The sequence below is a fragment of the Antennarius striatus genome, chromosome 13, assembly GCF_040054535.1.
Source record: "Antennarius striatus isolate MH-2024 chromosome 13, ASM4005453v1, whole genome shotgun sequence".
In the NCBI taxonomy this organism is placed as follows: Eukaryota; Metazoa; Chordata; class Actinopteri; order Lophiiformes; family Antennariidae; genus Antennarius; species Antennarius striatus.
This window is the reverse complement of record NC_090788.1, coordinates 11,363,257-11,424,693: the sequence shown is the minus strand read 5'-3', so window position 1 is coordinate 11,424,693 and position 61,437 is coordinate 11,363,257. Positions and strand designations below refer to the sequence as shown.

The 61,437-nt window shown below is 42.7% G+C and overlaps 1 protein-coding gene and 1 long non-coding RNA gene across 3 annotated transcripts; both read right to left on the bottom strand.

Annotated features, from left to right (window-relative positions):
* Positions 1-8,008: 8,008 nt before the first annotated feature.
* ppm1e (protein phosphatase, Mg2+/Mn2+ dependent, 1E) lies at positions 8,009-58,157 on the bottom strand. 2 transcript variants are annotated; one of them, XM_068330861.1, is made up of 7 exons: positions 57,717-58,157; positions 21,318-21,439; positions 19,384-19,583; positions 17,312-17,500; positions 17,045-17,188; positions 9,853-9,946; positions 8,009-9,668 (listed from the first exon to the last, which is right to left on the bottom strand). In XM_068330861.1, the coding sequence occupies exons 1-7, from the start codon at positions 57,896-57,898 to the stop codon at positions 8,740-8,742; spliced, it is 1,860 nt and encodes a 619-aa protein (XP_068186962.1). In that variant the 5' UTR covers positions 57,899-58,157; the 3' UTR covers positions 8,009-8,739. The 2 variants fall into 2 exon arrangements, with proteins under 2 accessions (XP_068186962.1, XP_068186964.1); XM_068330863.1 differs by lacking the exons at positions 17,045-17,188; positions 17,312-17,500.
* Positions 35,393-40,134, bottom strand: LOC137605926 (uncharacterized). The gene is made up of 2 exons (XR_011037810.1): positions 36,349-40,134; positions 35,393-36,182 (listed from the first exon to the last, which is right to left on the bottom strand). It is a non-coding gene; the product is annotated as an uncharacterized lncRNA (long non-coding RNA).
* Positions 58,158-61,437: the final 3,280 nt, after the last annotated feature.

The following is a 61,437-nucleotide window of genomic DNA, read 5'->3' as shown; positions in this document are numbered from 1 at the left end:
ACTTCACAGCCTGCTGGGGGTACTGTTGCTGAGCCCCCTGAAGAAACTGGGTCACCAGGATGTGAGACCCTATAGTTTGGTTTTCCACTCTGACATGTCTTGCCGATATTACAGCTACGTAGACTCTGGTGAAGAAGTCTACGTAGTAGACCAGTAGCACTTGCAAAAACTGTAGTTTAGTTTAGTTTATTTGAAGAGACAATGCAATTTCATAGAACCCATTATACATGGTTAAAAAAGCCAGAATTGGTCAGAAGGCTATTTTTCATCTGCAGTCTCCTGACCATGATGTATAAAAAGCAGTAAAAGCAATAAAATAGTAAAATCAGCAAAATACATCTACAATATAGTAAAAATATACATATTCAAACACTTACTGTACTATTAAAAGATAATCACACATATCACAACATAACATTTGATCACAACATCAAAACATCACAACTGGCTTGTTGTTTAGTGTTGGCAGCTATAGGAGTTGATAAGCCACATTTTCAAGTTTTTTGTGAAGGCGTTGTATGTTGTGAGTAATTTAATGAGTAATGAGTTCCACTCACTAGCGCTCCTCACTGACCAGGCCAACTTACTGAAAGTGCTCCTGCGCAGAGGAATGAAACAATCACCTCTGACAGAGCCTCGAGTGACACGCTCAGAGCTGTTTTCTTTGGCTGATGAACTCTGCCAGAGGATCTGGAGCCAAATCATGCAGTACTTTGTAAATCTGATTCAAATCTGCAAATGTTCGGAGACTGTCCCAGTCTAAAGGCTGTATTTTTTTAAAATTGCACAGCGATGATAGTGATTCAGAACTTTATTTTCTTGTAGTATAACCAACACCAAGCAACGTTCAGGAATCTCTGTGTGTGCATCACACCACTGTGAGAAAATTTCCCACCTGCTAGCTGTGGTGGAAGGTGCTCTCGCATCCAAAACCGTTTGGATCACATCCTTGTCGCACAGACCCAGGTCCGGCCCTTCAGAGGCCATACCCTCAGATACAGGCGTTCTGGCTACTTCAGGGAAAGTGTAGGTGCTCTGCTGCACCCTATGGAATGTTAACACAATCAGTGGAAAAGGCGGGAACACATGGAGGAGGCGGTCTGGCCATGGATGTGCCAGAGCGTCCTGTCCCAAAGGGCTCGATGTCTCCATCAGAGAGAAACAGAGATGGCAGTGTGTTGTCAACTCTGATGCGAACAGGTCCACTTCCGCCAAGCCGTATCTGTGCCAAATCTCCCTTACTCCCTCCAGGCGGAGCCTCTACTCCCCAGCAGGAGGCTTCTGATGGGACAGAAAGTCTGCCACCATGTTCTGTGGCCCTGGTAGATAAATAGCCCTCAAGATGGAAAAGTGAGGAAAAGCCCACGTTAGGAGTTGCCATGCCACCTGTAACGACCGGGTTGACCTTGTGCCTCCCTGGTCATTTATATGGTAGACAGCCGACCTGTTGTCGGATCACACCAGTACATGTCTGTTCCTCAGCCGTGGTACAAAGTGCTGAAGTGCTAGAAATACAGCATGAAGCTCGAGTATGTTTATATGCTGTGCCACTTTGTTTTGTCCAGAGCCCTCTCACAGCTCTGTGCTGCCATAATGCTCCCAATCCAGAGGGCGAGGCATCTGTCACCACCGCTTCTTGGATTGAGGGGACCAAACCCTGAGGGACAAAACCCTGGACAGAAAGGTCCTGTTCCTCCAGGGCTGCAGTGCGAGGAGGCAGCCGCTGGATACTCTGACTCTCATGGACCTGAGAAAAAGGCTGAATGGTAGCATATTGTTCCTCTGAAAACAGAAGAAATTGTAAAATGGCATCCACTCATTGCGGAATAGGGTGGACCAGCACCTTCAGATAGGTGTTAAGCCTTTGCTTAGGGCGAAAGCCTCCTTTTTTAACGACAAAAAAAATACTAACTAAAACCCACTTTGCTGTGTTTGTGCATCGAGTTGTTCGATGGCATTTCTTTCCAGGAGAATGGCCACCTCCTGCCTGAGTACCTGGGATGTTGTGTGACTGTTGACGATGGTCATCCTGATCCCACTGTAAGCGGGTGTCCGGCGGCGAAACTGGATGTTGTATCGTTGAGAGTGTTGCCACCAACCAACCTGAAGAGCAGCTTCTCCAGTGGCTGAGATGCCGCTGCAAGACGCGTCCTACCGCCGGCCCTTTACTCTCAGGGCCTATTCCTCCAGCGCCTTGGTTTGCTGGGGGGGCAAAACACCAACCCCCAAGCCCTCTGCATCTGGGGCACCAGACGAGGGGGAGCAAGGTGCTGTTGTCCAATCTGCCAGACATTCAAGGCCCTTGGGTAGCTGCCCTGCCGAAACGGTCAACGGAGGTTGACTGGTGCCATAGCCTGACGCAGACCATTGCCTTGTTGCCGATAATTGGTGTTGTCTCTGATTGGCCGGGAGACTATGGTCTAAGGCCTGGTGTGCTGCAGTGCCAAACACCTGCCCTGGGACAACAGGAAGACCATGGACAACAGTCCGACAAGGCCCAGACAGTGGGGATTGGGCTAAACACACCTATCGTCGAGTCACTGTCAGATTTGACAGGAGTCTGCCAAGCTGTCTGCTAAAGCCTCAAGTGAAGCATCGCACAGGTTCTGGATGGAGGTGTCCACACCAGAATTAGTGACTGAGGCTGATGAACCATCCACGCCCAAGGAGGCAACCATGCATGAGGGTTGTAGGGACTGAGAAAGAGCAAGCATGATATGTGACAGGGAATTTCCTATGCGGCCAACCAGCACTGCTATGTCATAGCTCCTAACCAGCAGATCATCTGTAAGGCAATATTGAGGTCTGGGACAGTGAGAGCCTGGTCGTAGGACCTCTTCCGTTGTACAAATTAAGGAGTTAAGTGATGGCTCCACATACGGCATGCTGCCAAACTAGTTAGTTGCTTCCTGCATGGACGCTAATGCCCTAGCGTCGGAGGCTTGATGAGTCTGGGACTTGGGGTCCTCCTAACACCTATGGAGCTCCTCAATATACTGTTTGGAGGGGGGGAGACAGCAAAGACAGCCTGTGGTGGGGTTCGCCTACAAAAGGCACTTTTCGGAACCATGGTTGCCGGAGCCTCATCCAGGCCTAGTCGTGCCAATGCCATTTGAATTACCAGCTCGATTGAGGCCGACATCCTACTAGAATAAACTCTAGATCCACTTCCTGATCCCTAGCAGGTAGATGAAGTGTGGGTAGCCGCTTTAGGGGAAAACGCAAACATGACAACTAAACGAATACACTCCCAGTGACAGATACTTACCCACAAACAACATTAAAATTATATAAGAAATTATATATCTCCACCAAGTGTACCAAGTGTATAGAGATGAAGAGACGGAAACTAGGCCCTTTCACTAGTTCAAACCTGGCGTTCGCTGCAACGTGCACAGATGCAGGTGCTCGGAGTCAAACGCTACCACAAACAAACAAACATTGGAGAACGTCTTGATCGCAGCCCTAGGAGGACGCAATGCGCTGGTCCAACCAGATAAGGTTAAAGGGCGGTCTGCGAAAAGACGGCAGTTGAGGAGTTCTGGTTGTTTTTCAAATGTTGAACTCCACCGTGATAACGCGTAACCGCGAGATAATCAAAGGGAAGTAATGAATGACGAAGGGGCGCTTATGTACACTAGCTATTGCGGTACACGCCCACCGGCATCATGTCACACCTGTGACTTTGTTGATATTAATACTCGACCTGCACATGCGTGTGACGGATCTTATCCAGTGTTAAGGCACTGCCTCTGGCAGTCAGGAAGAATGAAATAGAACCATTGTTTTACAACACTGTATAATATGTACACTCCTTCAGCACTTGCTCAGCACACAATTAGACTTCAAAATATATATGCATCATGCCTAAGTGAATATTTAAAATGACTGTGAAATGTAATCTTTTCTAATATCGGTCCCATCCTGTTTCGATCTCAAGCAGTGCTTCTGGTGATGCTTCCCCAGAGTGATCCAGTGGCTTTATTTTGCTGACAGTACATTCCTCATAGATAGATCCCCTGGAAGAGCATTCCTCCAAATAACAGCACAGCATCACTGAGTCTCAGAGGTACATTCTGCTCCACTGATGGAATGATGCTCACCAACTGGTTGGTCCACAGGATGCTTTCAGCAGAGTGAATCAAATGAGGGAGCTCTCATGTAAAGGTGAGCCCCATTTGTGGGCAAGTGTGATCAAAGGTGACGTGATGGTATCTGTGTCAAGGACACAGCTAGTGTCTGTTCTAATTATCCATCTGCCCTCTGGGTGCTTCTTCAGCCAATAATCAGGCCAGGAAAGTGGAGGCAGGGTTAGCAGAACCTGGTCATAACTAACATCCTGACATTTGGACTGCATAAACTACAAACAGGGTGCCAATGCAAAATCAGGGAATAGAAGGGAATCATTTATGTGTCTGTTGAGTAAAACCCACCTCCAAATGGTAATTCTCTGACTGAGTCCATTAGGCTGCAGTTTACAATATCCGGTGTTTTTTTTTACTTTTCCAAACCCCAACACACAATCTGGAGTGATGAAGAATCCATTAAATACTTGATTGGATAAACATGACCTACAAACATTTGCATAACTAAACAGATTACTATCCAAAGGAAAGCGTACACAGTGTTAGTGCTAGTTAACCAGAAAAACAACATTGTTTTGGGGTCTATGGGTTTTGTTTGGGCGGCACAGTGGCGCAGTGGGTAGTGCTGTTGCCGCACAATACGGCGGTTCCAGGTTCGAGTCCCGCTCCGTGCGGAGTTCGCATGCTTTCCGTGTCTGTGTGGGTTCTCTCCGGGTTCTCTCTGGGTTCCTCCCACTTCCAAAAGCATGCGCTTCAGGTTAATTGCCAGTCCCAAATTGCCCGTAGGGGTGAGTGTGTGTGTGTGTGTGTGTGTGTGTGTGTGTGTGTGTGTGTGTGTGTGTGTGTGTGTGTGTGTGCGTGGTTGTCTGTCTTTGTGTGCGGCTCCGCGGCGCACTGACATCATGCCCGGTGTGTACCCCGCCTCATGCCCTATGCCAGCTGGGATAGGCTCAAGCTCCCTGTGACCCACTGTAGTGGATACAGTGGAAGAAAATTGATGGATGGGTGGATGGGTTTTGTTTGATAAGGACTGGGGCACATATAGAGTATTTACTCACTGCGTTTAGATTTTACTACCTTTAACAGGTTCATTGAAGATAATGAATTTCAATGTATTCATAACATTACTTTCACTCAAGACTACGATCATCCTCATAACAATTCTCTTGTGATGCCAAGAATGACAGTATCCTGAAACTACAGACGTCCCTTCAGAGACTGATTCGATTAAACGTTTTATAGTCAGTAACTTTTTGTCTGGAACCTGTGACTTTTACCTTTGTCTTTTTGTGTTGTCATTAAGTACATACTGTTCACTCATTGTTTCATAAACCTCCTTCTTCTTTTCCTTTCGGCTTTTCCCTTCAGGGGTCGCCACAGCGAATCAATTGCCTCCATCTAACCCTGTCTTTTGCATCTTCTTCTCCAAAATTATCTTTGACCCATAAAGCTAGGACTGACTGGCTGGCTACCAAGCTACAATAAAATATACTACAGTCAGTTGTCATCTCTGCCAAATATGGCACTGGCAAGATGCTTTTCTTTAATGTCCCAACATTCACACTTTGTGTTTGCAAGATGGACAACATGACAGTAGAGAGCTTACGAAACAGTTAGTTACTAAAATTAAAAATGTGGATGCAAGAAGCAGCCACTGGACTATAAGTACACTAAAAGGAACGGGGACATTTTTAACATTTAAACATCATTAACCCTGTGTACATTGGGGGAATGCGGGACTGGGTTTACCTATTTACCTATGATTTCATAGTGTCACAGTGTGTGAGTAGTATAGTTAGTTACAATAGTCATTGTGTATGGTTACATAATGATGCTATTGTGTATATTCAAAAACAAAGTCAGTCATTGAAAGTTGTATTTTCTGCAGATTGGTCTCATCACATTAACTGGGGATGGGTGCTATTATATATCATATCACATCAGTAATAGGATTATTATTCGATGAGCACATAGGTGATCGTTAGTCATCAATATAAATAGAGTGAATAGGAACACCGTGGATTACCATATTTGGTGTCTGACATATGAAACCAATGACTACAAATGGGAATTTAGCTTTTATGTCTGTCTTATTCAGATGATAAGCATGAGTGGAGTCTTTTGGAGAGTGGTGTAACGGCTGAGGTTGAATATTCATAGTGTTTGCCAGGGAAGAATTAATGCAACACCGTCAGCAGTTACTCAGCAGAGATGGGCAATCCAGTCCAGAATCAGATTAAATATTCAATGTGTGGTGGGGCCCCGGTGGTTAAGACCAATCAATCAAGTTCAATCAAGTTTTATTTATATAGCGCTTAATCATGGCAACAGACATTTCAAAGCGCTTTAACAGACAGAGTAACCCAACTGAACCCTCCAGAGCAAGCATAAGCAGCAGGACTTATATTTGGGGTGATGGGATGGTTGCTGTAAAGCACTACATTATTGCAAAAGGGGTTTTATCACTACATGACGCAACAGAGGCAAACAAATATACAGATTCTCTGTGTGAACCTTGACAGAGGTTCTAGAGCGTATGCCCGTTCACTTTCTTCATGAAACGTTTGATACAACTTTCATGTCTGTATGCTAAATTTGAATCTATCATACAACCAGCAGATAGTTATCTTAGCTTTACATAAAAACTGGGAAGGAATCTGTCCAAAGATTCAACCTAAAGCAACAACACCAACCCTACCCCGAATGTAACCCTAACCCACACCCTAAAACCCATCAGTTAACATAGTATATGTTGTTCGATCTACGTATTGCATGTAGAAAAACTGTTGTCAGAGGTTTTCTAGTTCGTACAGTTGGACAGAGTCATGCTAATGGTTTCCCCTATGAAGACGCGGAGGATGACTGTGGATGATTTTGATAGATGTAAGGATGTAAATAGGCAAATAAATTATGCAGACAGTCTTCATAAAGACAGAAGTCAAAGCTTAGTTATTTTACGTTTAGACAGTCAGGTTAACCTCCTGCTGTGTTTCTAATTTAATACCAAGCTAAGCTAATGAGCTGCTGGATGTAACTTCATATGTCTCACCCTATCTCATCTACCCCCTGGTTGGAAAGCAAACAAGCAGACTTCCCAAAATGTTGGAGTCTTTAAGTGGCACAGAGTCATGTATGAGACGGAGTAGCAGTCCCAGTCATCATATTGATATTAACATGGGTTTAGTCAGCAGAGATTATGTGTGAGAAGGAAGTAGCATTGTATGAGATAATGAAGGCATGTGCTCTGCAGCTTTCCACTATTGTGGCCGATTTTAACTGGTTTGCAATTAATTATTAATAGTTAATATTTTTATCAAAAGAAAAGAAATAAACATTCAAAAATACTTGGAACAACTATATGGTCCACAACAACTATATCTAAAGTATTTTAAAATACAACCTCCCACTATGATGATAATACTAAAAAACATTATCCAGGGGGTGTATCCCCATCTGGAATACTGGATTACACGGTGCATTTATTCAGGTAACGACTGCTAATCTTTGATAATCCTGCATTAAGTGCTTTTATCTGTAGATAAATTGTTCCTGGATAATGGCTTCCTCATAGAAAGAAGACAAACAACATGTGGCTTCAATCACAGAGCTCCAGAGAGAGTTGTTCTATATGAATGAAGTTCTTAGAGTGGGATTGAGGGTAAAGCTTCATACTGAGGCACATGGGCCCATCAGAGCTTAATTTAATGCTGGGTCGCTCAACGATCTCAACAGCAGGTATAAGATGTGTCATCTCAAACAACAACAACCACATCATATCACAGAAGATTAAAGGAGAGACAAATGGTGAAGTTGACTGACCTGACTGGTATAGTCTAGTTTTGTCCTTAGAAAATGCACATAATTGTTCAATCACCATTTTGTATATAGGGTTTACTGGCAAAATGTCAGTAAATGTTTTCAGGAACATTTTGTATTTTATAAACATGACCAGTCGAAATAGCTTGATGCTACAGATTTAAACTGTTTTTCCCTTAAATGCGACACAGAATACTTTTACTGAGCCCCCATGGACAACCATCTCATATTTCTTGCTGAAATTATTCAGCCTGTTGAAAACCTCCGGTGGTAACAGAAGACGGCTGCTGCTGCAGGTAAACAAGGTTAGCAGTAAAGGGTCTGTAGATAGAACTACAGACACAGGTCATTAAGGGCTAGACCATCAGAGGCTGCAGTCAAAGGTGCACTTTGTGTCATATTTGGTAAAAACACTGTTGGATTGATCTGTTGCTCTTTGAAAGAAGAAGCTGAGCAGAGTACAGTGTGAGTGGAATAAAAGTTTTTTCCTACTTTTAGCTTTTACCTTAAATTTGTCATTTGTCAGCCTGGAAAATGATGCTGTATCTGAAAGGAAGCTAATCAATGTTCTGAGTTTCAAATATATTTGAGAAGGCCTTCAAAGTGGAGAAAAAGCTGCTATAACAGCACAATAATGCAAATGGCTGAGTTTGAGACGGAGATGGCCACTCCTCAGCAATCCAATTCAACAATCACGTAACAATTGCCAGAGCCACAACTACCTACTGTCAAAGAAAGATGTGCTGATGAAGGCAGAGGTGGGTGGGTGGGCATTTAGGAGGACAGGGAACAGGACTGAATTAATGAAAGAGATGCTTTTTGTGTTTTGGTCACCTCTTCAGATGGTAGTATCATAGGGCAGACGAGGCACTGCGACTCCAGGCCTTGAACTGGTGTAGCGCTCCATGTGTGGCAGCAAAGGGTAAGATGGCAACAAGCCTAGTAGCTTCTTGGATGTGCCTGGCCACCTTCTGCACCGGTGACCACCGTAATCAAGCCTATGGCTTCGTCTCCCTACCTGGCCCAACAGCGTGGTTGTCTGCAGCCACATTGGGTCCGTGAAGCTAGAGATGCTGGGCTCCTGTAAAGGGATACGGGACATACGCCTCAGGTGGCTTTTTTTTTTATAAAAGTGGGTGTTCATGAAGAGGTCAGGGCTAAAGTTGGAGCAGGGCTCCCACAAGCTCTGGGTCAGAGAGATGCGGCCTTCCAGCGACGGTCCCAGCAGGCTGAGGCTAGTTCTGTCTGTGAAGGAGTCTGTTCGGTCTTCGTAGCTGATGTCAGCAGGGGCTGAGCACTGCTGCAGGGGCCAACCTCCATGACCTCTACCACCAATGTCCACTGTGCTACCTCCTTCCCCACCATCACGTTCTACCCTGACTGTCTCATCTTCCTCCTCCTCTTCCTGTTCTTCCTCCTCCACCTCTGCCACTTCCTCTTCCTCAACTTCTCCCTCCACCACACCCTCCTCATCATCCTCTGTGCTGTTTGGTGGTGGGGAGCGTGGGTCCCGCAGAAAGACCACTATAACAGTAATATTATCACTAGAACCTGCATCACGTGCTGAGGCCACCAGCTTGTGGGCTACCATGGTTGTGTCTCCACTGTTCTCGAGAAGATGGTCACTGACCACTCGCACTGCCTCATCTGGACTCACTGTATCCCAGAAGCCATCACAGGCCAGAATCAGGTAGTCTTCTGAACCGTCTAATGGGAAGATATTGTGGTCTGCATCACCACAGATGTAGGGCTTATGTTCCGAGTCACCTGTCAACACAGGTAAAAAGATACTCTTTTAAGATTGGCTCATTTCAGTAAAGTTGTCTTGCCTTTCTGGTCTGTTTCTCAAGGACATCTGTGTTAAAGCTCAAGACAAAGCAATCAAAAATATTCCAATCCAATATATTGAATGTATTTATTATGATTGTAATTAGCATGAGCTAACAGCTACCTATTGCTCTGGATACGGACAGACTGCCGTTAACCCTCCATGTGCCAAACCAGATGACACAGCCTCCGAGAGCCTCGATCCTTTGTTTCTCATCCTGCAGACAATCATGAAGCACACTGACTTTAGTGATCACACAACACATGCAGCGATTCCCTGAGGTAGCATTCACCCCATCCATCTTCATACAGACAGCCTGACAGAACCATGACTGTTTGAAAAATGCACAATTATGTTGATATACAATTTTGTTCATTCTTTGAAAATTAATGTATTATGCAGATGTTTAGTGGTGACTGGTATTTTTGAACTCAACCATAAACTGAACCATAAAGTGTGTAGCACCGTTGTGCAATGGTTAGTGCTGTCACCTCACAGCATGACAGTTCAAGGTTTGATTTCTTTATTTGCAGAGTTTGTATGTTCTTCCAGTGTCTGCATGGATTCTCTACGGGTTCTCCAGCTTCCTTCCACCATCAAGACATGCAGCTTAGGTGAATTCTTCGAGCCTATATTGTCCGTAGGTGTGAGTGTGTGTATGAGTGGTTGTCTGTCTTTATGTGTAGCCCTGCACTGAGCTGGCATCTCATCCCAGGTGTACCCCGCCTGTCACCCATAGTCAGCTGGGATAGGCTCCGACAGAACATGTGACCTGTACGTCAGATAAACAGCTGAAGGTAAGATGATTACAGTGATCTCATCTTTAAGAGGATGACTGAATGAATGAATGAATGAATGAATGAATGAATGAATGAATGAATGAATGAATGAATGAATGAATGAATGAATGAATGAATGAATGAATGAATGAATGAATGGATCATGAAGTATATTTGTAATGTAGAATCTACAAGAACAACTAACATAGCTCTCAGTGGAATGCATATACCCAAGCCCAGCAGTCACCTTTAGTTTAATCAGATGTTATCCAGAATCAGCCATGGAATAAGAATTTATAGCCACTGAACTTGTAGGAACCAATAGTTTAAATCTTGTGCATCTGAATTATATACTAGGATCTGTGCCATAGATACAACCTCTCTGAATGTTACTTGTTTCCATCAAGATTCATGAATGGTCCTGAGTGAGGAAAAATATATTTTCATTCATGGTCCTTCGTGAAAGACACTATTGTGAAAGTAAAAAAAAAGAAGTATCTATTCTTGCGCAAGATCTGTCCTCTAGCTCTTCAAGCTCATGGAAATCTGTGTTTTTGTGTAATTCTACTGACAAATAATACAACATTCTTGGTAGATGTAATACAATAAGTTATTTTTGGCAGTATAATTATAATTTATTCCTGTTGCACTGCAAAACTAAACATACACATATTTCCCTTCTTCTGAGCTAATGGACATAATGTCTCTACAACTTTAAGTGTAAATCCCATATTTTGGGAAATATGCCAATTCAGGAAAAATTAGGATAGATCTAGTGTGTCCCATCTCTTTGCTAAAAGGCTATACCTTAGCATAAAAAGCAGAAAGAACTGAACAACTTTACTCCAACATGCAACAACAAACCCATCTATCAGCACCTGAACATCACTAATTAACATTCATTTACATACATAATTTGGAAACTAAGACAATTTTGTATTTTTCTGATGAGTTATTAGACAGATTATTTAGCTAGGTCCAGTTCATTCCTGGTAAATCTACTGGCAACAACTCATGGTTAAGAAAAAGTATGATATCCATGAAAGTGCAAATTGTGTTTCGGTTTTCATGTTACACAAATATACTATAGGTTAATTAATGAGCTGTATCCAAATTAATTTTTTTTAGAGTGTGGTTTGCTGTTTCCAATTTTAGGTTAACCAGCAAGCAAATAAATACCAGATAATGTTTTTCAGCATGCTTAAATGAAATGTGTGACTTTAGTCAAAACTATTGCATGTCTGGAAAGGTGTAAACTGCAGACAAAGATTTTGTTAGACAGACAAGACAGACGGTAGATGAACACAGATGCACATTCATTAAAGGGACAGTAAAGTTAATTTTAAATGACATATATGTTGTTCATCATTATGAAAAATAGAAGAAAAATAAATTTTGTATGTGTAGCATCATCCCTTTGGTCATTCATTCATTCATTCATTCATTCATCTTCTGCCGCTTCATCCGCCGTAGCGGGTCAATCTGCGCCGCAGCAGCTTCCCCATTCAGTGGTCACATGGGCGTCATACGTCACTTGCACCCAACATAGCTTGGCAGCCAATAAGAAACAATGCAATCAATAATGCGATTAACTCCAAAAATATCATGGTTACCTGCGCGGTGAACGGTTGTGTCAACAGACATTAAGAAGACTCAAAGACAAGGACCTATCCTTCTTTAGAATACCTTCTGGGAAGCTAGGAAAGAGATGGAGAGCATGGATAAACTGGGTCAATATGACCAAGGATCTGAGGATCTGTCATGAGCACTTTACCTTGGAGGATTTCCAAAGAGATTTGAAGGTAAGATCGTTTTCAGACAATCCATAGTATTTATTCTGAATTCCCCAGGGTAAGTGGATAATTAATGAATGTCTGGAGCTACTGGAAATATTGTATAAATGTTTTTATGACCAGATTATCGCGCGATTATGGCACTCACAAAACGTAAAAAAAAGTGATAGACAGGTCATTTTACTGAGAAGGTCTGTGACACTGAAATAAAACATACAAAAAAACAGAATGCCAGGTCCTGACCCTTACACTCTACTTTTGCAAATACAAGACATATTAATATAGAGTTGTTATTAATTCGACACAGTCCACCAGTAATGAATGGTGGCAAGCTAAATGCTAACATAATATGGAAAATCCCATTTTTCATATTATTACCGATGCTAGCGCGTTAGCATTGGTAGCGCGATTAACTTTTCCATACACACAGTAAACCAAAAATGTAGCCGCAAAAGGACACAAGTCAGTGTCTTACTGTGCCAGTCTGAAGCCTGGATAAATACAAAGGGTTGCGTCAGGAAGGGCATCCTGCGTAAAACTTTTGCCAAATCAAAGATGCGAATTAAACCTATGACTTCCATACCGGATCGGTCAAGGCCCGGGTTAACAACGACCGCCATCGGTGCTGTTGACCTACAAGACGCTGGTGGAAATTGGATTACTGTTGGTCGAAGGAGAGGAGGAAAGTGTGTCCGTAAGAAGAGAGAGAAGAGGAACGCCAAGAGTGCAGGGACGTTGAATGTTGGAACTATGACAGGAAAAGGTAGAGAGTTGGTTGACATGATGCAGAGGAGGAAGGTAGACATACTGTGTGTCCAGGAGACCAGGTGGAAAGGTAGCAAGGTTAGAAGGTTAGGAGAAGGGTTCAAGTTGTTCTATCATGTTGTAGATAGGAAGAGAAATGGAGTAGGAGTTATCTTGAAGAAAGAGTTTGTTAGGAATGTCATGGAGGTAAAAGAGTGTAAGATAGAGTGATGAGTCTGAAGCTAGAAAATGAAGGTGTGATGGTCAGTGTTGTAGTGCAGTGGTCCCCAACCTTTTTTTGCGCCACGGACTGGTTTCATTCATTTTCATTCATTTGCTCTATAATTGTTAATGACGCCAGGACAGCTGTTGTCTAATAATAAATCATCCGCAGTGGTTTTATGTAAAATGCAGACATCAACAGACAATAAACAAACAAACAAATGCTGCTTTGCAAGGACAGGAGTTTGGAAATGGAAACAGGGTTTGCGATACTTTTTGGGCGATCTCGGGATAATCTGCCTTGATTTTAATCCAGTACACTGGACTGGTGGTGTGCGCTTAATTTAGGGGTAACCTGTCACGTGACCGAGACCGGTCAAGCGTGACAGACGTCACTTTTCAAAATAAAACATCTTTCCGACTCCGAAATAAATAAAACGGTAATGCAAATCATTTTTTAATTCCGGGCGGCCCGATACCAAATGACCAACGGACCGGTAGCGGTCCACGGCCCGGGGGTTGGGGACCACTGTTGTAGTGGGTATGCTCCACAGGTAGGATGTGAGCTGGAGGAAAAGGAGAAATCTAGTTGGACTTTGATGAAGTGATGCAAAGCATATCTAGAAGCGAGAGAGTTGTAATTGGTGCAGACTTCACTGGACATGTTGGTGCAGGTAACTGAGGTGATGAGGAGGTAATGGGCAGGTTTGGTATCCAGGAGAGGAACACAGAAGGACAGATGGTAATTGACTTTACAAAAAGGATTGACATAGCTATAGTGAATAATTTCTTCCAGAAAGGGCAGGAACATAGGGTGACCTATAAGAGTGGAAGTAGGAGCACACAGGTAGACTACATATTGTGCAGACGGTGTAATCTGAAGGAGATCAGTGATTGTAAAGTTGTGGTAGGTGATAGTGTAGCCAAACAGAATAGGATGGTGGTGTGTAGGATGACTCTGGTGGTGAGGAAAATGAAGAGGACAAAGACAGAGCAGAGGATGAAATGGTGGAAGCTGAAAAGGGAAGAGTGTTGCATGACTTTTGGGATGGAGTTAAGACAGGCTCTGGGTGGTCAGGAGTGCTGCCAGATGACTGGACAACTACAGCTAATGTGATCAGGGAGACAGGTAGGAGAGTACTTGGTGTGTCATCTGGAAGAAAAGTAGATTAGGAGACTTGGTGGTGGATTGAGGAGGTACAGGAGTGTATACAGAGAAAGAGCTAAGAAGAAGTGGGACACTGAGAGGACTGAGGAGAGTAGACAGGAGTACAGGGCGATGCAGCGTAACATGAAGGTAGGTGTAGCAAAGGCCAAACAAGAGGCTTATGATGACTTGTATGCTAGATTGGACAGTAAGGAGGGAGAGACTGATCTATACAGGTTGGCAAGACAGACAGACAAAGATGGGAAGGACATGCAGCAGGTTAGGGTGATTAAGGATTGGGATGGAAGTCTATTGACAGGTGCCAGTAGTGTGATGGGTAGATGGAAAGAGTACTTTGAAGAGTTGATGAACGTGGAAAATAGGGAGAACAAAGACTAGAAGAGGTGGCTGTTGTGGACCAGGAAGTAGCAAAGATCAGTCAGGATGAAGTGAGGGGGGCATTGAAGAGGATGAAGAGTGGAAAGGCAGTCGATCCTGATGATATACCTGTAGAGGTTTGGAAGTGTCTAGGAGAGGTGGCAGCAGAGTATCTGACTGGGTTGTTCAACAGGATCTTAGATAGTGAGAAGATGCCTGAAGAATGGAGGAAAAGTGTGCTGGTGCCCATTTTTAAGAACAAGGGAGATGTGCAGAGTTGTGGCAACTACAGAGGAATAAAGCTGATGAGCCATACAATGAAGCTATGGGAGAGAGTAGTGGAAGCTAGACTAAGGAAAGACGTGAACATTTGTGAGCAGCAGTATGGTTTCATGCTAAAAAAGAGTACTACAGATGCAGTATTTGCTTTGAGGATGTTGATAGAGAAGTACAGAGAAGGCCAGAGGGAGCTGCATTGTGTTTTTGTAGATCTGGAGAAAGCTTATGACAGGGTGCCCAGAGTGGAACTGTGGTATTGTATGAGGAAGTCTGGAGTGGCAGAGAAGTATGTTAGAGCGATGCAGGACATATATGAGGACTGTAAGACAGTGGTGAGGTGTGCTGTAGGTGTGACAGAGGAGTTCAAGGTGGAGGTGGGACTGCACCAGGGATCAGCTCTGAGCCCCTTCTTGTTCGCTATGGTGATGGACAGGTGACAGACGAGGTTAGACAGGAATCTCCATGGACTATGATGTTTGCAGATGACATTGTGATGTGCAAGTTAGAGCAGGGAACAGGTGGAGGAGAAGCTAGAGAGGTGGAGGTTTGTCCTGGAAAGGAGAGGAATGAAGGTTAGCCGCAGTAAGACAGAGTACATGTGTGTGAATGAGAGGGACCCAAGTGGAAGAGTGAGGTTACAGGGAGAAGAAATCAAGAAGGTGGAGGATTTTAAGTACTTCGGGTCAACAGTCCAGAGCAATGGAGAGTGTGGAAAAGAGGTGAAGAAGCGTGTACAGGCAGGATGGAACGGGTGGAGAAAAGTGTCAGCTGTGATGTGTGATAGAAAAGTTTTAGCTATAATGAAAGGAAAGTTGTAAAAACCTGTGTTAAGACCACTGATGTTTTCTGGTCTAGAGACAGCGTCACTGAGGAAAAGACAGGAGACAGAGCCTGAGGTAGCAGAGATGAAGATGCTGAGGTTCTCTCTGGGAGTGACCAGGAAGAATAGGATCAGGAATGAGTACATCAGAGGTTACATCAGAGGCACATGTTAGAGGTTTTGGAGATAAAGTCAGAGAGGACAGAATGTGATGGTTTAGACATGTCCAGAGAAGAGATAGTGAATATATTGTTAGAATGATGCTGAGTTTTGAACTGCCTGGCAGGAGGCCTAGAGGAAGACCAAAGAGGAGGTTTATGGATGTAGTGAAAGAGGACATGAAGGTAGTTGGTGTGAGAGAAGAGGATGCAGAAGACAGGGTTAGATGGAGGCAATTGATTCGCTGTGGCGACCCCTGAAGGGAAAAGCCAAAAGGAAAATAAGAAGAGACACAGTAAACCAAAACAGGACATTATTACTAGTTGGATATCTCTGTCAGAATGTGATTCAGATGAAGACACCTGGGATGAGTCGTGTATGGAAAAGTTAATTGCACTACCGATGCTAACGTGCTAGCCTGTCAATGGGATTTTCCATACTATGTTAGCATTGAGCTAGTCGCCATTCGTTACTGTTGGACTGTGTGGAGTTAATCCAAAAGCTGTTGAGTCCACTCAACTGGACGTTAAGAAAGTTCTTGAAGACGTTTCGTCTCTCATCCAAGAGACTTCTTCAGTTCTTCAGAAGCTGGTGTGGCGCAGATTTTAAGCTTTTCTGACCAAAGGGATGATGCTACACATATAAAATTTATTTTTACTTCTATTTTTCATAATAATGAATAACATATATGTCACTTAAAATTAACTTTACTGTCCCTTTAAAAGGATTTTGACAAAACTTACGAGAAAGTTAAACTGGAGCAACAGTATTTTCTCAAAGTTAAACTGGAGCAACAGTATTTTTTCAAATAAATGTATGAATTTTTAAAAAATATAATTAATTCTAAAACATGATGTCTGACAGTGCCCCATGCCACCACACCATCATTAACCCCATCAGGAGTCTTAAATGCATCTCTGTAAAGCACAAACACTGTGGAGGGGGCAGATTTCTGCTTGATGTTAAGGAAGGGGTGTGAGTGCAGCTGATTTACCTCTCGATCTGGTTTGTGTGGCTTCATCAACTCCACCACCTGTCCTTTTCTAACCAGAATGACTTGGGAATCTCCCAGCCAAGCTACGTACAACGTCCGACCCCGTAGGAATGTCACCACGCCTGTTGTGCCACAACGTAAGTGCTGCAAAACACATGCAAACACTTTATTTAACATGCAGACAAACACTTAACAATGTCAGGAGGTTTCCACGCTGCAGTATTGTCAAGGGAAAATATTGGTGAAGTTGTTTTTAGATAACTTTACCTCCCGCGAGGCCTTCTTCACAAAGCCTTCATCAGTGAGTTTGAAAGCTCTGCAGAGCGCCTCTCTGGGATCCTGGCTAAAGGATTCCTGATGAACTAAGTTGACGTGGAGGTGGTTGGCAGCATAAATGGCAGCGTCCACACCACCGTGACCATCAAACACAGCAAAGTAAGCCTGCTCCTCCTGATCCTGAAAGTCACATGACCCCTTTAACATTCCAGTTCTGGTAGTAAATAATATCATAACTCATGACGTTTCTGAGTAACTCAAAGGACACTGAATAACAAATATACACTTGTTGAAAGGACAAAGTCAATTTTACAGTACATTAAGAATAGCATTATAGTTCAGTGGCTTTCATGCGTGAATACCCAGGTACATAGTGCATACTGCAGATTTATTTGCATGCACAGCTCTATGTCTCAGTATATATAAATACAGTATTTTCTGCACTATAAGGCGCACCGGATTATAAGGTGCATATATAATAAAAAAAATTAAAATAGATTAAAAAAACTAGTGGCTGTAGTTGCGCTATCTGTACACTAGCTAGAGCATTCATGACTGTGAGTACCTTTAGTCAGCTGTGAACGACCCCTATTGTTATTTCAATGAGGCCAGTCTGAGCCTCAAGGCAACCTGATCATTTGATCACTTTGCCAACTTAGAAAGAAGTCAACACGCATATTAAAAAACCTGAAATTAAAAACTGGTTAAATTCATTAGGAGTGGACCACCCAGTTCGAACAGAGCGGATTATTTCCTGATCTGAAGTTCGAAGCAGATATATAAACTCCGACGTTCGTCTTCATTTATTAATTAAATATTGTTTCGATCGATCAGTAGCCCAATTTTCTAACTAGTTTTTAATGTCAGGCTGCTAATTTACTCAAAAATGCGACGCTGTTTTACTCCTAGGACTGACTTTAACGTCGGTGTCTCACCGCCGTGAATCTCACAGCACGTCGCTGCAGACAGAATACACAAGCCACATGCGCCCCCCTGCCCCCGTAACGTGTTGTTTCAGGTATCAACATTTGCAAATCAATTGCAGCACACCCGTTGGCACGTTTGTCTAGCAGTGACTCTGTTCTTGAAATTTCAGAAAAGGCTGGAAGTTCAGCTTTGAGGGTCTTTCATTCACCTATATTCCAGTTTCTCCGTGTGTTTCCACAGACTAATAGAATGGACCGTCACAAGATTCAAGATGACAGCACAATCGCATTTTTAAGACCAGTTAAGTTTAAAGTGGGTTATTTCTGACGCAAAATAGTTAGGAAATACTGAGATCAGTCAGTCAGTCAAACTTTATTAACAGAATTGTTGAAAATTCCCTGTTTTGCTACGGAACCGTAGCCAGGTACCGCTGCTACCCCCAGGCTCTGGCTGCTCTTCCGTCAGGTCAGTGAAGGTCGGCACTTTGGCGACGCCCCTTGACTACCGTCGTTAGGGGGCGTAGTGCCTTCTGAGGGTGCTTCCTGGTGCGGCATGATTCCCGACCAGACTGACGGCTTTTTTTCTGCGATCTTGTTTTTAACCAATACTAATATTAATACATAGGTATACAAGGCACATTGGATTATAAGGCACACTAAGGGATTATGAGAAAATTATAGGCTTTTAGGTGCACCTTATAGTGTGGAAAATACTGTACATCTGCAGGTGGTACTAGCTTTGACACTCCAGACATTAACACACTAAATGCTTCACAACTAACAAGAGCATCTTCATTGTCTATGAGATAAGTGTTATATAAACACTTTCCTGACTACTTGGGGTATGCATTGATGAGCTACAATGTTCTTTTAAGGGTTATGTTCTGATACTATTTTACTTTGATATGAATATGTTTTCAATTTAGTTAGATTTTGAATTAAACTGATGTTATACAAGCTTAACATTGCTATTTTTTGCCATAAGTTTTTTTGCTGTAAAATCATAAAAATGTAAAAGATGTATACTTGGCGTTATTTGTACAGTTTTGGAGAACTTTTAGTAGCTATTGATAGCATTTAGCTGTATTTGCTGCCCTGACGGTAGTACTCTGACCTGCTTATGGAAGCAGCATCTACCTGAATGTTGAAGAGAGTGTTGAAGTCGGGGATGATGATATGCTTGTCCTCCATCTTGCGCCTCATGTTCTTAATGGCATGGATGGAGGTTTCATAGTAGGGCTGTGGGCGACGGCAGAATGGAAGCTCCTTCAGCCAGAGGCAGCAAATCTCAAACAGTCTATTGAACACCAGCCGGGCCAGCTTTACAGACTCCATCTCTAACAAACACACAAACAAACTTTTAGTGCCAACATGAAGGTGTTAGAGGAAGACATAGTGGTGTAGTGTTGAGCACTGTCTCTCACAGACACAAGGTTCTGTGATCAAGAGCTCAGGCCTTCCTGTGTGGAAGTAAAGTAGCTCCATCTATATAGAACTATTGAATCTAGACGCTGCTTTTGAAAGGAATTTACTCTATTCCTTTCTCTTTTTCTGCACCCTAAAGGACAAAGCTAAGGCATGCTAGGATGGTTTGACTGATATGAGCATACCAAATTATTTAAGGTAATTTCAAATATATTTGTGCAGGTTTAATAAATAAGTCAACATTTTTGTCATGTCTTCTCAACTGTTATCTGCTATTTTCAACTAGACAGCTAGATGATGCTGGTTGTGGAGATTTGGAGTTTAAATTAGGCTGTGTCTTCTGCTCTGGTACTCCTGAAAATTTCCAAATCATCAGTGACAGTCGGATCCCCGGGGATCTGTTTTTTCTGTAGTTTTCCATTTTTAGAGGCTGCACTAAGTTACAGACATGACTGGAACAAAGGCTAGCCTGAGAGTACCATTATGGCATCAGCTCTATTTGCTAACCTCGTATGTGCATGGGCTTGACCTACCTGCTGGCTTCAGGTATAATAGTCTATGCTGTCTTTGCCAACATCCTCTTTCAAAAGAGAGACACATATCACAGCGAGAGAGAGAGAGAGAGAGAGAGAGAGAGAGAGAGAGAGAGAGAGAGAGAGAATGAGAGAGAGCGAGAGAGAGAGAGACAGAGAGAGACAGAAAGAGAGAGAGATAGAGAGACCAGCCTACACCGTCCCATTTTCCTCCTTTCACCCCCCAGTACAAGGATTCACTTAGTGGGATGACTTTTCAGCTCCTTGTCCCTGTCAATACTGTATCTGGTGTCAAGGACTACCCATAATACCCTGAAAATAGTTGGAAAAAAAATTATAAACAAAGTGCAGCAAAGCAACAGCAGACAGCTTATGATTGATCGTTACACAACACATAGTTTGAGAGCAAGCTTTACTTAGCATGTGTTTGGCTATAACCATCACCATTAAAACGACAAAACGAGCCCTGAGGCCACTGGTTCCTACTGAGATGTTAATAATAACCAGTCGCAAAGAAAAAATCCTAGAACAAAACGCTCAGTTTGAATCAGAAAACCTCTGGACACAGTGGTTTTGTACCCTGCATTACTCCGACAGAATAAGGATTACTGCCATCAGTGGAGTAATCATAGTAGAAAGGACACTATGGGTGGTTCAATACTGTGAACAACCTCTACCAGAAAACATGTTATCACCTGATTATATTTAATATAATAATAACTGCAGCCTTGAAAAACTGCCAAATATAGTTTGCTAATGGTACTTTCTTTATTGGCCTTTTAAAAAAAACATCTATATGATCATTTGAATAATGATATGGTGGCTGTCATTAATTAAAGCTCATAGATGAATGGAGAATCTAGCTGTGGGCCCCCAGTGGTAAAACACCAGTCACTGATTTACAGTGGAGAAGAGGGACAAAGCCCTGGTGGGTCCATCCCTGTGAATGAGTTGAGTGAGAGACCTACTTAAGACAGATGGATGGATGCGTGGATAGACGGATGGACAGACAAACAGACAGACGGACGGACGGACGGACGGACGGACAGACAGACAGACAGACAGATGGACATATGGACAGACAAACAGACAGGGAGAGCCCTCTGGACTCACGTGGTAAGGGATCAGCTCCATCCTCTACAGTCTTGAACAGGTGGTGCATGGACAGGTCAGTTTGCAGGATGCTGTCTGTTGTGGCTCTGGCCAGAGCTGCAGCCAAGGAGCAGGGACAGTTGCTGTAAGGACAGGATCAAAGTTATAGATCACAGTTTCCAATAATTTAACACAAACTATCAGTACATTTGTAGATCCACAACATCAGCATGGTGCCTGGAGCAAACAGCTACGAAAAAGTTATGATATGAAAAAGTTTGGGCACCCCTGATAATTTTACAGATTTTCCTTTATAAGTCACTGGTGGTTTGGATCAGCAATTTCAGTTAAATATATGATATAGCAGATGAACACAGTGGTGTTTGAGAAGTGAAGTGGAGGTCAAAGAATTTACAAAAACTGTGCAATAATTATTTAAACAAAAGTAAGCAGATGCATAAACTGGAACTAACTGTTCTCACCATCTGTCCCCTCTGCTTATCTGGCATTTTTTTTGGCTTGCCACTCCAGGCTTTAACGAGAACTGTGCCCGTGTTCTTCAATTTCCTCACTATGTTCCTTATAGTGGAAACTGATAGCTGAAATCTTTGAGACAACATCCTTCCCCTAAACCATGATGTTGAGCAATCTTTGTTTTCAGGTCATTTAATAGTTGTTTTGAGGCTCCCCTGTTGCTACTCTTCATAGAAAATGCAGAGGATAACAACTTACAATTGGCCACCGTAAAAACCCTTTCTTATGATTGGCTTCACCTTTGTATGTAGGTCAACGGTCAATGAGCTTACGAAACAAATTTTGTGTACCAATAATTAGTCCTAAAGGTATTCAAATAAATAAACAAGGGTGCCCAAATTTATGCACGGCCTACCTTTGTTTAAATAATTATTGCGCATTTTCTGTAAATCCTATAAAATTCTTTTCACTTCTCAAATATTACTCTGTTTTTCTGCTTTTCTGCTATATGATGTATTTAACTGAAATTGTTGATCCAAACAACCAATGATATGTAAAAGAAAATCTGGAAAATTATCAGGGATGCCCGAACTTTTTCATACCACTGTAACTAGCAACATTGCTGTTGTTAGAGTCTAACATATGTAGTTTCCATTTCCACTAGACTGAGATACTGATATAAGATATACAGTATGTCAGGATTGGCAGTTGCTCCTTCTGGGCGTGTCCCTTCTTGGCAGCAGAGCAGCACACCTGTCTTCCATTTTCCAATTTCCAGACCTTCATGAGGACCATCTTCCTACTATTCATCGTCAGTTCGTTTGTACTGCTAGTCAGTATCATCACCGTGGCTCTCATGACTCAAACCTTGACTTGTGGTAACTCTGTTCTGTAGTGATGGGCAGATGAAGCCCCATGAAGCATTGAAGCCTTTCATCCCAATCGGTTCACGGTGGTTCGGAGCTTCATGAGGCTTCATTTGTGACATCTACGACATCTACTGGATGCTAAAATATCAGGTGGCATGAGTTTGAAGTGTACGGCATTTTGCAGAAAGTCTGTTAATAAAACTGTCAGCAAAAAAAAGAAGTATGCAAAACATGTATAGTTTAGTGATTATAATATATATATATGTATATATACACAGTATATAATACATACAGGCAAACCACGGTTTATGACCACAATTTGTTCTGGAAGGCTGTTCGAATAGCTATTTGTTCGAATTCCAAATACAATTTTCCCATTTCAAATTATGTAAATGGTCTTAATCCGTTCCAAGACGCTAGAAAATTACCTGTTATGGTAATTCAACATGTTATGTCATTTATATATCAAATTGTATAGTAATGAAACATATCAAAGAAATGTAAAGGAAAGAAGCAAACATGAGAAAGAAATCTGGTTAGCCCAAGATGCAAGTTATCGTCGTCTTTGGGACCAAAGTTTACGGTACCATAACTTGTACCATAGGCAATGGAACGCAAATTAAGTGAAAAATTATTGAATACAGTGAGTGGAGGGGGGTTGGGACAATGATTGTGTTTCTGTAACATTGAGGTATAGCCAGTTATTATGCTTTGTGACGTCATTGGTTTGTATTTAGAAACATTTTCTCTACTGTGGTAGGTTCCATTTCCTGAATCTCCTAAACGGACTCTCTCCGCACTATCTATACCTTGCTCCAGAATATATCTAACACTATCTAATTTCCTAACTGTCTCCACACTATCTAACCACAACTCTCCACCAAAAAACCACATTCTGAATGGAGTGTGATCGCTTTATATCGGTGTTGGAGAGCGTGTCGCTTGCCGAATCAGTCACGTGGTATCGGCCACGTAGCGGGGCGTTCCCGTGATGGGAGCGTCGATACGGAAGACACGTCCGATGCCTGCTGCCGGCAAGGCTTCGGACGTCAGCATTTACAGCTCCTCCCATCGATGAAGCAAGCCTCGATTCGCGCTTCGAGGGATCGCCCCTCTCCTGTTCGGCACACGCTTCAGAGCTTCGATCCCCAGCGTCACATCACTACTTTTCTCTCCATGTTTCTAGTTCCGGTCTGCTACCTGTTGCCTGATCACTTTCCAGCCCACCTGCCTGCTTCAACTACTTACCTTCTGCCGACTCACGCGCTCAGCCTGGTCATGTGGTCCACCATCTCTCCACATTTTTGTTAAATAAATTTTTTTCCACTTACTTCACGTGCTTCGCATTTGGGTCCTACAGTAAACCATGACAATATAATCAGCTGACTAAAGCTAATGCTGCAATCATATATACCGTATTTTCCGCACTATAAGGCGCACCTAAAAGCCTAAAATTTTCTCATAAACCCGTAGTGCGCCTTATAATTCTAAGCGTCTTATATACGGATTAATATTCATATTAATATTGGTTAAAAACATGATCGCTGAAAAAAAGCCGGAAGTCTGGCCGCCAGTCATAACGCACTCCGTCACTAGAGGAGCCCCCTCACAAGGCACTCGGGCCTACGCCCCCTAACAACGGTAGTCAAGGGGCGTCACCGAAGTCCCGGGTCTGACTGAGCTGCTTAGACAGTAGAGCAGACTGTAAGGAGCACCGGTGATTACGTAGCAAAACATAAGGAACTTTCAACAATTCTATTAATAAAGTTTGACTTACTGACTGATGTCAGTATTTCCTAACTATTTTGGCGTCGGAAATAACCCACTTTAAACTTAATTGGTCTAAAAAATGCCATTGTGCTGTCATCTGGAATCTAGTGACGGTCCATTCTATTAGTCTATGGAAACACACGGAGAAACTGGCATAAAGGTGAATAAAAGACCCTCAAAGCTGATTTTCCAGCCTTTTCTGAAATTTCAAGAGCAGTCACTGCTAGACAAAGGTGTCTACTGTACTGCAATTGATTTACAAATGTAGTTGATAGCTCTGGGGGGGCGCATTCAGGCTTGTGTATTCTGTCTACAGCGACGTGCGGTGAGATTCACGGCGGTGAGACACCGACGTTTAAGTCAGTTCTAGGAGTAAAACAGCGTCATATTTGCCAGTAAATTAGCAGCCTGACATTAAAAACTAGTTAGAAAATTGGGCTACTGATCGAGTTAAAACTGAACTAGTTAAAACACCGTGTTAATTCACCGCAGCATTAAGAATGGAGGATTACATATTTCAACTCAAAACATTTTCCAAGCTTTTGTTCAGAAGGAGCGGCGCATGGACTTAATAAGTAAACGTAACATATAAGCAAACATGTAGGAAACAACATAACGTTATTTTTTAATCAAATGTGCTATTTATGTTACAGTTTGTATGTGTAAATAATCCTGCTCTAAGACTTTAAACATAACCCACTCACACTCTTGCTAATTAAATGGTGAATAAGCTAAACTGTAGGTTCATATTTTTGTAAATCTAATCATGATGAAATCAGTGCCTCACCGCATGTCACTGCTTTGAAAGAATTTAATTTTTTAAATTTTATATATTGTTATAATCCCCAAAGGGAAATTAAGAACGAACACTTCAGTTTTTCTTAGTCAATCACACACATGCATATTAGTGTGTACAGGCCCCTTTAATACACACAACCACCTGTAAGTATGCAATGGAAGGTAGAGTGGCGGGCAGCCCCTTCGTTGAGCGCCCAAATCAGCAGCATGTGAGGGGGACGGCGCCTTGCTCAGGGGTGTCTCGGCAGTGCTCCGGAGGTGACACATCCCACTGTCAGCTCACACTACAAGTGTTTTTTTTGGGTGGGAGTGGGAATTGAACCCCCGATCTTGGAATGTTGGACGACCTGCTCTACTGCCCGATCTACCACTGAGCCACTGGCGCCCTTTGAAGAAACAATTGATGTCAATGTAGATCATCGGTCTATGATGTAGATGGTACGAGTAAGTCCACCTCTGATTGGCTAAAAATCTGTAACATTCAAATAGCACTTTGTGTGAAAAGTGCTCTATGAATAAAGTTAATTTGATTTTCATTTGAAAGAGAGAACCTGAACCCCACTGAGAGGCTGAGGTGGGTGTCATTTTATAGACTTGCATTTAACTCAGGGTTAACTCACGTCATCTTTGCATTAATGTTTAGTTGAAGTTTCAACAGAGTGAAGCTTTTAAAAGAAGGAGTCAAGATACTTTTCACAGCTCTGCAGTCGCTGATAACAGTCTTTGCATGTCTGTCAACTGTTTTCGCAAATCAAATATACAGCACCATGTTTGCGTTTACTGCTTTGATTAAAAAGCAGCAACCTATAATTCAGGTTTTATTTCTGTAGATCTAATTGGGTTTTCTTTGCTCCCATATATAGCATTACACAGTAGGGTTCCTTCATGCAGAGAAATTACGTATATTTTCATTGTACAAATACTGAAACATGTTAAACGACAAGCACTCCTTTCTGTTCTGATGTATTCAGATCAGTACTGAAAAAGTGTCCCAAACTTCTAATTTTTTTCCCCTTGCAATACGGAAACTTGTGAGTGCTCAGTTTGGAGAAGAAGTTTTGATGAAGAAACATCCCGTAATGAAGTGTGGGAGAACTAAAGAGACACGACTGATTTATTATACGTGCCAACTTCATTCAAAGATGGCAAACCTGGAGTGGGTGGGTCAGCGAGCCACCGGCAGTGGAGTGGCGTTTGTAGAGCTTTCAGGAGACAGTGGCTATCAATGACCTACATGTGTGTGAGGAGTCTCACCCATATACTGACCCTCATAGGGCACGACTTGACTGATAGAACACAAACATATGCAGGCGGGTGCATCCAAACCTTAATGAGAACCTGTGCTCTATATTGTGTTATATGGAATATTATATCATCTCATCAGAACCAGAACTTATGGCTCTGCCATTCTTTACAAACACAAATTTATATTATTTGTATAGCAATAGATGCAAATTTCTTCTGTATGCATATTTTAGTTGCACTACATACTATATACATATATACTATATACATGCATTTACTTGGTTTACTTGCATGACACTCAGTGCTGTAACATATGAACATACTGTACACTTATGAGAAGGGAGAGTGTGCAACAGATAAAACAGAAAGTGCGGAAAGAGAGAAAGGGAAAGATAGAGTTCAAGAGGTCAGGGGCTGACTGTCAGTGTTTCGGTTTGTGTCTTCCTTCATTTTCCATTGATAGAAACGTCGTCCTCTCTCTTTACGTCATTCTCTGCTCTGTGGGGGAAGGATGCTGAGCTGATGAGCTCTGATTGGCTGCAGGTTATACAGAAGAGCATGCAGTGCACCAATCACTGTGTACTAGGACATATGCATCACTGTGAGGTCATGCAGAGTGGAGGAGGATTAAAGGGGATCTTAATCTTGGTCACATCATCAAGCTGCAACAACATGACTGGATGAATGTCCAGAAAGGGTCATCATGTTAGAAATCCACAAGCCAACTTTTCAAAATTTCTCTGAACTATCCATGATGTATTTGTGTATGCATGCGTGTGTGTGTGTCTATACTGTATATATAACACACATGCGCACACACACACACACACTCAAAAATTATAACAATTTTTAAAATAAATTATATATATATATATATAGGGGCGGCAGTGGCTCAGTGGTAAAGCGGGTGGTAGAGCGGGTCGTCCTATGATTTAAGATCGGCGGTTCGATTCCCGCTCCCGCCCCCCCAAAAATACCCGGAGGTGAGCTGACAGTGGGAGGTGTCAGCTCATCTCCGGAGCACTGCCGAGGCAACCTTGAGCAAGGTGCCGTCCCCTTTACAAATTGCTCATTTGAGGCGCACCAAGAAGGAGCTGCCTGCCACTCTACCTCCCCTGCATGCCTACAGGCCCCTTTGTGTGTGTGTGTGATACAGGGGCCTGTACTCACAAATATATATGTATGCATGCGTTTGTAATCAGTAGCTAGAGTGTGCGTTCTTAATTTCCCTTCGGGGATCAAACCAAACCAGTATATAAAATTAAAAATAAATAAATAAATAAATTATATACATGTGTATATACATACAGTACATATAAAAAAAATCTCCCTCTCACACTTGCAGGGTGGTATCTGTGTGTCATCCTCAAGCTCGGGTCCTCTACCAGAGGCCTGGGAGTCTGAGGGTTCTACGCAGTATCGTAGCTGTTCCCAGGACTGCGCTCTTCTGGACTGAGGCTTCAGATGTTGTTCCAGGAATCTGCTGGAGCCACTCTTCCAGTGCTCCTACTACCACAAGGACCGCATTAACCTTGATCTTCCACATATGTTCCAGCTGTTCTTTCAACCCTTGATACTTCTCAATCTTTTCGTGTTCCTTCTTACTGATGTTGGTGTCAGCTGGAATCGCCACATCTATCACCACTGCTCTCTTTTGCTCTTTGTCCACCACCACTATGTCCAGTTGGTTAGCCAGCAGCTGTTTGTCAGTCTGGAAGCTGAAGTCCCACAGGATCTTAGCCTTGTCATTCTCAACCACCTTTGGTGGCATGTCCCATTTGGATTTGGGTACTTATAGTCCATACTGGGTACAGATGTTCCTGTACACTATCAGAGTTACTTGGTTGTGCCTCTCCATGTATGCTGAGCTGGCGAGCATCTTGCACCCTGCTACCTCATGCTGGACTGTCTCTGGGGCTTCTTTACATAGCCTGCACCTTGGGTCAGATCTATTGTGGTAGATATTGACCTCTATTGTTCTTGTATTTAGGGCCTGTTCTTGTGCTGCCATGATCAGTGCCTCTGTGCTATCTGTCAGTCCAGCTTTATCCAGCCATTGGTAGGTCTTCTTGATATCACTCACTTCCTCTATCTGACATGCGTTCTTAATTTCCCTTCGGGGATCAAACCAGTATATAAACTTTTTTAAAAATTTAAAATGCCGTATAGGGGCTTGTCCCTCCATGTTGTCTCCTCCTCCTCTTCCTCCTCAGGTTTGTGCTGTCTAAGGCTTTCACTGGGGCCATCTTCCTGATGTACTCTTGGATTTTCGATGTTTCATTCTGGACAGAATGCCAGTGGCCAAGCCAGTGGCCAAGGACACAAGCCAGTGTCTTATTGTGCCGGTTCCAAGCCCGGATAAATACAGAGGGTTGCATTAGGAAGTGCATCCGGCGTAAAACTTTTGTCAAATCAAAGATGCGAATCAAACCTATGACTTCCATACCGGATCGGTCGAGGCCCGGGTTAACAACGACCGCCATCGGCGCTGTTGACCTACAGGGCGCCGGTGGAAATTGGATTACTGTTGGTCGAAGAAGGAGAGGAGGAAAGTGCGTTCGCTCGAAGAAAGAGAAGAGGAACACCAAGAGTATAGGACTAAGAGTAGGGACGTTGAATGTTGGAACTATGACAGGAAAAGGTAGAGAGTTGGTTGACATGATGCAGAGAAGGAAGGTAGACATACTGTGTGTACAGGAGACCAGGTGGAAAGTTGGTTGACATGATGCAGAGAAGGAAGGTAGACATACTGTGTGTACAGGAGACCAGGTGGAAAGGTAGCAAGGCTAGAAGTTTAGGAGCAGGGTTAAAGTTGTTCTATCATGGTATAGATGGGAAAAGAAATGGAGTAGGAGTTATCTTGAAGGAGGAGTTTGTTAGGAATGTCCTGGAGGTAAAAAGAGTGTCGGATAGAGTGATGAGTCTGAAGCTACAAATAGAAGGTGTGATGTTCAATGTTGTTAGTGGGTATGCTCCACAGGTAGGATGTGAACTGGAGGAGAAGGAGAAATTCTGGTCGGACTATGATGAAGTGATGCAGAGCATGCCTAGAAGTGAGAGTTGTCATTGGAGCAGACTTCAATGGACATGTTGGTGCAGGAAACAGAGGTGATGAGGATGTGATGGGCAGGTTTGGTATCCAGGAGAGGAATGCAGAAGGACAGATGGTAGTTGACTTTGCAAAAAGGATGGAAATGGCTGTAGTGAATACTTTCTTCCAGAAGGGGCAGGAACATAGAGTGACCTATAAGAGTGGCGGTAGGAGCACACAGGTAGACTACATCTTGTGTAGACGGTGCAACCTGAAAGAGATCAGTGACTGCAAAGTAGTGGTAGGTGAGAGTGTAGCCAAACAGCATAGGATGGTGGTGTGTAGGATGACTCTGGTGGCGAGGAACATCAAGAGGGCAAAGGCAGAGCAGAAGACGAAATGGTGGCAGCTGAAAAAGGAAGAGTGTTGCATGACTTTTAGGAAGGAGTTAAGACAGGCTCTGGGTGGTCAGGAGGTGCTTCCAGATGACTGGACAACTACAGCTAATGTGATCAGGGAGACATGTAGGAGAATACTTGGTGTGTCATCTGGAAGGAAAGTAGATAAGGAGACTTGGTGGTGGAATGAGGAGGTACAGGAGTGTATACAGAGAAATAGGTTAACCAAGAGGAAGTGGGACACTGAGAGGACTGAGGAGAGTAGACAGGAGTACAGGGAGATGCAGCGTAAGGTGAAGGTAGAGGTAGCAAAGGCCAAACAAGAAGCTTATGATGACTTGTATGCTAGGTTGGACAGTAAGGAGGGAGAGACTGATCTATACCGGTTGGCAAGACAGAGAGATAGAGATGGGAAGGACGTGATTTAGGATTTAGGTTAGGGTGATTAAGGATAGGGATGGAAGTCTATTGACAGGTGCCAGTAGTGTGATGGGAAGATGGAAAGAGTACTTTGAAGAGTTGATGAACGTGGAAAATGAGAGAGAACAAAGACTAGAAGAGGTGACTGTTGTGGACCAGGATGTAGCAAAGACCAGTCAGGATGAAGTGAGGGGGGCATTGAAGAGGATGAAGAGTGGAAAGGCAGTCGATCCTGATGATATACCTGTAGAGGTTTGGAAGTGTCTAGGAGAGGTGGCAGCAGAGTATCTGACTGGGTTGTTCAACAGGATCTTAGATAGTGAGAAGATGCCTGAGGAATGGAGGAGAAGTGTGCTGGTGCCCATTTTTAAGAACAAGGGAGATGTGCAGAGTTGTGGCAACTACAGAGGAATAAAGCTGATGAGCCATACAATGAAGTTATGGGAGAGAGTAGTGGAAGCTAGACTAAGGGCAGAAGTGAACATTTGTGAGCAGCAGTATGGTTTCATGCCAAAAAAGAGTACTACAGATGCAGTATTTGCTTTGAGGATGTTGATAGAGAAGTACAGAGAAGGCCAGAGGGAGCTGCATTGTGTTTTTGTAGATCTGGAGAAAGCTTATGACAGGGTGCCCAGAGAGGAACTGTGGTATTGTATGAGGAAGTCTGGAGTGGCAGAGAAGTATGTTAGAGCAGTGCAGGACATGTATGAGGACTGTAAGACAGTGGTGAGGTGTGCTGTAGGTGTGACAGAGGAGTTCAAGGTGGAGGTGGGACTACATCAGGGATCAGCTCTGAGCCCCTTCTTGTTCGCTATGGTGATGGACAGGCTGACAGACGAGGTTAGACAGGAATCTCCATGGACTATGATGTTTGCAGATGACATTGTGATCTGTAGTGAGAGCAGGGAACAGGTGGAGGAGAAGCTAGAGAGGTGGAGGTTTGTCCTGGAAAGGAGAGGAATGAAGGTTAGCCGCAGTAAGACAGAGTACATGTGTGTGAATGAGAGGGACCCAAGTGGAAGAGTGAGGTTACAGGGAGAAGAGATCAAGAAGGTGGAGTACATCAGAGGGACAGCACATGTTAGAGGTTTTGGAGATAAAGTCAGAGAGGCCAGACTGAGATGGTTTGGACATGTCCAGAGGAGAGATAGTGAATATATTGGTAGAAGGATGCTGAGTTTTGAACTGCCAGGCAGGATGCCTAGAGGAAGACCAAAGAGGAGGTTTATGGATGTAATGAGGGAAGACATGAAGGTAGTTGGTGTGAGAGAAGAGGATTCAAAGGACCAAGCTAGATGGAGGCAATTGATTCGCTGTGGCGACCCCTGAAGGGAAAAGCCGAAAGGAAAAGAAGAAGATTCTGGACAGTGGCCCTGATGCTCACTAGTCCCTGGCCTCCCTCTTTCCGCTTACTGTACAGCCTCAGGGTGCTGGACTTGTGGTGAAACCCTCCATGCATGGTGAGGAGCTTTCTAGTCTTAATATCTGTGGCTTCTATCTCCTCCTTTGGCCAGCTTATGAGCCCAGCAGGGTATCTGATGACTGACAGTGCATACATGTTGATGGTTCGGACCTTGTTCTTACCATTCATCTGACTTCTCAGGACTTGCCTTACTCTCTAGAGGTATTTGGCTGTGGATGACTTCCTTGCGGCCTCCTCCTCATTGCCATTAGCCTGTGAGATTCCAAGGTATTTGTAGCTATCCTTGATGTCTTCTATCCCACCCCCTGTTAGGTCAACCCCTTCAGTTCTGATCATCTTGCTTCTTCTGGATACCATCCACCCACATTTGTCTAACCCGAATAACATCCCTATGTCGTCGCTGTAGATCCTGGTGGTGTAGATCAGTGAGTCAATTTCTCGCTCATTCCTGGCATACAGCTTGATTTCATCCATGTAGAGGAGATGGCTGATTGTTGTCCTGCTTCGGAATTGGTATCCGTAGCCACTCTTTGTGATGATGTGACTGAGGGGGTTCAGGCCTATGCAGAACAGCAGTGGTGACAGTGCATCCCCTTGGTATATGCCCCAATTGATGTTAACTTGGGCAATTGGCTTGGAGTTAGTCTCCATGGTTGTCTTCCACATTCCCATTAAGTTCTAGATGAAGGCTCTTGGTGTCCTGTTGATCTTATGCAGTTCCAGACATTCCAGTATCCACTTGTGTGGGATTGAACCATAGGCTCTCTAGTAGTCTATCTAGGCGGTGCACAAGTTGGTCTGTCTGTTCTTACAGTCACTGTGTGCTGCTCTGTCCACCAGTAGCTGGTGGACAGAGCAGCATCCCATCCCTTAGCAGCTGGTTCATCTGTGCTGCTATACACTCATGGAGTGCTGTCAGCTTCTTTAGCCTCTATGTATGGATCATATCGGGGCCCGGTGCTGACCAACTCTTCATCTTTGACACTCTTTCTTGGATGCCATTGAGATCGTTGTTCCTGTTCCTGTTCTGGGAGGCAGCTTTGGTCAGTCCTCAGGTCCACTAGCCACTGGGCATTGGTGTTGTGTGATGCTTCTCTGTCCCATATGCCATTCCAGTATTTATCCACCTCAGCTCTTGGTGGGTCTGACCGGCTGCAGTTATTTCCCTGCCACTGAGAGTACACCTTTTCTTGTTGAGTGAAGAAGGTGTTTTTAGTCTCCTGGCCTCTATCTCCTTGGTGTATCTCTTCAGTTGGGTAGCCAGAGCTGTTAAGTCTCTGTTTGGCAGTTTCAAGTGCTTCAGGTATGGAGAGCTTGCTGTATTTTCTGGGTACCCTTTTATTCACCATGTTACCCTTCTGCAGCTCAACTAGCTGGCTGACTTCTCTCCGTGTTGCCTCTATCTTGGCCTCTAACCGTCTCTTCCATGGAGGGTATTGTTTGTTATGCCCTGTGTTGATCTTATATCCCTGCATCTTGAGGATTATCGTCGCTGTACTGTAAATCAACTTGTTGGTCTCAGTTATGTTCCCTGCGGGGATGGTTCTTATCGCAGCATTCACATCTTCTAGCAAATCTTCTGAAGGTACTTGACAGGTTATATATATAATCCACTCTAGCAAACATTGTTAATATCCGTATAAACATATACAGTATATATATATATATATATATATATATATATATATATATATATATATATATATATATATATATTTCTGGCACACACACATCTATATATAAACATAAATATGTTTATATATGTTTATATTAGTGCTGTCAGGCAATTAAGAAAATTAATTGTGTGTGTGTGTGTGTGTGTGTGTGTGCATGTAATGACATCCTGTCCATTAACTTTGTTCACTGACAAAGACTGAGCATCCTGTTCATTTTGAGCAGTTGATTCGGCCGAACAAGGAAATTAAAGGCAAAGCAGAGGCCAAACTAAAGAAAGATGTGAACTAGCACGGCATTTTCAGTAACATTCACTCTATAAATTCCAAGAAACAGGACATAAAGAGTCTTTAAGAGCTCCGTAAAGCTCTCTAAAGGCTCATTCAAATGGGATTTGTAATCAATAAAGTTACTACAAGGGTGACTTGAGACCTTCCTGGTAACCAGTACTCTACTGGGATGAAAACACAATATTGAAATCACAACTTCTTTTTTATTAACCAACCCATGGCACTACAAATGCTTCATAACCTTTTTACCTTTGATGTCATGAGTCCACATTTTGAAGTGTTTATATGGTGTTGTTGTAAAGACATGAAGGAAACTTCCTGTCAGAACTACATCAGCCGTAATCACCATTTCATCTGGAAAATGTCAATTCCTGGTTCCTCGAGTTGACTTCGACCTCGTTGTCTCTAACGAACAGGCCCAGACCTAAAGTATTCACTTCCCAGTAAAAGAAACAGAGAAAAGCACCATCCTTTTGGAAAGCTCAGAGCAGTTGGTTATTTGCTTAAATAAAGACTTCAGTTGATTGTTTCTGTTTCCCCTCTATTCGCACCACATAATCCCCACACATGTCCTGTTTTAGATTCCCTGGCTGCCACCAGCTTCACCACAGATAACATTTGGACTTGATACAGTGGCAGCTTAGGTCAGAGGTGATTACTGTTGGTCAGTTGGCTGCCTTTGTTCTGGTCTGGTCTCTGCTGTGTTCAAGAGCTCTGACAAGCTACTCGCACTGATAAAATTGCAGAGCTCTGAGTGTATGTGTTAGCAGATGACTCATACATGCAGCTATATTTTTGTTTGTTTTTTCCCACTGCTTTCTACAAGCTTCTCTTTTCTACAGAATTAGACCTGGAGTGGTGCAACAAGGTTGTTTCCATAGCAACACTGAAGCAAGTGACTGACAGTAAGCGGTGTCAGTCGTCCTGTTGCCAAACTGAAAGAGCAAACATCCACTTTATCGTGGAGAATATTCTGAGGTGAACAGAGGTGAGAATTTCCACCCGCTGGAGCCCGACAGTTCTACTGATATGCAGAAAACTCCTCTGCCCATTTCCAGCAACACATTTTCGTACATTTTACAAAATTTGGAAAAAAAAGAAGTGAATTTGTGTACTTCTAAATACTGCTGTTATGTAAACACAGCAGGATTACATAACACATGCAAATGTAGGCCTTAAATTAAACCACTTTCCTGCCGTTCCTCCCTTCAGATGGTTTTCAAACGCTTGATGAATTCATTTGTCTCCTAAATCCACACACCATGTGGGGCTCGAGTCTGTTTGCTGTTTTCTGGCATCTAATGGTGAGTGCAATGGATACACTCATGTTGCATCTTGCTGGAAATCAGAACATGAGGCTTTGTTACATCTTTTGGGTGAAAATATTGTTCCTCTCTTTCATTCAGGATTTATAATGCATTAAAAATTTGGAATCTGTTGTCTTTCAGACAGATATTAACTCCGGTTAATCCTCGTTGTACTTCTACATTTTTGATATTACTCCAAACTGCCACGTTGTGTAGTTTTACACACACACACACACACACACACACACACACACACACACACACACACACACACACACACACACACACACAAAACGTTTTACAGCAGATTAATCAGCAATGTTTCAGTCAACATCTGAAGTATAACGACTAAAGACACTTAAATAAATGTAATACATTTCCACAAATGTTATAATAGTTATGTTCTTGGGAATTTATTACATATGTGGGATGGTAATAATTGACGAGGACCCTGCATAAACACCAATATAGCTCCACACAGAGGTCCCTCTTTGCCAATGGGATGCCAGGAAGATACTAGTTAATAGCCAATGGCAGAGCAGCTATGAGAATGTTGCTTTCAGGAACCTGTGGGAGCTGTGAGTATCAGCCCATACTGTATTTTTACTTTTCGTCAGTCGAAATTTCTTTCGTAACTCGAGGTAATATTTTCCTGCTGAGAAATTTCGTAAGTACAAAATTTCGTAAGTAGAGACATTCGGAAGTAGAGGTACCACTGCATAGGCATTCAGAGCAGCGACGTCAATCATGTTATACCCCAGCACCATGGGCTATCTCTGGGTCTGGTGTTTGCAGGTGTAGTTGCCAACCATCTTGAACCCAAATTTGGTGCTGTGGACCTCTCTGGACCTAGAAGCCTTCATGACCGGAGGAATGTCTGGCTTGGTCTGTCGCAAAGCCCCCAGACAGGTGTTGCAGCCTGTCTGGGGGGTAACTCTCCCTAGTATGAGCCCTTGTGGCTCTGTCGGTCCGGCACAACATCCACGGCCTCTTCAGATGACTGATCAGGGGATTCGTGTGTATCTGATCACCCTTGTTCAGTGGGGGGACAATAGGCTGGGTCCTCCACACCTGAGACGTCAGAATCTGAGTCAATGACTGCGTCTGGCTTGTCATTCCATTCGTCCTGGATCATTTGCAGGACATAGTCCACAGAGAGCGGAGCTGGCCTCCTATTAGCCATTTTACTATGGATAAAATAAACACATTTAACCAGTAAAGTGATCACACTTCAGAATATATCACTAAAAATTAGATAAATACTTATTAATCCCGGAGGAAATTGTACACTACTCGTTCCAATTTTAGTAAATGTATTACTGAAGTAATTAAGTTAATAGAAAAAAGACTTACAAGTCATACGAGCGGTGGATGTGGAGGATGTGCGTGGTGCAGCAGCGGTCGTTTGGCTTGTTGTCGGCCCCAGTTGTGTGTGTGGAGGCCTTGCTGGATTTTGCAAACGCCTGCCTGGCTGCTGGGGGCAGGGAACAGGGGTGCAAATGCCCGCCATTCAGCTGGAGGATCGAGTTGTGTCTCTGGAGGCGGTTCATGGGGCTGCTGAAGTCGGCTCCCGGGTGGAGGGCTTGCTGACGTCAGGTGTGTTAATTGGAAAGTTCCAGCAGAGGTGACTAATTGACAACTGTCTGAGTTGGACATTAAAAGTGGCTAAAAAGTAAAGGTTCATCCGAAAATCCATCAAACCTACTCGGGTTCATATGTGACCCCGCTCGTGGATGAGTGAGTTAGTGATAAAATAACTGTAATTTTTGGAAATAATTAATTATGTTTTAAAAATGAAAACGGCCTCATGTCAAAGACATATTTTATGAGGAACACCTGGAATATGACTATATTACAAGCTTTTATTTTGAAACTGCTGAAGAAAAACAACCAATGGGGTCATGCCTGACCCCACAAGTGCTAAGGGTTAAATATGTGACACAGTTCTACATGGTAACCTGGAATACACCTCTTAATGTTTTCAGAGCTCTGCTGATGTAACACTTCAAACAGAGTGGAAACGATGAAGTAACTGCTGTATGCATTTGCATTGCAGTGTTCCACTTATGATGAAGCGCACATCCGCTGCATAGAGGTATGTCTAATCTGTCATACAATTAGAAACTGGAGGTCTCAGAAAATGCACATCACTCAACAACCTTCTATGCATTTACAAAAGTGCACTTAACATAAAAGTGTTAGCAGGAGACAATGTCAATGTCAGTACATGAAAATACAACAATGGAGCAGAAAACCTAATCAGCACAAGGCTTCAGTTTTGTGAGAAAATATTGAGTAGTTCTTATAAAAGATTAATACAAAAGATCTGTTTTGATTTCGGAGAATGTCAAAATTACTTCCTGATATTTTAAAAACATTCTTTAAATTACCAAAACAACACAACAGGGAATGACTAATAACACCATCTCAGGTTACTGTAAACTGAAATAGACTTTAACCATTTGAAATAAAAAAAATATCAAAACAAGAAATAATTTTGTTGATATGAACTTGCAGATTTTGAAAATATATGTAGAAACATTCAAGACATTCTTTAATACCAATCCCACTCTCATTTGAGTTCAAATTGTTTTTACCAATGTGAGAGAAAAAAAATAATGTTTATGAAGAACTTTGTATTTGTTTTCTATTGAAAAACAGAATTTTTTGAAATCCAAACATCAAATGGTACATCCTCAGTGTGTGGGAAATATGTGTACAGTATAAAGTTTGGTTAAATTATATTAAACAAATTATTCTCTGAAAAAGCAATGATTATGGAGAAACGTGCTGGTCATCACACATTTCCTGTTTGAGGAAAAAACTCAGTAAACCTCTTTCATTAACCTGGAGCCCATCCAAGGGCTATTGTTTAGACAATATAACTGGAGGGGTGATACACAGAAGTAGACAAGGCGTACAGCTCTGCATGTGTCACGTATTGGATGTGTGTCTGTTGTGTATCGTTGTAGCTGAACACAGTCAGTTTGCAGCTCCGGCTCACAGATGAAGACTGGACGACTTGCATGTAAGTCTGAGTCTGTTGAGCAGGTCCATTGCTGGAGGCAGAGTTATGTAATCACACAGCTGGTGGATAGGTGAGGGCCTGTGGGAGTGCCATGGTCTGTCCTGACCTGAACCGTCTCCAGAGCCTTCTTCAACTCACAGTAACACTGCCTGAGTGACCAATGACACGTTAGGACGTGTTACTATGGCTTGACCAAATTAACCAACCCCGTTTAAACTGTCCCTTAAAATGAGATCAAACTAACATTTATGTTCCTGTGAATACTCACTTCTGATAATCCTGTCCTCTGTATTTAATCTCACCAGGCTAATTTAATTTATCCATATGTAGTCTATACAGTGTAACATAATAATGAGATGAAGTACACTGACATAGAAGACAAGACCAGTTTTCTTTGTCTGCCCCATGTAGAGCTTGGAGTTGATGAGTTTAGCACAAAGACTGTTTCTTGTCAAATACACATCCATATCACCCTGTTCATCTGCTAGCTGCTGTCTGTTCATCTGTTGTCTGGTACAGTCCAGAGGTGTACATTTTTTTCTCAATGTCATCTTAATATACAGTAGGTGCTAACACAGGTTTTAGCGGAAAATAGACTGTTTTCTTTGTGCTTTTCAAAACGTTCTGTGCTCACACAGCTTTGGTTTCTAAAGGGTCCCTATAGACAAGGATGTGATGGGAAGCAGCAGCGACTTCAGCAACAAGCCACTGAAGATTCCCTAAACGTGTTGGAGCACAAGTCTTCTCCTGCTGGTTTCACTGTGGATTCTGTCAGATACAAGATCAGAACACATCACCTGGATCTTGTCTTGAGTAATGACGATGCACAAGAATAAAAGTTATGACTTCATTCCACTTACATTAACAAAAACTGGAGCCTGAAATATATTTAACTCAATTTAGGTCAACTTTAAATCATCCTGAACCCAACAGCATAATCACTCTTTTTGACCTTGGTTTGTCCTTTTCTCCAGGTTCTCAGTTTGATTCAGATAAATGCACTACTCTCTGGATCAAAGCATGGGGGTCATGTGATGTGAACATGCCCCCACCTCCCCTCTTCAGAAGCTTTCACATGCATCTTTGAAGGGTAGACAGTTACTGTAGGATAGTGGACTATAATGTGAGCTGAACTGCTTTGTATTCAGTTCATCTGCCACCAGCATATCACTCATCATTTGAATTATGGCACCTTATGTGACCAATGCAGCCTGGCAGCGGCGGCAACAGCCTGGAAAAGCTCTGCGAAAGTGATTCTCATTAACACTGGAGGAGAAAAAGGAGGACACTGCACACTTTTGAAGGTCACTGCATTTCCAAAAATGGGGCCTCTCCAGAGCTGACATTAATTAAGGCGCCTGTTTTAGAGGGATGAGAGTGAGCTGTTGCAGGAGACGCTGGTGGTTCTTCATTCTTTTTCTCACAACCTGTGATCCAATCACGAACAACAAGGAGTAGAGCCAGGAATACGCCTAAGTCTTTAAAGACAGATGGAAAAAAGGCTGAAGAGGCATTGAACAGCGCCTGTTTCAAAATGCTCCACTACAAAACACACTTTTCTGTTACAAATCTCTGGGCTCCATGCCGCTGATAAAACAACTCTGATGACATTTACATTTCTGTTCCAGAGCCATGGGACAGCCAGTACAAATATTTTAACAGGCGCCGCTTGATATTAAATAACTTAAAAGATATTCTGTTTGAGATATGGTACATTTGACAATAAAGTTGACTATGACTATGACTATTGTGTGTCTTTCTTGAAGCTTGGAGTGTAGAGGGCTCTACATAGATAGCAACTTTGTGCTGAAGCAGCAGCGTTCCCCAGGTCTGGACTCGTTTCCAGTGTCTTTGAAAAACATGTGTCCTGTTCTTCAAGGCAGAGAATACTGACCATTCTTAGATTAATTTGAAACATATTATTTCATTTACATGCCAGTTGTTCTAATTTTCTATATTTTCTTGAGGGCTTATGACATATCTCACTGTATGCTGCATCACGCAGGACTGTAAGCCCTGGTCCTGTGCTGTGAGACTTTAAAGTATTGCACTGGAGTCCATGTCATCTGAATGATTATTATGTAATGCCTGCATGTCTTGAATTTGATACAGGCAGGTGTGGAACTCTGTACAAGCCTAATAAGGCTTCGTTCCCACCTTGCACACTTTTTGTACTCGTACTGAACATGTGCTAAATAAATAATAAATAAATAAAAAATAAAAAATAAAAAAATAAAGCAGTGGATATGTGCAATTTCCTCCGGCATTAAAAAAGTATGTATGTACTATGTATGGATGGAAGGATCCATCCATCCAGCCATCTTTACTAATGGACTTTCAATGTTTCCCAGCACACTCCCAGTGTATAATGGGAAAGCATTGACTCGACAGAAATTGAAGCGCATGGCTTCAACAACAATCAGTTCATCAACACAGATGAAAGGTTTATTATGTAGTATTATAATACTGTGCTAGCATGGCCTGCACATTGTCTTCTAGATGAAGACAGCCCAAACCCAAACTCCATCAATCAAAGGATTACAGTATATTGATCATAGCTTTACTTCTACGCCCTAGTCACGGCTATCATTGAATGGAAGTGGTTCAAAATAAATCAACCTGTCATTCACTCTTTGTAATATTTCCCAATATTGTTTCAGGACAATGTTCTGTCTGGATCATCCTCTTCCTCATCTGTTTGTTTGTTCTTTTCTTCCATCTTTTCTTCCATCATGGCATAGGAGTCCTGTGGTGTGTGCTGTTAAGCTAGGTAACCTTATTCGGTGTTAGCATACTAGCCCCTCTCTGAACTGAAGAAGTCTCTTGGATGAGAGACGAAACGCCTTAAAGAACCTTCTTAACGTCCAGTGGATCGACTCAACAGCTTTTGGATAACCATGACCTGGATGACTGAGAACCTACACAGACATCTTAGCATACTAGCATTTGCTTGAAGGGAAAATGGCATGGATCAAATAGGTCCATGCAAGCGGACAATATAGTGAAGCCTGGAGAGTTACAAATGAAATTAGTTGCTGAAAGAAGTGCCCGAGGGGCCAAATAGCTGAATCTGGTTCACGGGAACACGTCCAAAATTGGACAGCACAGGACATCCTGGAACAGCTTGGTGATCTTGACATTGAAGATGTTCAAGCAGACAAAAACATTACTCATATTTGGCTTCATTTCTGGCCTGGATAGTATTCCGCCTGAGGTTTACAAGATCTGTAACTTTGACATCATCATGTCCATGTGCAATTCTCTAATGAACAACCAGACCAGTGGTTGCTCCCTGATATTATTCCAATTCCTAAAGCAGAAAATCTTACAAACACAGAACGTTACAGAGGTATAAGTCTCACTGGTGTTACAGGTGAGATCTACAATTGAATGATCCTAAATCGCATTCGCATTTTCTAATTTAACCATAATGAACTCAGAGCAGGAAGATCCACCTTAAGCCAGATCTTAGCCCTACCTCACATTCTAGAAGAGCGCAACCTCTCTATGGTGATAACATCCCTGGACTTCAGAAAGGTGTTTTCGAGCCAGAGAAATAAACTGTTTAAGATCATAGAAGCTTATGGTATTCCACCAAGATTGCTCAAGGCCATAAGAATGATACAGTATATGCCAACACAAGAGCCTGAGACGTTACCAAAGATGCCACATCTGATGAATTTTAGGTCACTGTGAGCATGCTCCAAGGGGACATGCTAGTTCCATTTTTGTTTACAGTGGTCCTCGACTATGCCCTTGGTCCGGACCAAAATTAATGGAAGGGAGTCAGAGTTTGGTATCATGTTATGGCCCCAAAGAATCCCAAGACACCTAGCAAGGATGCTGACCAATTTAGACTTTAAAGATGATATTGTGGTGGAATGTTTAAAATAAAATAAACATTCCTCGATCACCCATGCTGTGTAACTTGGTCCCCAGAACCAAGTTACACAGCATGGGTGATCGAGCCTTCTGCTCGGCTGCTCCCAGTCTGTGGAATGCTCTCCCTGACCATCTGAGAGTGCCACAGACTGTGGATTCTTTTAAACGTGGCTTAAAGACTTACCTTTTATATATGCCTTATTGTTGGGTTGTGCTGTTTTTATTAGTTTACTTCACCATAGGTTTTATGCTCTCTTTGTCTTTGTAACACTTTGAGATTTTTATAATGTAAAGTGCAATATAAATAAAATTTATTATTATTATTACAAATTTATTAATAAAATACATAGAGCAAATGCAAATGTGTTAGAGAAGTTAACAGAGTCGTAAGGACTGTGCGACCTTTACGTTAGGCAGAGTGTTTGCTTTTCTTGGACTCAGATAAGTATTGGCAGTAGACTTGTCACCATACTTACAAACAGGTTTTGCAAAGATGATCTATTAGGGTCAGTTTGACATAATGTCAGCTTGACGTACGATTAGTTGCCAGTAAATCCAGGAACCGCCCATCACGTAGACACACATGACAGAGCTTGGGTATAGGAATTCGACAGAGACTTCAGTTGAGTTGAGTGCCAGCTTGACTCCCAGGATGTCGTTACCAGAGATCTTGTTAGATAAGTATCTGCTGACACTGTCTGCCATGTGTTCTAGCTCACAAGCAACAAACAAAAGACAAAAGTGATAATGTGTATCACCACTTCTGGACCCCCACTACATACAAAGAGTGGAATGCCCACAGAAATTGTATCTGATTTTAAATATCTAAGTGGCTTGTGGCTTAACTCCACTTCACAGGACATGAAGGTTCGCAAGGCTTTGGTCTCGAGAGCCTTCAGTTATATGAGGAAGGTCTGGAAGTGCAACATCAGACTTAAAAAAAAGTTCCCGAGGTCCACTGTAGAAGCCATACTCTTTTGGCTTTCTTTCATTGTTTAAACTGAGAGCTCAATTACTCACAATACCCTTTAGCTGCTGTTTGGTGCTGATGGATATTCAGGTGTGTTCTGTAAGCAGTGCAAAAGCATTTTGGAGCCAATGGTTTCATCGACACTGGTTGATGTTAACAGCCACACATAGAACTTAATGCAGTACAAACACACTATTTGGTGTTCAATAAGTAGTTATTCAATAATTATAAATATTTAAAATATGAAATGAACACACAAAAACCAGTAGGCCAGTCGACATTAGTGCTTCAGGTGTGTGATGGACACAGCAGCAGAACAAGATCCATGTTAATCAACACATCAGGAGTTTTTCCAGTGGTGGAGAGCAGGCACTCAGGCTACATGATGTAGTAATCCCGGAGAAACAAAGGATTACTGTTAGAACTAATTCAGCCCAGAGCAGAGCTCCGACACACAAAAGGAGAGGAAGTGGTATCAATGACGATAACAAAGCGCTGATCCATCTCACAACACTGTCACAACCCATTCTGAACTCACTACTCATTACTAACATTTTTCTTGAACAAATGCCTAGAAGTCAAAAAAACAAAGGCGACGCTGAGGATGACCTCAGTCTCAAGCAGCTGCAGCTTTTAGAGGTGCTCTAGAAAACAGTACGTTTACTTCCCAGAGGTCTCACAGGATGCATATCTCTTGGGCAACCAAATCTCCTGGCTTCACATTGTAGAGTAAACAGTGAAAAGCCAGCAGGCAGGCAGACAGTAGCGTGAAAAACTGGGACTTTAAAAGTCCATGCAAATACACTTCCTGTGCTGGAGTCAACTACGGTTTCCAGTGTGGCCGGCTTAGTGATGGTTCTTCACAGACAGCAGAAGCTATATCAGAGAGGGCAGTTTAATAGACACCAAAGGAGATGGGAGTTGTATCCATTGTCTTTGAAACTAGTTCAACCCAGAAAGGAGGTCATTTGATTCTGAGACAGGACATGTGGGACCTCTGGAGGCACTGATTTGTCTGTAGAGTCACACAAACCTCCAACATTTGCTTGCTGCAGATAAAGTATGATGGACCCTTCTGAGCAACACTGCTAGTGACAAAGTCAGTCCATCCATCATGACAGGTATCATCAACTTGCCAACTGCCAGTAGCAGACAGTGTGTGTGTGTGTGTGTGGGGGGGGGTATTAAATTCTAATTCATTTGATTAATCATATAGAGATTTATACACAAGATTACCTGTCAGAGCATCTGATTCTCTGATGTTAAAATGATGCACCTCATTAATTATCTCCAGGGTTATCCAGAGAACTGTTTTATTCACACACATGGTTTCAGGCTAGTTCTGTACTGATAATTTCATGCCACATTGACCTTACTGATACTCGTCTGGGCGTTACTCACAACTTTTCACCTCTCTTTAGAAAAATGTAGTCACACACCCTGAAAACTCCCTTTACCAGTGAATTACATTATTTACTATAGTGTTATACAGATTAAATAATGATTAAAAGATGTTTCATGAGTTACCGGTTCAGCCCAATAATGAATGTTTGACCATATGTATTTTCTCTTGCCTGCCTTCATTATCACAGAATGGAAATAGCACGTAACGCCCTGAAACACAATCAGCAGGTATTTGGGTCTATGATCAGAGGGAAGGGTTTAAATATAATAGTGTTCACGACAACACCAACAACACCTTCAATATGAAAAAGAATTATGATGACACTAGTCTGACGTTGAAGTAATGATATGAGACTGTGAGGGGAGTTCCATAACGCACGCCTTCAGCAGAGCTAAGATGGTTTGTTCAAGAGGGTCGGGTGAGGCTGGAAAAGCAACACATCGATTCCAACATCTCCTGCTGGAGATGTTGGGTTTCTTCTGAAATATCTCAAGACAAACTGAAACATTTTTGTTGTCACTAGACACTTATTTGGTCAAGAATGTTATTACCATAAAACACCCTGATGCCACATAATTTTGTATATTAAAAACCACATCTCCCATGAATTGCTATCTGATTCTGTTTTGTTAATTAACTATTTTATATTCTATATTTCATCATTAATCAGTTCCAATAAATATTTAGTACTCAGCAGCTCTGATGGTAGTTTAATGCTAAAAAGTATCTCTGGCCCATAATAGATGTGTATTCAGACTGTTCGTGTGTACGTTGGTCCAAGGTGTTACTGTTGAAACGGTCAGTAACTTAAAATGCAGCAGTGTGTGGGAGTGACAGGAGTGTGTGGGCAGGTGGACTTTAATGCTGCTACATACTACTGTGTGGGCAGCATTTTGTTTCTCCTGTGCAGCATCCTACTTCTGGGACTTGAGGGAAGTCCTCATTAACAATGCCTACAGGGGTTTGCTTGCTCCAAACAAAGCTAGCTTGACCTTGAACTGGAGGACATGGCTAATAACGGTCGAATAGCTACTCTGTGTTGACATGGTTTATATTCTCAGTAAAATACAGTGTAACAGCTGTTGGTAGGAATCTGCCTATACTGTATGTATCACATGAATTCGTTACAGGTCGAGTTCATTACATGACAACTATATCAATGTGCTGCTGCATAGCTACAGTTGAAAAAAAGGAATGGCAATCATCAGAAAACAAACTTGTGCCATGGCCCAACAGTTGCGCCGCTTCACCCGGATCTGGGAGGTCTGCACCAAGATCCCTCCCACCAAGTTTCATGGAAATCTGTTCAGTAGCTTCTGTGTAATCCACATGACCAACCAACTGACCATCCAACTACTCAATAAACCAGCCATCAAACTAATCAACCATCAAACTAACATACTGTGCTTACTAGTAAGGTACTATAATTGGATACAATATTCCAGTCAAATTAGTCCAGCACAGCAGCAATTCAGAACAAACTACAATTCAGCATATAGGAGGAGTGATGGAAAGTCACTAAATCCATCCTGTCAACAAATGCTTTCTTTAAACTGAAATATAAATGGAAAAAATTTATTGATTGACTGAATGATTGACAACCAAACAATAAGTAAAAAATTAGGTAAAGCTGAATAAAACTACCTGCACAAGTTGCAGATTTGTCTTCATCATATCAGGGTGAGATTGGTTTGTTTTGTTTGTGTTTGTTAGGATTAAATAAAAACTAATAGATGGGTTTACCTGAGAGTTTCACCAAAAATATCTCCTGGCTTTGCTAGAGGTGATTGCAGTTTGGAGCTCAGGATCAGGGAATCCTTTCAAGGATAATTTAAATTGTTAGATGTTTTCATCATTTGAACTCATGACTTCAGAACCCTGTAAACATGTTTATCAGAGATCGGGATGGACCTCAACATCCTGATATTTGATAGAGGTGTACATTTTCATAGTATTATAATTATTATTTTATTTTGGGTCAGAATGGTCAATGAATAATTTCAATACAACACACCTCCTAGCTCTGCCTGTTCCAGTGGTTCTGGTAGTCTTGCTTGTATGGCCAGAAGGCTTCATCACACCCATCTCCATGTCTGTTATTGTTTCTCATCATTAATTTGAGGGTTGATGCTATTATGTTACGGGCCCCCATAATCCTGTTTTCAATACTTAGGCAGTGACAAAAAGAGAGGGAGAGAAGAGGGAGAGGCATGTTATATGGGCCCCCAGTTGTGGTACACTGTAATTACAGTCAGTGTCTTCACGACAACACCAGCAGTACACCTGGTATAGAACTAATATAATTATATCCCATGGAGTTGTAAACAAACAAAAATATGTTTCCCTTCACCGTTTCTCACTAAATCCCGCTGTGATGTACCTCCTGTCTCTTTGACCACCTTCAGATTAAGAGCTTTAAATGAAAGCACCATCCATTTCACCCAACTCTACTTCAACAGATGTATTTTATTACATCCTGCTTCAAAGTGGTGATGTTTGTTTATCAATAGTCTTTATTCTCAGACTGTCCCTTGAAGTCACTCTATAGGTGAAGGAACTCAGCTGTACATACAGAACTCCTGCCCACCCCTGCACTGCTTCATGTCTTCAACAAACTAGAAAGTCTTCCTCCTGCTGAAAGCAGACATCATTTCTCGTATTACTTAAGAACTTTTCTCATTGATGTTCTTGAGGAAGTTTGGATGTGGCAATAATTTTGGTCAATGTTTGAAGGGGTGGCAGTGGCTCAGTGGTAGAGCGGGCGGTAGAGCTGGTCATCCAATGTTCCTAAAATTGGCGGTTCGATTCCCGCTCCCGCCCCCCCAAAGAAAAACCCATAGGTGAGCTGACAGTGGGAGGTGTCAGCTCACCTCTGGAACACTGCCAAGGCACCCTTGAGCAAGATGCCATCCCCCTTTACAAGTTGCTCATTTGGGGCGCACTGTGAAGGAGTTGCCCGCCACTCTACCTCCCCTGGATGCCTACAGGCCCCCCTGTGTGTGTGTGTGTGTGTGTGTGTGTGTGTGTGTGTGTGTGTGTGTGTGTGTGTGTGTGTGTGTGTGTGTGTGTGTGTGTGTGTGTGTGTGCTACAGGGGCCTATGCACACTAACATGTATGCATGCGATTGAAGTGTTTCACTAACTAGAGTGAGCTCTTAATTTCCCTTCGGGGATCAGAATAGTAATAGTAAAATAAAATAAATTTGAAAAAAAAACCTAACACCCCGGTCTTCCACTGCAGATGCATTCGTGTACTGACCTGTAGCATAACTGGAACAAGGGCATGGACAATCTCTCATCATCAACACCTAAAATACATTGCGCCCTTGCGCATTCGCGGCTCACCGCTCGTGACTCCACCTCATCGCGGATTTTTGGTAAACATGTGATACCGTACGCACATTCTATTGGCTGACGGCATCTGGAAGTGCGCCCCGTTCCATGAGTCTCGGACTTTCGTGAGACACAGAAGTTCTTGGTTCCGCAAAGAATGAGGATGCACTGTAGTCTACACCAATGTTGTGCTGATTTATCACTGCTTAATGTTCAAGACAGGATGACAATCAGACCTGGACAATTAAAGACCTTTAACATGCAGAATGTCTGGCAGCAGGTCAGGGGGAAAAGATTATATTCTTTTATTTTAAACATTATCATAATTTTTTTAATGTCGTGTGATATTAAGGTATGATAGTCCTTTGAGATATCAGTTCTGCATCAGCTGGTAACATCTATCCATGAGAACAATGACACACCTTCTCTGTTAGCCAATTGTGTTTCTGCTGGCCCTTTAAATGCATTTCCCCTCTACTTCTCGTTCTTTCATGCTTCTGCTATGTACAGTGCCTTGCGAACGTATTGCCACCCCCAAGAACTTTATGACATTTTGCCACATTTCAGGCTTCAAACGTAAAATAACAAACTAAAATATTTTTCAAGAATCAACAACATGTGAGACACAATCGTGAAGTGGAACCAAATTTATTCAACATTTTATATTGTGTTGACATATAAAAAACTGAAAAGTAGGACATGCAAAAATATTAGCTCCTTGTTCTCTCAGCTCAACTAACCGACTCCAGAAGTTCCCTGATGACTTCTGAATGATCCAATGTTGACCTAAATGACTAACAATGACAAACAGAGTGCACCTGTGTGTCATTTGGTCTCACATTTGCACATCCTACTTTTCAGTTTTTTATGTGTAAGCAAAATATAAAATGTTGAATAAATTTGGTTCCACTTCACGATTGTGTCTCACATGTTGATTCTTGAAAAATATTTTCAGTTTTTTGTCTTTAAGTTTAAAGCCTGAAATGTGGCAAAATGTCAAAAAGTTCTTGGGGGGCCAATACTATTGCAAGGCACTGTATGTCCTCCACTGCCCACCCCCATTCTTTACATATTCACCAACATCACCATATCATTTCCTGCTCAGCAGAATCATCAACCACCACAACCACCAGTGTCTGGATTACACGAGTGGGGGGGGGGGTATAATCTCTCTGCTACTGTTGACAGATGCCCTTCGGTCTCAATCTGCCTGATGGACCTAAGCAACAGAGACCTTCTGATAGATCACATATCACCTGCTGCAATACTTCATCCACTCGTCTCTCCTGCTTCGGACAACAGAGATTTTTTAATTAAAACTTATTTCATAAAGCTGAGTTTTGTGACTTTTACTTTATTTTGCCACAGTGTCACTTTGTTGTACGTGCTGTTGATAGAGACATCTTGGAGGTCGATTAAAGCTGAACTACTGTTAACTACATGTTAACTACATGTTGTGCTAACCTCTATCCATCATCATCTGATGTTAATTTCCATTCCACAGCTGACAGGACAGACTGGACAAAACCTCTTACAGGTTGTACATACCAACACAGTGTGTCTGGATCAAAACACATGTCTATGTTTCTATTATTCAACAGCATCTCTGTTTAAGCCATGAAGTAAATCCTCCACACAGACCTCACAGCACTCAGGGGGAGTCGACTCCATCCTCTTCTTCTCGGATGTGACTCCCAACTGCTTGAAGGAAAATGGATTAAAACCTCACTGGCATTATCTTATCACACACACATGCATGCGGGCAGGCACATACATACACACACTCACACACACACACACACACACACACACACACACTCACACACTCACACACACACACACACACACACACACACACACACACACACACACACACACAAACTGCTTCTAGCACACCAAGTGTTCCACCGCCCCCCATTAACACACTCTCTCACACAGAGGGGATCACTCTTCTTGTCTATTATTAGCTCTTCAACCCAGAGACAAACTAATGACACGTTGAGATGAATCACCATCACTGTTGCCTCCAACTATCATTACACTCATGGTTCAACTATAGTAGACACCCATGTAGGGTGCTGGCCACCACACAAGTACATACGCACTCTTACAGATTAGTCTGTGGAGGAACGTTCTCCGTTGTGAACCCCTGAGGCCACTGCAGGTTTTCATCCCTACACAGACCAGACTGGATTCAAAGTCTGGCCTCTATCTGATGTCAAGAACTCACTAACTCTACCAACATCACTGCCGTGCTTAATTTGGACTGCATATTTAATCACTATCCTGTTTTGGTACCAATTGAAATGTGCCCTAGACAAGCAGTAATCTTTCTTCAAGAAGATGAAGAGGGCAAATGCAGAGCAGAGGACAAAATGGTGGAAGCTAAAAAAGAAAGAGTGTTGCATGACTTTTAGGAAGGAGTTAAGACAGGCTCTGGGTGGTCAGGAGGTACTTCCAGATGACTAGACAACTACGGCTAATGTGATCAGGGAGACAGGTAGGAGAGTACTTGGTGTGTGATCTGGAAGAAAAGTAGATAAGGAGACTTGGTGGTGGAATGAGGAGGTACAGGAGTGCATACAGAGAAACAGGTTAGCTAAGAAGAAGTGGGACACTGAGAGGACTGAGGAGAGTAGACAGGAGTACAGGGAGATGCAGCATACGGTGAAAGTAGAGGTAGCAAAGGCCAAACAAGGGGCTTATGATGACTTGCATGCTAGGTTGGACAGTAAGGAGGGAGAGACTTATCTATACAGGTTGGCAAGATAGAGAGAGAGATGGGAAGGACATGCAGCAGGTTAGGGTGATTACGGATAGGGATGGAAGTCTATTGAGAGGTGCCAGTAGTGTGATGGGAAGATGGAAGGAGTACTTTGAAGAGTTGATGAATGAGGAAAATGAGAGAGAACAAAGACTAGAAGAGGTGGCTGTTGTGGACCAGGAAGTAGCAAAGATTAGTTAGGATGAAGTGAAGAGGGCATTAAAGCGGATGAAGAGTGGAAAGGCATTCGGTCCTGATGATATACCTGTGGAAGTATGGAAGTGTCTAGGTGAGGTGGCAGTAGAGTTTCTGACTGGGTTGTTCAACAGGATCTTAGATAGTGAAAAGATGCCTGAGGAATGGAGGAAAAGTGTGTTGTTGCCCATTTTTAAGAACCAGGAAGATGTGAAGAGTTGTGACAACTACAGAAGAATAAAGCTGATGAGCCACACAATGAAGTTATGGGAAAGAAGAGTTGTAGCTAGACTAAGGGCAGAAGTGAGCATTTGTGAGCAGCAGTATGGTTTCATGCCAAAAAAGAGTACTACAGATGCAGTATTTGCTTTGAGGATGTTGATAGAGAAGTACAGAGAAGGCCAGACGGAGCTGCATTGTGTTTTGTCGATCTGGAGAAAGCTTATGAGGGGTGCCCATAGAGGAACTGTTGTATTGTATGAGGAAGTCTGGAGTGGCAGAGAAGTATGTTAGAGCCTTGCAAGACATGTTATGAGGACTGTAAGACAGGAGTGAGGTGTGCTGTAGGTGTGACAGAGGAGTTCAAGGTAGAGGTGGGACTGCATCAGGGACCGGGTCTGAGCCCCTTCTTGTTCGCTATGGTGATGGACAGGCTGACAGACGAGGTTAGACAGGAATCTCCATGGACTATGATGTGCAGATGACATTGTGATCTGTAGTGAGAGCAGAGAACAGCTGGAGGAGAAGCTAGAGAGGTGGAGGTTTGTCCTGGAAAGGAGAGAAATGAAGGTTGGCCGCAGTAAGACAGAGTACATGTGTGTGAATGAGAGGGAACCAAGTGGAGGAGTGAGGTTGCAGGGAGAAGAGATCGATCAAGAAGGTGGAGAATTTTAAGTACTTCGGGTCAACAGTCCAGAGCAATGGAGAGTGTGGAAAAGAGGTGAAGAATCTTGTACAGGCAGGATGGAACGGGTGGAGAAAAGTGTCATGTGTGATGTGTGATAGAAAGGTTTCTGCTAAAAAGAAAAGGAAAAGTGTACAAAATTGGTGTGAGACCAGCGTTGTTGTTTGGTCTAGACACAGTGTCACTGAGGAAAAGACAGGAGACAGAGCTGGAGGTAGCAGAGATGAAGATGCTGAGGTTCTCTTTGGGAGTGACCAGGAAGGATAGAATCAGGAATGAGTACATCAGAGGGACAAGCACGTGTTAGAGGTTTTGGAGAGGCCAGACTGAGATGGTTTGGACATGTCCAGAGGATAGATAGTAAATATATTGGTAGAAGGATGCTGAGTTTTGAACTGCCAGGCAGGAGGCCTAGAGGAAGACCAAAGAGGAGGTTTATGGATGTAATGAAAGAGGACATGAAGGTAGTTTGTGTGAGAGAACAGTATGCAGAAGACAGGGTTAGATGGAGGCAACTGATTCGGTGTTGCGACCACTGAAGGGAAAAGCCGAAAGGAAAAGAAGAACACATTGCAGTAACATAACTAGTAACTTCCAGGGTGCCGATGGCTGGGTGGTGACTGCTTGGGGTAAAGAAACATCATCTTTCAAATGTTAAGCATTAGGCCCACCAAGAGGAGAATGTGTGACACCCAAGTCACAAAAATGTGCCACAGCACATGTCTAGAGCTGAAAGCCTGTCCTAGGGGATTAAATTATACTCAACAAAAATATAAACGGAACACTTTTGTTTTTGCTCTCATTTTTCAAGAGATGGACTTAAAGATCTATAATTCATTCCAGATACACAATATTACCATTTCTCTCAAACATTGTTCACAAATCTGTCTAAAGGGGTGATAGTGAGCACTTCTTCTTTGCTGAGATAATCCATCCCACCTCACAGGTGTGCCACATCAAGATGCTGATCTGAAAACATGTTTAGTGCACAGGTGTACCTTATACTGCCCACAACAACAGGCCACCCTGAAATGTGAAGGGTTTTTTTTGCTCTATTGGGGGTGTGGGGACTCAGAACCAGTCAGTATCTGGTGTGACCACCATTTCCCTCATGCAGTGCAACACATCTTCTTCGCATAGAGTTTATCAGATTGTCAATTGTGGCCTGTGGAATGTTGGTCCACTCCTCTTCAATGGCTGTGCGAAGTTACTGGATATTAGAGGGAACTGGTACACGCTGTTGTATACGCCGGTCAAGCACATCCCAGACATGCTCAATGGGTGACATGAGTATGCTGGCCATGCAAGAACTGGGACATTTTCAGCTTCCAAGAATTGTGTACAGATCCTTGCAACATGGGCCGTGCATTATCTTGCTGAAACATGAGGTGATGTTCATGGATGTATGACACAACAATGGGCCTTAGGATCTCATCACGGTATCTCTGTGTATTCAAAATGTTATCAATAAAATGCACCTGTGTTCTTCGTCCATAACAGATGCTTGCCCATACCATAACCCCACCACCAACATGGGCCACTCGATCCACAACATTGACATCTGCGAATCAACCACACAACGCCACACACGCTGCCTGCCATCTGCCCTGAACAATGTAAACCGACGTTCAGCCAGACGCCGTCGAATGTGAGCATTTGCCCACTCAAGTCTGTTACGGCAACGATCTGGAGTCAGGTTAAGACCCTGATGAGGATGACGAGCATGCAGTTGAGCTTCCTTGAGATGGTTTCTGACAGTTTGTGCAGAAATTGTTTGGTTATGCAAACCAATTGTTTCAGCAGCTGTCTGAGTGGCGGGTGTCAGACGATCTTGGAGGTGAACCTGCTGGATGTGGAGGTCCTGGGCTGGTGTGGTTACACGTGGTATAGATCTTTAAGTCCATCTCATGAAAAATGGGAGCAAAAACAAAAGTGTTGCGTTTATATTTTTGTTGAGTGTAAATATGGCCTTGATAAATTTTATAAAAAAGAGAACAAAATGTGCCATTAAAAAAAATGTGATTTGAAATTAGCACCAAAAAGTTACAGATTCATCTGCAATCATTTAAAAATTTGCCTCATGATATCGAAGGCCCTGTCCCATTGCCTGAACTTAATAACTATTAGAATAACTACATACTGTACATTAAATGGATCGCGATCACAGTATAAAAAGTGCTACAGATTGCTTAAGTAATCTCAGAGTTTTTGTTCCCTTATGTCCAAACTCTGTTGGGAAATAACCCAGGAAGCTCCTCATGTTCCAGCTCCACTGACTGTGGCGTTGCTGAAGCCCTGCTGTTAAGCTGCCAGTCTAAAACATGGCAACCCTGCTTCCTGCTGGATTCAAACTGACTGCAAAACCCCATTATTACTCTGTGGACAAAGACGCCTGAGTTGTTACTATGGCAACTGATATACAATTATACATCAGTTTGAGATCCAATGTTGGTGCTTGTGTTCTTTCAGAGTGGTCCATCAGAGAACAGAGCTTAAACTGGTAGGAGTTAAACGTTAATGGGAGCATAAGCGATGATGCATTAGATGGAGTGTCAGCACTGAACGAGAGCTGATACATGATCCGTGTTCCTGGGAGTGCCGGTAACAGCTAAAGAGTCTGCAGGTTGGACTCATACGGTGGCCTGTTGATCCGTTACATCACTTCAAACCTGACAACACTGAAACATTTTAGATCAGCTGAGGGAGTGCTGGACACAAATTCTGCAGCTTCTTCCATCTTGAGCGCTGGTGTGTGTGTGTGTGTGTGTGTGTGTGTGTGTGTGTGTGTGTGTGTGTGTGTGTGTGTGTGTGTGTGTGTGTCAGTCAGTGTGTTTGTCAACTCAGAGTGAGATGTCTCCGTCAACAGCCCAGAATGGCATCACATGTATTCTGAACAATAAAGCCCAAGACATGGTCCAGATTCTCATCCTGTTGTGGTTTCCTAACCTCCTAAGCTATGACGTCAGTCATATTCTTATCATGAACGGTTGCTGATGCTTTGGAGGAAACAGGAAACATAAATGACATCTGTGTTCATCTGACATTTCTTTTAACCAAATGATAGCATTTGATGTTTATCTACACATCTTCTTGTTATGCTTGTACTGCTTATACTACAAGTGGAGAATTAAATTTGCTGTTCGCACCACAGATTGTTTTTTTCGTGTGGTGTTCTCCTCTTTAGTGAGCATATTAGACATCCTGGATCAACTAGTGGCAAACACCACAGCACCGCTGGGGAGGCCTTTGGTTTTCAGCTAAATGCAAAAGGAGAACCATGATCTAAAAACCCTCTATCACTTCATCCATTTCACCCAACTCTATTTCAAAAGACGTATTTTATTACATCCTGCTTCAAAGCGGTGATGTATTGTAATTGTCAGTGTCCGTGTGTTCGTCCGTCTGTCCGTTCGTTAGTCCACCAAATATCTTCGCAACTGATGCACATTACTCGGACGACAAAGGGGATGAAAATGAGACGATGACCTTGACCTTGACTGGTCATGGTCAAATTTCAACTTTTGTACACTCAGGTACCGGATAAGATAGAAAGACGAGGGAGAAGGCCAGTGCGAGTAAGACCATAGATCAAAGCTTTGATCTTTGACCTATGCGAGTGGTTCTGGCTCTGGATCTTCTGGTTCAAGGAGGCAAAATAGATGAAAGATTTCATGGACAGTTTTTTTTTTAAAGCAGCCCTATTTGAAAGCAGAAACAGATCATGGATTACATATGGATTGGGGGTGTCTGAAACACAAAGATCTGCCTGTCTGAGCAAAAATGTTACAAATAAAAAACACGTAAAGGACACACTCGTCTTGTTTTGACTGGTAAGCCAAGTGGGTTATCACTTGAGAAAAAAGCTATTGACTCTATCGACTGGAATAGAGAGAGTAAATTTCCAGCTGCTTTCTGAACACACAGTCTGGCCTGATGATTAATTGATTGATTATTTGTTTGACTGATCAATGATTCATTCATTCTGTCATTCATTCATTAATCTTCTCACCACATTCCCTGAAAGACAAACTACACAGGTATCATTTTTAATATGCTGATAAATTTAATCCCAACACCTTGACCTCAGGCAATCCAGCAGTCATGTTGCATAAAGAAAGATAAATATTAATAATGAATGTACCAAAATAAATCTATACACATCCTCAGCAACAGTAAACAGAATGACAGTGTGAATGCTGCCAGCGTACATTAAAAAGGGGTAGGAGGGTAAACTGTACAAGATGTTGAGTGCTGAATGCTCAATGACCTTGTATTCACCAACCAATCAAGCCTGGGCTTTGTGACAAAGTCAGTCTGATTGGTGCTTCAATAAAGGCACTCTGCTCCACACCTTTCATGAGTGATCAGACTCGGTGACAACACCTGACAGCTCTACATGTTATCCATCCTGTCACAAACACATGGTCTCCATCGCTGCTGAACTACATCGTCTCCCCCCTTTGTGTTAAAATAAGGGTCTGGCAGTGAAAGGCCTGATGGCAAAACACAGGTAGTCGTCCATCTGCCTCCCGTGTCCTACATGAATCCGTCTAGCCCGTTCCTCATCACAGCCTCTTCTCCTATTGTTGATTTAAAACCAGGGTAGCCAGCAGAGCTCTCTGTTCCACTCGACCCGTATAGAGTTTGTCTTGCAAAGACTTCTTGTTTTTGCTTGTTTTATGTTAGTCAGTGAAACTGAGTTTTCCTTGAATAACTTTCTTGAATAATAATTAAGCTGGTAACGGCACAACAAGTTCTAGGGCAGTGGTTCTTAACCTGGGTTCGATCGAACCCTAGGGGTTCGGTGAGTCGGTCTCAGGGGTTCGGCGGAGACGGCCGTCAAGAGAAAACACCTGACACGATGTGTTGGGTGTTTCTGCTGAACATACACAAATCACTGTGTACGTTTGACATGGTCAATTTGTGATGACACCCCCCCCCTTAGCCATCACTGGCTGCAGGTGATCAGGCTACATCGATTAGCCTACCTGTGCTATTTTGTGCACTCAGTAGTCGATTTATGCCTGTCATGATGGTATGTCATCTGATTGCTTTCTTAATATTTTAATCTATGTTGAGCAAAAAAAGAAAGTGGTTGGATGAATATGCATAACGTAAATTTACATGTAGTGTATAACAGAACGTGATGGGAGTCAGTGTTCTGCATGATTTGCAATGTCAAGTTGAGCAACTCTAGTCTGACACTGACAAAAATAAAGGAACACTTCCTTAAGCTGCATGGAAAACAAAAGAAACAGACTTTGCTGTGAAAATGACATAAGAGTAGCACTTGCCATGGTGAAGACACGCATATCTGAACTGGTCTCTCAATAACAACAGCAGAAGTCACACTGATTTGCAGTTAGGTCATTTCATGTGAGTCTTGGTTTTGTTCTTGAAAAAGGTGACATTAATGCAAGATTCATTAAATACACCAGTAAAACTTATGTCTTAAATTTAAAAAAAATTTTTTTTATTTATTTATTCATTTTAATAAAGAAGGGTTCGGTGATTGAGCACATGAAACCGGCAGGGTTCAGTACCTCCAACAAGGTTAAGAACCACTGTTTCGTTTCATAAAGACACATGATGAAGGTCAGCCTATCAGAGTGTCTCGGTACCTTTTGCAGTAAAATCAAGGTTGTATAGACGATAATTCATTAGTAGGTTTCAGTGACTTCATTATCTGCTTCCAGAAAGCTGAACTCGAGCCTGTCGGGTTTTAAAGCAGCGACCAACGGTTGAGAATAATAACATAGCCGGTGAGGCTATTTTTAGCTCCTACGCAGACGCGCTCAGCAATGATGCCAATGGATTCCTCCCCCTCCTACACCATGATGACGTCGTGCTGTTACGCAAATCCAGGGGTTCACCTTTTGTGTACCTCCAGCCCCACTTCCCACTGCGGTCACTGTGGCACCACACAGAAGACAGACTTATAAATCATCAGTATAACAGAGCACCGTGGAGGCGGTGTCGGCGTGTATATTCAGTTTGACATGTTTGACTGAAGACAGCTGTCTAAAGTTGGTGTTGGACACACCCAAGCGTGACAAAAGGCAGCGAGCATCCCGTCTGACTCAGGAGCCTGTCGGGGTCGTAGCACCTCCACATGTCTTCAAACAGTTCAATGACACATAACACATGAAGGTCGTCTGTCCACTAAGGGCAAATACATTTCATATACGTCATAAAGCACTCAAGAAATTACATGACAACGCAAAAAAAGTGGAAACTTAACTATTTGTAGAGGTGCTGGAGGCACAGGTCGAGGCATTCCCCCTCCACCTCGTCCTCAGTCACCAGGTCCGACAAGGGGCGCATCGGCACCGGGTCGCTCTCCTGCAGAGGCACTCTCATCTCCCGGAGAAAGAGCTCCAGGAACCGTCGGAAGGTTTTCTCCTCTGCTGTAGAGCAGGCCATCACTTCTCATTCCTGGACAGACAGAGATAGCTTCTCCCGTCGGAAGACTAAGTTGCCGGGCTGAGAAGGGAAAAGTCAGTAGTCGACACTAACCGGACTGTCAGAGCGCTGCTTGACGACCTCAGGGAGCTGGAGCAGTGCCGGAGGAGCGGGGCAGGTGCAGCTGACCGGACCGGATGAGCGGTACCAACCGTGAAACCGAACTCGCTGTCAGAACTGACTGGACTGAGCCCCCATTCAGAGTCGTGCGGGAACGCGCATCGTGTTATCAGGGATTTCGGATGATCAGAGAGCGGTGACGTCAGAGAGAACGCGGCGACTGACATTGGTCTATAGGTCGTGAACGCGCACGCAAAACCAACGTCCGGGACATTTAGGAGAGCTGATGACGGTGGGCTGTTATATGACGTCTGCAGCACAGAAAAAACAAACAGCGTCACAGATGAAAATGCATCTTTTGGCTCCCTTTCTTGAGGAAATTCTTTCACTGTGTTGAAATTGTTTGGTTGTGATTGTGAATCTAACATGTGAGCCAGATTGTGTGATAAGTCTCAGTTTCCTAGTTCTGGTCACACTTACTGGTTTTATTCGTCTCTACTTTATCCAACTGAGCTCCAATGACCACTCTCTGATGAAACCAGTCCGAAAATTTGAAGGGTGTGGTTTAGAGTGGAAAGGTATTATTTTTCTTTTTTTCATAACACGTTGTGTCTGTATTTTAGCACCACTTTTGTCCGATAACTCAGTAACTATTTATTGGATTTCCCATAGGTGAAAAGGTGACAGGGTTATTTTTCTATATTCTGTTCTTGTGAGGAGCTGGTAGACCATCCATGTCGTATTCTCCCATGTCAGTACTCCAGCAATTCTGCAAAAGATATGTGGTGACAGACAATGCCTTTAGAAAATAGTGACCAAGTGCACCAACACAAAACTAACAAAGCAGTCCCCCCGACATCATCACATTTTTGTGCCTCTGGCTTCCTGAAAATGTTGCTTTTTTGTTTTGTGATTATATTTCATCAGGTTTCTGAGATGTGTACCTAAAAAGGTATAAAAGTGAAAATTTGACCTTGACCTAGTTTTTCAAGGTCAAGGTTATGATCTAATTTGTATCCCCCTGCCTCCCTGAATATAACACCTTTTGTTTCGTCTTTCTATTTTATCAGGTTCCTGAGATATCATCATCTCTTTTTCATCCCCTTTCCCGCCCAAGTAATGTTCTTTTTGTTTCATATTTCTATCTGGAACGGTTGTGAAGATATTTGGTGGACAGACGGACAAACACACAAACACTGACAATTTCAATACATCACCGCTTCACGGGATGTAAAAACAGATATGTTCCTCAGGCACACAAGAAAACCCTGGTGTGAACGTATGCAGATATTTTAGAATATGACTAGCAGGAACCCGTGGAAATTCCGTGTTAAAACAATAATATCAGACTTCATACCAAACATATGAAAACAAATGTATTGGTATTATAAACCAAGCCCATCCAACGTAGTCAAAACTCAACGTGGTGACGTAACGACTTTGGGTTGGCAAATCATGAATTGCGTTGCCTGGCATTGCGAAGCCGAAGATAAATGTTAGTAGGCTAACTGGAGAACGAAAGCTAACTAATTGTGAGATTGGGAACGGAGCTAGGTTAAAGGGAAAGGCACCTGCCAAAAGAGCAACTGGAAAATATATTTTAGAGAAGTGATAGTTCTGTTAGCTGACTACATAAACAGAACTGCGTATAGTCTGCATGTAAAGACCTTTTTTGTCAGATACAGAGGAGCATTTTGGATACTACATCAATTGTCCCATTCCAAACGGAAACCAGAGCTGAACAGACTGTTTGTGCTAGCCAGCTAGTGTCACTTAGAAGTTGTTTTCTGTGTTGTTCCTGCTGTTTAGAGTTTCTGCTCAAAAACATGAAAATTGTTGGAACAGTTATGACACCCTAAAATTATGTTAAGTGTGAAGTCCATGTATGGGATGGGCAGATGAAGCACCATGAAGCATTTCATCCCAATCGGTTAACTGCGGTTTGAAGCATCATGAGGCTTCATTTGCTCTAGTACGACATATAGTGGATGTTAAAATATCAGTTGGCGTGAGTTTGAAGTGTGTGGCATTTTGCAGAAAGCCTGTGAATAAAACTGTCAGCAAAATAGGGAAGTATGCAAAAAATGTATATTTTAGTGACACTGTGTATGTGTGTGCGTGTAAAAAAAAATCCAAAATCAAATAAACAAATCAGTACACACACACACACACACACACACACACACACACACACACACACACACACACACACACACGATCATTTAGACATAAAGAAAATGAAAATACAGTAAACATGCACACTGAGGGGAGGGTGGTTGGGTTTGGGGTATGGACAATGATTGTGCTTTTGTAACGTTAAGTTATACCCAGTGATATTTATTTAAAAACATTTTTGTCCACTGTGGCAGGTCAAAGGTGTTTGTTTGTTTTTTGACAATATTTCCCCTGCTTTAGAAAACACCCACCTTTTATCACTGTCAAAACTCGCGGCACAAACCGAACCACTACCTGAATCGGGCCATGACAACATGTAGCCACATAAGTGCGTTGATTGACACGTTTATAAGCATGACTGAGAGCAGGTCAATGGAGCTACTATACTTCAGAAAATTGCTGGTTTAAACTCCGTCCGTTCTGTGTGTACATGTAGACACGGGTCACACACACTAACGCCACAGTGGCTTTCGTCGCAGGGAAACGCCCCCCGGATAAAAAAGTTTCGGTTACAGCGTCCACACGACAATGCAGACCCGGCGTTTTCAAAGAACTTCACTTTGGCCAGTGTTTTCGTGCCGGATATCTGCATTGTCGTGTGCATGAAAGGCGTAACGGCAACAAAAAGCCTCGCTGCCCGATGCCTTACTCCATATTGTTCACGTGATTCCTCCTGACAGATGCGCCGTGATTGGTTGGGCGCCATGATTGGCTGGGCACGGCTTCACATGCTATCATGAAAGAAAAATGAAAAATGAAAGAAATTAATGGTTTATTTATCCAGTGATGTGTATTATAAAGTTATTTTCCTTTTAACATCAACAATTTTAGGTTAATTTTACTCAAAATCACTGAATTTTCACATTTACTTACGGAGAGCATTTTTGTGTGACCGGTACAAAATGTCCCTCCTGGGCCACCAGAGTGGGGTAGCAGTCAGCTCCTCCTACCAATCAGCCAGAAATTGGTATAAGGTGTCACTATGCTTCCTTTCTGGCTAGGAGTTGACTGCTACACATGCTGTCGTAAGTGTCTTTTTTTTTCTTTTAAACAAGAGGAATAAAGCTGATGAGCCATACAATGAAGTTATGGGAGAGAGTAGTGGAAGCTAGACTAAGGGCAGAAGTGAACATTTGTGAGCAGCAGTATGGTTTCATGCCAAAAAAGTACTACAGATGCAGTAATTGCTTTGAGGATGTTGATAGAGAAGTGTTTTGAGATGTATGCTGATATCAAATCAAGTGATTGACTTTCAATTCAGCTAT

Coding starts and splice junctions, on each gene's coding strand:
- ppm1e (XM_068330861.1), bottom strand. CDS start 57,898: ATGGCCTGCTCTACAGCAGAGGAGAAAACCTTCCGACGGTTCCTGGAG. Junction 17,501..19,383: donor ACACTCTCTTCAACATTCAG/GTAGATGCTGCT, acceptor TGTGACTTTCAG/GATCAGGAGGAGCAGGCTTA. Junction 17,189..17,311: donor TGAAGAAGGCCTCGCGGGAG/GTAAAGTTATCT, acceptor TGTGTTTTGCAG/CACTTACGTTGTGGCACAAC.